The 72,089-nt window shown below is 42.2% G+C and overlaps 1 long non-coding RNA gene across 1 annotated transcript; it reads right to left on the reverse strand.

Annotated features, from left to right (window-relative positions):
* Positions 1 to 6,212: 6,212 nt before the first annotated feature.
* LOC140504718 (uncharacterized) lies at positions 6,213 to 27,005 on the reverse strand. The gene is made up of 3 exons (XR_011967218.1): positions 26,629 to 27,005; positions 8,849 to 8,977; positions 6,213 to 6,390 (listed from the first exon to the last, which is right to left on the reverse strand). It is a non-coding gene; the product is annotated as an uncharacterized lncRNA (long non-coding RNA).
* Positions 27,006 to 72,089: the final 45,084 nt, after the last annotated feature.

Consider the following 72,089-nt stretch of genomic DNA (forward strand, 5'->3'; position numbering starts at 1 on the left):
TTGGTAGAGTGAATTCTTGTTCATACATGGTTGGACAAGATGTCTACAAAGGTTCCCTTCTTATTCTGGGAAAAGAAAATCTATGAAACTCTGTGTCATCCCACAAATGTGATCATCATGCCCTCTATGCCTTAATGAAACTTAATGATAAAGATGTGGCAGAGCCCAGGGCTAAGGGGAACTCTGCTAAAGACCTTCCCTAGATTAAAATAGAGCCATTATTTGGATATTTTTCCTCAACCAGTTTAAAATCTAACCGAGTAGGCTGTCATGTAGCCTATTCTCTCTGCTTTTTGTTCACCAGGATGTCATGACCAAGCTTCTCTTCCCTGGGTCTCAATTTTCCATCCTACAAAATGGAAATGATAGTAATCCCTACCTGCTTCTCTCACAGGGCTGTTATGAGGATCAAATGAAGGAATGTGTATGTGAAAGCATAAGATCTAGGATCAAGAGTCTAAAAGGACCTTAGAGGCCATCTGGTCTAAGCCCTCTCATTTTTCAGATGAGGAAATTGAAGCAAAACGATGATAAAGTACTTGCCCAAGGTCACATAGGTAGTAAGCATCAGAGGCAGAATCCCAGCTCTTTGGCCTCCAAACCAGTGCTCTTTCCACTATACTGATTTCCAGTTAATAAGCAGTAGGTCTCTCTTTATGTTTGTCAGTTATTACTTTTTCTCTGAGGTGTCAATAGAGTCTCCGAGGAGGCCAGATCTCTTATCCTTTTGAAATTACAGAACCTATTGGAGATTAAAGGAGGTTCTGTCTCCATTTTCCTCCCGAGTTCTGCTTTGGTTTGGTTCCACTAAAGCCTGCTGGGCCTGTTTGAATGGAGCTAGATTAAATGCAAATATTGTTATTATTTTAACATCACACACGAAGCCCAGAATCTGCTGTGTCATTCAAAACATTTCCCAGCTGGTGGTTGACAGGCAGCCTTCCCCATCTTGTCTAGCCAGCCCTGAACTAGGCAGGGGCTGAAGTTTTGGGAGTAGAGTGTCTATGGCTGCTGTCCAAAGTCCTGATGTTTGTAGGGGGTTATGAGCATGACTGGTGTGTCCCTTCGTGGTTCAGAGCTGCCGAACTGTCAAAATCCAGCCTGTTGGAGTTGAGAAGGACCTTAGAATACAGTACCCACAGTGTCAGAACTGGGAGGGAAAACAGAAAGAATATAGACTTGGGAGGGACCTTAGAACATAGAAAGGGCATTAATGCTCAAGGGGACCTAGGAATAAAACAGAATGTTAGATTTGGAAAGGATCTTAGAGCATAGAACATAGACTATCAGAGCTAGCTAGGACCAGAACATTAAAAAATAAAATATTAAGGTTGAAAGGGACTTTAGAAACACAATATTAGAGGTAGGCAGGAACCTTAGAATATGGAACATAGAATATTATAGCTAGAATGGATTTTAGAGATCACCTAGTCCAATTCCATGATGTTTACAGAGAGAAACTGAGGCCTAAAGAGGCAAAGATAACAAAGCACATTAATGACAGAACTGGACCTAGTACTTCATGGGGAGGGATTCAATTGGCCCAGCCTAGAGACTAAACTGCCCATCTTCTTCTGCCTCTTTTTAGAACTTTCTTGTGGTGGATGGGATTATCTAGAGAAAAAGAGATTCCTTGCTCAAGGGCACTCATTTCATGATTCAGAGTCTTTCCATGGGATTGTGGCAACTGGCAACCCACTGCTCTGATGACCCTTGTTAGAAGCTAGTCCCCATGTCTTCTCACTTCTCGACCTCCCCTTCCTCTTTCCACTTACCCCTATGTATAGAAAAAATCTATGGTACGTCATAACTACTCAGTGCTGATGGAGCCACATTGATTAGTGATAAGGACATGATCCTAGAGAGTTGGACCGAACACTTCCATAATGTTCTCAACAGACCATTGTCAATCAATGCTGAGGCCATTGACCTGTTTACCTCAGGTTGAAGCCAATCCCTCCTTAGGTGAACTCCCCACTGAAGAAGAGGTTTTGAGGCCCATTAGGCTCCTTTCATGTGGCAAAGCACCTGGTGCTGATTCTATTCCAGCTGAGATTTACAAGATAGGGGGACCATTGCTCATACAAAAGCTGACTGAAATATTCCAGGTTATATGGCAAGAGGAGGTTATCTCCTAGGAGTTCAAGGATGCCTCCATTGTCTATCTCTATAAGGGTAAAGGGAATAGATTGTCCTGTGACAATCATGGGAATGTGTGTGTCTCTTAGTCATTGTTGGCAAGATTCTTGCTAGAGTCCTCCTTGATAGGCTGATCCTTCACCTGGAAGATGGTCATATACCTGAAAGTCAGCTTCAGAAAGGTCTGAGGAACAGTCGATATGGTGTTTGCTGTCTGACAACTTCAGGAGAAATGCCAGGAGCAGAACAGAGATCTGTACACAACGTTTGTAGGTCTGACCAAGGCCTTTGACACTGTTAGTCATGAGGAAAATTATGTCAAAATGTGGTTGCCCAGAAAAGTTCATCAGTATTGTATGTCAATTTTATAATGGTATGTTTGCCCAGGTTTTGCATAGTGGACAATGCTCTTGTGCCTTCCCAGTCACCAATGGAGTAAAACAGGGCTGTGTACTTGCTTCCATGCTTTTTAGCATAATGTTTTCAGCCATGCTGTCAAATGGTTTCAATGAGGATGAACATGGCATTAAGGTCAACTACTGTACTGATGGTAAATTCTTCAATTTGAAAAGGCTACACACCAAGACCAAAGTGAAGGGAATGTTGGTGCAGGATTTTCTGTTTGCAGATGATTGTGCACTCAGTACAGTCTCTGAAGCTGAGATGCAACAAAGTATGGATCAATTCTCTGTTGTTTGTGATAATTTTGGCCTAATAATTAATAGCAAGAAAACATAGGTTCTCCATGAGCCACCACCACACCATCCATACGTGGAACCATCAGTTACAACAAATGGAGAAGTTTTGAGTGCTGTGGATAAGTTCACTTACTTTGATAGTGTACTTTCCAGTGATGTACACATTGACAATGAGGTTGACCCACACATTGCCAGAGCTAGCTCAGTGTTTGGGAGGTTCCAAAGAAAAGTTTGGGAGAGAAGAGGTATTAGACTGACTACCAAACTGAAGGTCTGCAGAGCCGTTGTGCTGACCTCATTGTTATATGCCTGTGAAACATGGACAGTCTACCAGCGTGAACTATCTTAGGAAGATTCTGAAGATCACCTGGCAAGATAAGGTACCAGACGCTGTTGGAACTAAACTGTCAAACATTCAAACTGTGCTTCAGAGAGTACAACTCTGATGGACTGGCCTCGTTGTTTGAATGCAAAATGTATGCTTGCCAAAAAGACTATTTTATTGAGAACTCTTATGGGACAGGCAATCACATGGTGGTCAGAAGAAGTGATACAAGGACACTCTCAAGGTCTCTCTCAACAACTTTGGATTTGATTGTGACATGGGAGACATTGGCACAGGACTGCTCAGCATCGTGTGCCCACATCAGAAAGGGTGCTGTGCTTTATGAGCAAAGCAGAATTGAGAGAGCACAAAAAAAGCGTACATGGACTATCTGTGCCCAATCTGTGGTAGAGCATTCTGAGCTCCTATTGGTCTGATCAGCCACAGTCATACACACTGAAACTTCACTTTCATGGTGATGTCATTTTGGTTTTCTTCGAGAATGAAAGACAACAACCAACCAAACAAGCAACCATGTACAGAATAGTTCACCTTATCTTTGTCTCATTTTCATTGGCTCCTTTTACTCCTTCTAAGCCTTTAATGTCTTCCCCAAAGGCTCTGACCTTTATTGCCAGTCTTGCATATTCTACTGGCTGCTGAGTTCCTCCACTTGGTACTTTTGCAGAAGTACCCAGCATTTGAAGAAGACTCAGGTTCAGATCTCAACCCTTTCACTTACTAGCTGTATGACTATGGGCATATTACTCAAATCCTTTTGAGTCTCAGTTTCCTCATCTGTAAAATGAAGGACTTGTGTTCAGTGACCTCTTAGATCCCTTCAAGCATTAGGCCTGTGAATCTATGAACCTTTGTCCAAAAATAAACTCATCTTCCTCCCACTCCCTCCTTCTGGCTTCCTTATTTTTATTGATGGGGTTGTCATCCCTCCAGTCAACTAGACTCAAAATTCAGAGAGATTTTTGACTCTCCCCTCATCATCCACCCAGTAACAAGAGTTGACATTAGAAAATGTTTTAAGATTTGCAATGCACTTTACATCCCTTCCTGTTTTTGAGCTCTATGACCACCCTAGGGTCAGAGTGTGGACATCTCTGGGTTGAGAAAGCTGCTGTTGGGGAAGTGAAGTCCAGAGATTAAGGAGGAGTGTACTAGAAAGAAAAATGCTGGATTTGGAGTTAGAGGGCTCAAAAGAGGGAATCAAATTTCTACCTGGGCACCTCCAAGCTGTGTGATATTTGGCAAGTCATTTAATTTCTCTGTGCCATGATTTCTTCATCCATAAAGGGAAAAGGCTGAACTAGAGGAGTCCAGGTCCCTTCCATTGCCAAGATCCCTTTCATTTCTAATATATGTTTCTATATTGAATCTCTCTTCCACACCACAGACCTTGAAATACGAGACTATTACCATGGCCTCCTAACCAGTGTCTCCACTTCCAACAACCCTATCTTAAAGAACACAGCTCTGAGCCCATCCCCTGACTCTCTGACAAATTGAATTCTCAGTTCCCAGTGCTCTTCCTCATTCAAATCCTCCCCTCTCTGCAGAATGAAGTCCAGATTCCTTAGCCTGATCCTCAAGGCCTTCTATCCTTTGTACAGAGCCTACCTTTCTTGATTCATTTTTCGTTTTATGTGCTCTAAGCCTTACCCAAACTAGACTACTTATCATTTTATTCTCTGACCTCTTTGCATTTATTAACATCGTCTCTCCTTTGCCTAGAATATCTTCCTTAGTCCAGACCGGACAAATTCCTATCTGCCTTTCAAGACCTGGTCAAATGTCACCTCCTCCAGGGAGCCTCCCCTGATCCCCATCCTGCCCCCAATCAGAGTGCTTTCTCCCTTCTCAGAACCCCACTCTGCCCCCAGTAATCTGTCCTTCTCTTTCTGATATTTCTAGTTCTCTGCCTTTGTGTCTTGTCTCCTCCTCCCTCCCTTGTTAGACTGCTGTTGGGGCTTGGACTTTCTCTTATCTAGTTCTGTCCCCAGGTTTCAGCACTGAGACCAACAGAGTAGGCCCTCCATGAATATTTATTAGAAGGAACGAATGATCGAATCAACAATAGAGTCAAAGGTTCTTTCTGGGCCTGATTGGCCTATGCTTTGCATACTAGAACTCGGCAAGTTTTCCCTCCCTTATTTTCTGCCCCTGGGTCTCAGTTTAGCATTAAGAGAAGAAACAGAAAGTTGGCTTTAAAGTTTGATTCTCTCTCAGGAGCCCTGAACTTGGCCCCATTGAAGGCTAGCTTGAAGTACATTAGTATTTCATAAAGCTGGCCGGTTGGTGCTGTTGATGCTTGAGAAGGGAGGGAGCACTTCAGGGAGAGAAGACCAGACAGGGGAGGAGGCTTTGAAGGGTTAGGTGGACATTTTGCACACCTTCCAGAGACCTTGAAAATTATAGGTAGGCAAATAAACATAGGTAGGGGTCAGGGAAAGAAGAAACTCATAAGAGAGAGGAGGGTTGGAGCCATTGAGGTAAGGAGAGAATAAATAGCAGTGGGCCCTAGCAGAGGGTACTGAAATATACAGACATATCTGCAATAGAAGGCAGGCCATGATAAGTACACAAGATGGAGGCAAGCAGAATGCTTGGGGAATTGTGTTCATCCTTAGTTGCCGAAGAAGACCATGCCATCAGAGAAATAATGAAATGACTTGCACTTGACTTTGTTTTGAGTGAGGGAGGGCTGTGCAGGTCACTAGCCTCACATCTCCTCCAGAGTCATCTGAATCCAATGACCAGATATGGTATGACTGGTGATGACCCAGGATGAGGCAATTGGGCTTAAGTGACTTGCCCAAGGTCACACAGCTAGTGAATGTCAAGTGTCTGAGGTGAGATTAAGGGAAGGGAGAACATGCTCTTGACTGATCTAATCAGAGAAGGCTTCATGAAGGAGGTGATCCAAGATGGGCCTTTAAGGAGATGAAAGAGATCAGTCCACCTGAGTGAAGAAAACCTTGGGTTTGGAGTCAGATGACCAATCAACGGATCAGTCAATAAACATTTATTTAGTGCTTACTAATGCCAGGTACCATGCTAGGTGTCTGGGGATACAAATAAACAAAAAACAAAGACCAGTTCCTGTCCACAAGAAACGTCCATTCTGTCCATCTGGGCTTGAGTGGTGGCTCCATTTCTTCCCAGCAGGCTGTTTCTGCGGGCTGTTTCTGTGGAACTTTTCTGATCCTCAGTTTCCTGTACGGTGCCAGAAAAAGCAGTGAGATTACAATCAGAAGACAGGAATTCAAATCCTAACTGGGAGGCTGATTAGTTGTTTGATTAGAAGGAAAGCCACCTCTCTGTGCCTTCAGATGGTCAGTAATAGTTGTGCTGCCTGCCTCAGAGAAATGCTTCAAGGAAACTGCTTTGTAAGCCTTAGAGCACTATACATCTGTAAACTATTTTTAATACAAAATATGGAGGGGATTGCTTTGAGCGGAGGCACAGAGACAGGTGGTTCTGTAAGCTTGGCTTTCTTTTCCATCAAGGCTTTAAGACTGGAAACGATAGTGACTTCCCCTTCCTTTCCTTTCACTTTTTTTTTTTTAACTCTCTGAAGTCTGGCTTCCAACCTCGTCATTCAGCTGAATCCATTCTCTCTGAAGTTATCCATGATCTCTTAATGGCCAAATCTAATGACCTTGTTTCAGTCCTTATCTTTTTTTTTTTTTTGCAGTCTTTGATACTAAGGATCACCTTCTTCTCTTTGATACTCTTCTCTCTAGGTTTTTTTTTTTTTTTTTTTGACACTGCTCTGTCCTGGCTCTCCTCCTTAGCCATGTGCTCTTTCTCAATCTCCTTTGCTGACTCTTCATCCAGGTCACATCCACTAACCATACAAGAGCTTCCAAGGCTCTGTCACGGACCCTTTTCCCTCTCTGTATTATTTCACTTGGCGTTCCTTTCGTATGGATTCAATTGTTATCTCTATGCTGATGATTTTCAAATCAAATTAACCAGCCTTAACTCCTCTTCTGACCTCTAGTCTCACATCTCTGGCTTCCTACTGGCTATCTTGAATTGGATGTCCTGTAGACATCTTAAAGTCAACATGTGCAAAATTGAACTTATTATTTTTCCTCCCCTCCCAGACTTCCCCTCTTCTTCCCTCCCTTCCTTGCTACTGTTGAGGGTCCCCTCAAACTCCCAGGCACTGAGGTTTACAACTTGAATGTCATCCCCAACTCCTCACTCTTTTTCACCCTCTCTCATAACTAATTTGTTTCAAGTTGTGTCAATTTTAACTTTGTACCTCCTCTCCCTTCTCTCCTTGTACTCCACGGGCAATGGTGCAGGTATTATTACACTAGCCTGCTGGTTATTCTGCCTGCCACAAGTCTCTCCCAGCTCCAGTCTGTCTTCCACTCAGCTGCCAAAATATTTCTAAAGTGTTAGTTTGACCATGTCACCCCCCCTGCTCAATAAACTCCAGTGGCTCCCTATCATGATCATATATAAAACCCTGTTTTGATGTTCAGAGCCCTTCACAACCTGTCCCCTTACATTTCTAGTCTTCTTAAACTTTACACAACACTATTCACTTTGCCATCCAGTGACAAGACCTCTTTGCTGTTCCTTGAACAAGGTACTCCATCTCTCAGCTCTATGCATGTTCTCTTGCTGTCCCTCATGTCTGGAATGTCCTCACTCCTCATCTCTGTCTTCTGGTTTCCTTAGCTTCCTTCAAGTCCAAAGCTAAAATTCCACTTCTATAGGAAGCCTTTCCAATTCCCCTTAATTCTAATGCATCCCTTCTGTTTACTCTCTCCGATTTATCTTTTCCATAGCTTGTTGTATGCAGTTATTTCCATGTTGCTTCTCCTTATTAGATCTTGAGCTCCTTGAAAATAGGGACTGTATTTGCCTTTCTCTGTACCCTTACCTCCTAGCAAAGTGCTTAGCATGTAGGAGATGATTAATATTTATTGACTTACCAATTGATTGACTGAAACATAGGCTAGAATCAAATTGTGGGGTGCTGAAGACTCTCTGCCCTTCTGTGGGGAGCTACTGAAGGTTTTTGAACAAGGGAGTAACATTATGAAAGTATAAGGGAGTACATTCTCCCACAGCCTCTATTATCTGTCTATCTCAGTTAACCTAATTAACTTAGGGAAGGAGGTTCCATTCCTCCCATTTCAATTAACTTAATAAGTGTAAGTACATGATGACATTTTAAATATGGAACCAAAATGGTCTACACCTTGTGATTAGTTTATGAGGCTTAAATTCTTTCAAGAAAGGAGTAGCTAATTGGCTAACCAAGCAAGCTAACTAGCACTCTCTCTCCTCTCCTCCTCCTCCTATCTTCTTGACCATGTCATCAGAGAGATTAGATCAGCAGCAGGCAGTGAGTACATCCAGATGAGACCAGAGAGACTGGACCACTAGGAGATAACATCTAAGCAAAGGCAACTTCAGTGATTGTGACCCCTTGTGGTGAAGACAAGTGATAGTTATATTGACTCAAAAGGGCACTGACCCTTGAAACCCATCATAGAGCTAGAGAGATTTCATAAGGATTTCACGAAAAGAGAAAAGGACTTCCAGTGTGTAGGACTTGTGAGTTATTCCTTTACCATTCATGTTCTCTACATGTGTGCATCATGTGAACATGGGCTCTGTAATAACTGTATTATATGCTAGAACTTACCTTCTTCACAGGAGAGTAGGACAATGGACTTAGATGAGAATCAGCCAATTATAAGGAGTTTTGAGGCTCAGGGCTGCTTGACATGATGGTGATCCTTTTCAAGTGAACTCTAGTTGAATTTGGAGATGCCTGTAGCCAGAAATCACAGAACCAGCCTTGACCAGCTCAACCTTGAACATCAGCTGAAGACTCAACTTTGCTCGGGACTTTCTAAACATCCTGCTCCCTGGCTTAGTGTGTCTACAGATGTCTTCTACCCTAAGCCCTACTCCCAATACGAAAGCCTCTAGAAACTATTAATATCTTACCCCTTTTCACTCCTCTTTGAGCAGCTGAGAACTTTCTCCCTCTCTGCTCCCTCGCAAACTCTTCTCTCACTTGCAAGTTCTTCTCAGACAATAAACACTTTTACAATCTGACTGGACTCTTTTATTTAGGGTTTAAACCCAATCCCCCCAAGGACCTTGTATGTATTTGTGGGAGAATGCATCTCAAGCTTCATAGGGGAATGTTTTTATAACTACTAGTCTTGAATGGCCCTTAGTGGGAAGCACATTGGTGGGGGCCTTTGAATGACAGTACTAGGAATTCTTGACTTGAAGGATGAAGATTTGCTTACACAGAGGAGATCCAAAGGAATGTGCTATGAGTCTTCTAGAACTCCCTCTGATGGACCCTTCGTAAAGAAGAACCTGAATCATATTTGAGAAAGGCCTGCCCAGAAGGGAATCATCTTAAGGGGACTGCTTTGAATGAAGACAGTAGTTATTTGGGTATATAAATGGTACTCTGTGATTAAGCTTGTAATAACTGGTTGTTGAGCTGAATTGGATTTTTTTAAAAAGTAGAGCATTTGGTAATCATGCATGTTTTCCTGGACATATTAACACACTTTGAAAAAGGGTCAGAAGTAATGTGAATGCCAAACTACCTCCGAAACAATGACTCTAGTACAAATCTGTGATTTTTGGCTTTGTGCATTTAGGCTTTGGGAGCTTTACTTGATGTAGAGAGTCTTATCTTGGGCAAGGGTCTGTTTAGAAGGCTTAATTCAAATCAGCACTAATAATTCTAATGATTTTAAATAGTCTAAGGGGCTCTATTAGGTAAGGGCCAATCTGACCATTTGCAGTGTGCCAGGTCTGTCAGCATACAGGATAACTTCCACACACAGGCCATGGGCCACAACATGCATGCCTTTTTTTTTTTTTGCTTGATGGCAGTGCCTTGCATCTTGGTCCATGACTATTTTCCAGGGAAGCTATGTCAGCCCTGCAATTAGCTCCCTCAATCAGGAAAACTGCTCACTGTGAGATTAGATACATCTCTGAGGCTGATTGCTGGAAAATTTGGGATAGAGCCGTTGGGTGATAATCTTTCTTTCTTTCCCTCTTGCTCTCTTTCCATTTTAAATAACTGCTTGATTGTAAAGAGGGATGATTCACAGCTCAAGATTTCTTCTGTAACTTTGTGAGGAGATTAGGAGAAAAGAAATTCACTCCCTCCCCCCTCCTCCAAATCTCGTGAATATTCCAACTCTCCATCTGTGGTACACTTCATGCTGAACTGATGTATACTGGTTGCAATCAGCATGTGAAAGAAAATGATTCAGACCTAGGTGATCTTATATCCAGGTGTCCAAGATCTCAGGCCCTGGGTAAAATGCAGGCTCCCCACCCTCTTCTGCTCCTGTAACCCTGATTTGAGGACAAGGAATATGTTTTCTGATTCTAAAGCACACTCCCTCCATCGCCCCTCCCCCTAAGAAATAGGGTGGCTCTTAAAGGTTGGCTCCTTCCTCTCATTCAGTGGTTGTGTCACTGTCAGAAAGGGCTCCCTTAGGTCTGTCTCCACTCCCTCTTGTTGCATTTTAAGCACATTTTGTCTTGTTTGATCCTCAGGAGGTGACAAAGGACAACTCGTTACATCCTTTGTATAACATCTTTTCAATTAAAAGAATCACACAAGTCTTGCTATAGGCTTCTCTTCTCTAAGATAAGCAGTCCCCATTATTTTAGGTCATGGCAGTGGGGAAAATTTTGGTGAAAAGAGTGCAAGCATAGAAGCAGCTATTGCAAAAGACAGAGCAGAGAAACACACCCTGGAGTCATCCACCTTTTACCAAATGAGAAGTTAGAAGGACAAATTAGAAAATTCAATCAATGATTTCTTTTTAACTAAGGTCTTTTTTTTCCTTTTAAAATTTCAGATGTTTCATTTCCCAAATTATTTCTTTGACACTTGGAGACCTTCTGCATTTTCCTAAATGCCACCTAATGATGCAACTGTGTAATTAAGACTAATTTGTTGGCAGAAATAATGGTAAGTTCTTGTGCTACGACCGAAAAAACTCCCCAGCACTCTTATTGTTTTTATCGCTATTATTATTGTCATTATTTTTACTGGGAGCTTCTATCAGGCTGAAAAAAATCAGGAACAAAAGGGGCAAATATCTGCCTTTTAGAAGAATGGAAAACAGAGATGCAGCTGTAGAACTCAAGAAATGGGTGGGGGGAGGGGAAGAAACAACTGGCACATGGTACCATGATGGGGCAGAGGTATAAGCTTCTTGAGGACAGAGACCATTTTTCATTTTGTCATTGTTTCCCCAGTATCTAGAGTGATGCCTTGCATATGGTGCTGGTGTACCTAATTAAAATATATTGTTCTTACTGTGCATCAAATATGATCTACTCTAGCATCCCAGAGCCAGCTACATCTTCCCTCAAGGTTCTATGGCATGCTAAGAGTTTTGTAGTGTCTCTTCTCTCTTGCCATCGGTTTGAGCCCCGACTAGTTGCATTTTGCTCACTGTTTGGTGCCAGTGACTAGAGTCTTACTTCCATTTAACCACTTAACATCATTACAAAGGGATATTTACTTTGAAGAGATAGTAAGAACAAAATACTTTGCCACAATACCTCTTAGGGGCATATTCTCCTCTATTCCACTTTATTTTTCTCAGGAGAGTGGGCATAAATTTAGCTAAATTCTACATAGTTTGGTCCCACCGAGTTCACAACGAAATGCAGCTAGGTGTGTACTTGTCTCAGCTATGCTGGTCTGGTCTCTTTCTCCTTGGAGCATTAATGCTGAATGGACTGCAAAACCTGAACCCTAGGGCACTGTCCGTATTTTCTCTTCTGACCTTCTGGGACTCATGAACTCAGATTCTCCAATCTAGTCTCTCCCATTATCATCAAACTGTCTCTTGTTAGATGCTTTTAGCAGGATCAAACCATCCTATGAGGGTCAGAGCTTTGCTCAGAGTCACATGATTGCTTACTGGCTGAGCTGAGATTTGATGCTGGGTCCTCAGGGTCCATGGGACTACCATGCTTCTCTATAGTGAGACTTTTTGAGAAAATGGGTCTCCTTGATAACCTTAAAGAAGGAGATGCTGAAAGTGTCATGAGAGAGACTTTTCAGTAGCTTTTGAAGCTTCCAGAGTAGCCTGTCTCCCTGACAAGGAAGAAATATTTCAACATAGTCCCTGGAAACAAATCTTTCCTGTCTGAGGAATGGGTGGATAGATGAGTAAGCAAGAATTACAAGGAAAGAAATGTTCTGAATGTGTGTGTCTGCTATCTGATTCCACTGAGGTCTAGGACAAGAGAAGACCATTTAGACGTGTAGAGATATTCAGGTTGTACACTAGGGAGAACTTTCTGATTGCTGTGAAGGGGATAGTAGGACTATGCCCAAGATTGCTTTCTTCTCCCACCACAATCACAGAATGTCTGAGTTGGAAGTTGACTTCAGAGATTATTGTCCCTCACAAATCCAAACACTCATTCTCCTATACAAGTCCTAATGAATGTTTGTTCAGAATTTGCTTAAAGACCTCCATCAAAGGGGACCCCACTGTCTCCTGAGGCTGCCCATTCCACTTTTGCCTCACATTAGCCTCTAATTAAGAGATTTTTTTTCTTTTCTTTTATCGGACCTATTCACCACTCTCATTTCACTTTTGGTCCTGCTTCTCCTGGAGTCAAGGAGAATAAATTTAATTCCTCTTGAGAGATCTTCAAAGACTGGAAAGATCCCTATTCTGTTCCCTTCTAAGTCTTCCTTTCTTCAGAATAACCATCGCCTCTTTCTGGACTGGTTCACCACATAGGGCACCCATGGTGTTTTCTTCTTCCCAGAAGCCTTGTCAAGTGGAAGGTCAGGGGCAAGACCCCAGAAACCTGGGGAATGCTGGCAAACTGCCTGCCCATCAGGTAGCTCCCCTTCCCCATGTTTCTAAGACAATGACTCTATGGGAAGGCCCAAAAGGTGTGTTCAATCAATCAATCAATCAGCATTTATCAAGCCAAGAGTACAAAAAGAGGAAAAAGCAAAGAGCTTACATCCTAATAAAGGAAACAACAGGCAACATATACAAAACAAGCTACATACAGGATAAATAGGACATAGTTAATAGAGGGAAGGTACTGGAATTAAGAGGGGTTAGGGATGGCTTTCTGTAGAAGATGAGATTGAATTGGCACATAAAGGAAGTCAGGGAGGTCAGTAGTCAAAGCAGATCAGGGAGATTGTTCCAGGCATGGAGGACAGTCAGAAGAAATGCTTGGAGCTAAGAGATGGAGTGTTTTTTACCTGGGAAATAGGTTCTATATGTGTGATATCTGGCAAGTCACTTCCCAACTGGGTGCCTTTGTTTTCTCATTCTAAGTTGAGATGTTTGGACTAGATGGTCTCTCAGGTTCCCATTCAACATTAGTGCCCTTTCCATTATGTTGTGACCACTTACAAATGTAACTAAATGTGGAGTCCAGTATGAGTGAGGTCAGACTGAACTGGACTGCAGTGCAGGATACAGACTATTGTTTTTGGCTTTTTCCTTGTTGGGGGCTGCTTTAGGTAGGCATCTTTCCATGTTGGCCCATGAGCAGTTGTTGTGGGTGCAAGGGGGTCAAGTAAGGTCAGGAAAATTCAGGAAGATGTGTGTGTGTGTGTGTGTGTGTGTGTGTGTGTGTGTCTGTATGTGCATCTCAGGTTAAGAACCCCTGGACTAGTTGGAGATTTCCTTGAGCCCTAAATCCATGGCCCCCTCCCAAGGGTTGATGCTCAGCCAGATTACCTTGGTAGGGGGGATTTGGGGAATTCGATAGCCTTGTGAGTGAGAGATTTACACTCGTTCTATGGAGGCCCCAGAGGATAGAACCAGGACTAACCGACAAGTTGTAGAGATAGATTTAAGCTTGAGGCTAGAAAACAAACAAACAAACAAAACTCTCCCAAATTCTGAGGGCTGGGATGGACTGGCAGCCTTGGGAGGCGATGTGTGTCCTAGCGGAGTCTGGAGGACCCCTTATCAGGCGTGTTACCGAGGGGAATTCTAGTTCATGAGTGTGCTGGAATGGGCGCTTCTGAGGTCTCTTTCCACATTGAGATTCCATGTGACAAACTGGGTGCTTCTCACTCCAGCTAAAGCAGAGGCGAGACTTCCCTCAGCTCTTTTGATAAGAGGTGGTTGTTTTTGTGGGGGCGGGGAGAAAGGGAAAGGATGGTGGTGGGGAGGGGGTGGGCACCGCTGGAGGGTGCCCTGGCCTCTTTCTGGCCCTGGTGACATAGGCAAGCAGGCTTGTTCAAGTTCCCCTCCCCCCTCCCCATCTTCCTGATGAAGAGAAGTTCTTTCTGATTGAGCTAATTATGCTGATTGAATTTCCTCCCTCTCCCTTCAGCAGCTCCTTCCCACCCCCCACCCTACCCCTCCCCTCCCCTCCCCTAGCTGCTGCTAGGACTCCCTTTGGAGAAAGGAAAAGGTTTCCTTAATCTGATGGGGGTAATTGTTATGCACACAGTGTCAGATGTTAATGTGGGCCTGACTGACAGGTAATCAGCCCCTCAGCTGTACAAAAGGAGTGAATAACTTGGTAATTTTATTTCCCCTGATTCCACCGTGTGGGATGTCAGGAAAATCTAAATTAGCAATCAGGGGAGTCAACGCAGCAGCAGCAGCAGCAGCAGCAGCTCCACTAGGGTGGGAGGGAGCGAAGCCGTACCTCCACAGCTGCATCGGCACAGAGCCCTTCTTCCACGGAGAAGGCTGGTGGTCTGGTGCCTTGCTCCAGGCTGCTTCCTGTGGAGTTGTGGATGCATGGGGGGACATTTGGCCTCTGTAGAAGCAGAAAGAGTCCAGGTGCTTAAGAGTCAGGGGGACCTCTGTTCTACTCTCAGTTTTTCTAAGCTTAACCTTGCTGGGCCTCAGTTTACCCATCTGTAAAATAAAATGAAGTGGCTGGCAGAGATGATTTCTGAAGTCCCTTCCAGGACCCTGTGATCGTGCCCTAGCTGGTGCTTCCTGGGTTCTGGTATCCTGATCTCACCCCAGGGAAGAAGAGAGGAGGGAAGGGAATGTCTATGTCTAGATGTTACGTGGGTCATCCATGCAGAGGCTGGATGTTTACCTTTTGGATAGGCTAGAGAAGGGATTCCTCTTCAAGAATGAGTTGGACTAGATGTCCCTTGAGGACCCTTCAAGTGCTAAAATTCTGAGATTCTGTGATTCTTTGAACTGAAGGGGGTGGTGGTGGAGTGGGGAGTGGTGGGGGGAGGGAGACTTCTGTCAGACTGTGAGTGACAGGTTTCCCCCTCCCTGAGCAGGCTGCCAAGATTCTTACCCTAGAATGCTCAGGACATGTGACCTTGCAGCTCACGTTTCAGCTGAACTGAACCACGTGCCTCTATTCACCTCCACAGAATTTAGCCTCAGTATCACCTCAAATCGAAAGTCAACATGTCGAAGATTTAAAATCAGGAATACTTGAGTTCAAATCTCACTTTAGACATTTAATAGAGGTCTGACCCTCAGCAAGTCACATAAAAATCAAGTCAAATCAACAAGAATTTTATCAAGCACCTACTATGTGCCAGGCTCTACGCTAAGCCTAGTTCTCTGCCTCAGTTTCCCCATCTGTAAAAATGGGATCCATAAAAACTCTTATCCCAGTAGGGTTATTGTGAGATTCAGATGAGTTAATGAATGCAGAGTGCTTTTCAAATCTTAAGGAACTATATAAAGGTGAGCTATTATTATTATCTTACGGGGGAAAATGAAGGCTGATCATCCTACGATTGTAGAAATACCAATTAATGTTGGCCCCTACAATAATAAGATTCCAGAAGTGGCAGAACCCTTAGGGAGGGAGGAAACAATAATTTATTAAGTGCCTACTATGTGCCAGACATTGTGTTAAACACCATATCGATAGCTACATCCATCTATCTATCTATCTATCTATCTATCTATCTATCTATCTATCTATCTATCATCTATCTATCTGTACATACACACACACATATAAAATCTTTTGATCTTCAGACAATCCTATTGGGGTAGGTGCTATTATCATATCCATTTTAAAATTGAGGAAATTAAGGCAGGAAGTTGTTAAATTACTTGCCTAGAGTGACACAGCTATCAAGTGTCTGAGTTTGTATTTGAATGAAGATCTTTCTGACTCCAGGTCTAGGACTCTACCTACTGCACCACCTAGCTACCTCTTAGGCAATAAAATGTTAGAATATAGAATGTCAGAGCTGGAACACCCTTATAGGCTAACCCTCCCTTTTGTTTTACGTATGGAGAAAGCTGAGGTACTCCTGGGAAGGGACTTGGGAGGTGGTACACAACAGCTAATTGCTGGAGAAACAGCTACTATTGGAGTGAGAACCCAGGTCTCTTAATTTACAATCCTGGGAATTTTCCACTCAGTGGAACTCTGATGGAGAGAGAGGAGATGGTGAGGAGGGGGTGGGGCATTGACTAGACTTAGCCAGGCAGGGCTCCTCCCTATCAGAGCCCTTCCTCCTACATCACTAAGCATCTCCCAACCCGATGAGGGTCATAGCTTGGGATCAGTTAGGATGAAAAGGAGTTTCAGGGTCTTAAGTGGATTGAAAGGGCGCTGGAAATCAACAGTTTGAAAAGGCAGTCAAATCATCTCATGCAAATAGAATGTGCATTGAAAGAGGCAGGACATCCAGAATAAGAGAGGGAAGAGAAGATGGCCCCTCTAGCCTCTTTCTGGATCAGATCCCATTGGGAGTAACAGATCCAATTGGCAAGCAGGAGAATATCCAGAGGAGGGTGACCTGGCTGGTGAGAGGGGCTGGAAACCATTTTGTCAGTAGATTAAGCAGGATGATTTGGAAGATATTCAGCTAGTAGGAGAGTTGAGGGGGGTGGGGAGCAGGGCCAGTGTTTGGAGAGGGTAATCGATGTCTTCAAGTATCTGAAAATGGATGATGTGGAAGAGGGGTTAAAATAAGCAGGTTTGGCCCCAGAGTTTAGAACTAGGAGCCCAGGGAGAAGTTGCAGAGGGGATGATTTCAGTTCAACAATCAGGACCACCCCCAAATGAAATAGCCTGCCTTAGAAGGTAGTGAATTCTTTACCACTTGAAGTATTCAAGCATCTTCAGGAAGGCTGATAGAGGGGGACTAATGATGATGATCTTGGGGTGGGGGGAATGGATATACCAAGGTGTCTTTTGTGAGATTTTGCCCGACTGATGGGAGGGAAGGGTCTTGGCCTGTGTAACTCCAATGCCTCTGGGCTCACACTGGCGGGAGGGTCTGTGGTGGAGTAGAAATGGAAGGAAAAGGCAGTTCAGGAAACTGTTATTACCTTCAGAGGCACCAAAGTGATAATTTGAGGTTCTTGAAGGTTTTATTTTTTCTAAAATGCACTGAATTTCCAGGCAGCATCAGTTTTAAGACAAGATATAGGAGGAAAAAAAAAAGAAAAATAATTCTACTCTCTGATTGCTGCTGCAGTGAGCCTGCTTTGGAATACATATAGATCAGGGACCTGCCTGGGGTCCTTTCCCCCGTAATACTGACTCGCAGACCCCCTCCTCCTTAGGCATCCAGCTTTCCCCATAAAGAGGTGGAGGAGGGGTTATCTTTGCTCTGGAAGAGCTTATTAACACTAAATGAAAAGAAGAGCATGACTCTGGAGTGGAGCTGAGTGGGCGGGCTTCATCTTCTTGCTCCATGGAATCACAACAGGATTGCTTTACCTTTAGGCTTAACATTGGAATGATTTCAGGATGGCTCTGAAATCCTGAGTGCTACAGTGGATGCACTGGACTAGGAAATGGGAAATTTAAGTTCTTATCCCACCTCTGGCACTGATTCTCTGGGTGAGTTTAGGCAAACAGTTTCTGTTGACTTATATGGACCTTGGTTCCCCGTCTGTAAAATGGGCATAATCATCCCTGCCCTCCACTTGGAAACATCTTGAAAACTGTAAAAAATAGCAGCAAAATGATGTTATCATCGTTTTATCGTGACTATTCAGGTCCTTTTAATGAGTGACATAGTTTATGGACCCCAAACAGGGAAAAAATTGCCTCTAACAAATTGTGTTCAGTCATTCCCATATGCCTAGAAGTAGCCATGTCCAAAGGAGCCCCTCCCTCACTTCTACCCTATCCTGATTCCTCTGAGTCTCTCCACCAACCTTTCCTAAACCCTCTTTCCCCCCATCCCCCAACGGGAGAGGAGACTGCCAAGGGGAGGAGACTGAGGGGAGGGAACCTCTCTCAGGACATACCTCTAGGGGGCAATAGCATCTTTTCTAGCAGAAAACACAGTTCCTGATGGCAGAGGCTGAAACTTCCCTTTTAGAGAGAGATGGAGATGATCTTTTTAAAATTTTTTTAAAGAAATACTCTTGGAGGTGGGGAGGAGCAGATGAGGCTTTTTAAAGGCTCTTTTTATCCCCTCCTAAAAAGCCTATACATATATATATGTATATATATATATATATATATATATACATATATATATATATATATATATATATATATTCCTCTTTTCCATTTGCTTAATGAAAAATTCATTCATTCATTTGTTCATTCAATAATCACTAGTCTTTATGTAGCACTTTAAGGTTTTCAAAGGGCTTTACATATATGTTAACTCATTTGATCTTCACTACAACCCTAGGAGGTAGGTGCTATTATTATTCACATTTTACAGATGAGGAAACTGAGGCCCAGAGGAATTAAGTGATAGAGCTATTCAGTTTCTGACAGGATTTGAACCCAGGTCTTGTTGATTTCAAGTCCCAAGTTCTATCCATTGCGCCACCTAGCTGCTTCACCAAAGATTTATTGAATCCTATCATGTCACACAGATCAATAAAACACATCCTCAAGGTATATATAGACTCAAAAGTTCAGAACTGGTAGTCCTCACAGACTATCTTTGTCTTATCTATCTGGTACATCTAGGAACCTCATGTAACAATGTTTCCTTCCCTGAAAGTGACCATCCAACTTTTGCTTCAAATAGCATCAGAGATGGGGAACTCATTACCTTATGAGGCAGCCCATGTTGTCTTAATGATTTCAGACTCACTATGAAGGTTTACCAAATGATGCTTGTTCCTCACCCTCCTTACACTTCTTTAGTGTGGATATTCCCCCAAATTCGATCCTTGTCACCTTCCTTTTCTTCTTTTGTGTTGTCTTGGTGATTTCATTTATTCCTATTGCTTCAATGACCATATCTATGCAAAGGATCCTAAATCTTTTTGTCAAGTCCTGAACCCTAGTGTTCTCTCTCTCTCTCTCTCTGCACGTCCTCTCTTTCTGTCCTCTCTCTCTCACCCTCTCCGTCTCCCTGCTTCATGAGCCCCTTTGGCAGTTGTATGAAATCTAGGGGCCCCTTCTCAGAATAATGTTTTAAAATGCATAATATAAAATACGTAGGATAATGAAGAAAATTAATTATATGGAAATAGTGTTATTAAAATAATTTTTAGAAAGTTCATGGACCCCTAACCCTATAACCTCTCCTCTAATTCCACATCTCCTATTGACTACTCAATTTTTCCATTTGGGTAGACTTACTAGCATCTCAACCATACATCTAAAAGTAAACTCGTCACTTTTCTTTCTAAACTAGTCTATGCCCTTACTTTCTTTATTTCTTTTGTTAGGGCCAACATTCTCTCAGTCACTTATGCCTCTTCTTCCTCTTTCTTCCATCATCTTTAGATATCCCTTCTCCCTCACTCCCCCAGCACACATTTCTCTTCCCCTCCAATTCATTATAACCAAGTTTTGTGTATTCCATTAGGACAAAAGGATAGTTATACAGGGTGGCTCAATATGAGAGAAAACTTCTTCATGAACTGTCCCCCACAATATTTCCCTAGCACTTCTTATGGGGTCAAAAATTCTAGCATTAACAATTTGTTTCCTTGTTATTAAAAATGTTCTCCACTAGAATAGCACTTACAGATCTCAAATTGTATTATAAAGCAGTAATCATAAAAATGATCTGATATTGGTTGAAAATAGAAAAGTAGATTAGTGAAACAGACTAGACAATGCAGAATGAGAAACAATTTAACTAAGTAACTTAATCTTTGCTAAACTGGAGAGCATAAATTACTTAGGTAAGAACTCCCTATGTGTCAAAAATTTCTGGGAATACTAGGTAGCAGTTTGGCAGAAATTAAGTTTAAGTCAACAAAGACTGCAATAAGCTCAAAATGGATATGTGACCAAAATATTAAAGGTTAAACCATAAAAAAAATTAGATGAGAACCAGATCAGCTATCTTTCACAGCTCTGGCTCAGGGGTAAGATGTGATGACAAGAGATGAAATAGATAATTTAGTTTCCATGAAATGGAAAAGCTTCTGCATAAACAAAATTTACTCAACTAGAATAAGAAGGGAAGCAATTGATTGGGAAAAAGATGTTTGCATCAAATATCTCTGATACAGGTTTGCTATACTGATAGAGCATTTGGTATACTCTAGCACATGGAAAGCCAATGCTAGCATATAGGATCAGCCATTCTGGAAAGCAATTTAAAACTATCATCTAAATGAACCAATCCCTTTATCCTCTTTAACGAAGTGATGCCACTACTAGGTCTATACTCCTAGTTGTGGGAAAGAATGACTGAAAAAATTATGGTATATGAATTTAATGGAGTATTATTGTTATGTATGATATTATTAAAGGGATGGTTTCAGAGAACCCTTAAAAGGGAAAACATATAAACTGATACAAAGTGAAGAAAGCAGAACCAGAGGAACCATTTGCATTACAACAACAGCCCTATAAAGAAAAAACCAGCAACTTTGAAAGACTTAAGAACTCTGATAAAAAAAAGTGGCCAATCGTATCTTCAGAAGGCCAATAGTGAAACATATAACCAATCTCCTAAAAGAGAGGTGATAAACTAGAATAAGACATATATTTTCAGATATGGCCAATGTGGGAATTCATTTTATGTGATTATTTGTATTTACTTCAAGGGTTTTTTTTCCTTTTTCATTATGGGGTGGGGTGGGGAGAGGAGCTGATAGGAAAAGAGCTGATAGTTCTAGGATTCCACCCCTCCCCCCTGGGGAAAAACTCCCAAAGAATCACTCTAAAGAATTTTTTTAAGGAATGAACTAAAAAACAAACAAACAGAAAAAAGTCAAGGAGGAAATCAATCAATCAACTAACACTTATTAGCACCATTTATTTGCCAGGTACTGTACTAAGTACAAAGAAATATTAAAACCAATTTCTGGCTTCAAGGAACTCAAGCATTCTAATGGAGGCGATAACTTGCAAAATGTACAAACAAGATAGAGACAGGATAAACTGGATATAATTTAACAGAGGGAAGGCACTAACATGAAGGGGATTGGATAAAAAAGTCCCTGACTTCAACAAGCTCATAGTCTAATGGGAAAAAGACAAGCAAGATAGCTTTGAAAGTTAGATGTTGAATGTTTTATATACATAAAAGGAAAAGCAAGCTGCATGTAATAGAAATTCAATTTCATGAATAATCCAATTTTTCTGTTCTACTTTTATATGGAAATGCTCATTTTATTTGTTACTAATTTCAGAAAAAAGAAAAAAATAAGAATGTAGGGAAAAAAGCCTTCACAAATATATGGGACCGAAAAGCATTCCCTAGAAGATAAGTAATTAAAGGAAATGAAAAAACAGTTCTCCAAAGAAGAATTGTAAACTATTAACAGCCATATGAAAGAATGCTCCAAATCACTAACAAGAGAAAGGAAAACCAAAACCACTTTGAGGTTTTGACTCAAGTGTAGCAGATTGGTAAAGATGAGACGAGATGGAGATGGTCAATATTGGAGAGCTTGTGGAGAGATAGACATTTTAGTGAGTTGTTGGTAGAGCTGTGAACTGTTGCAACCATTCTGGAAGGCAATTGGAAACTGTGTTAGGAAGATGACCAAAATGTCCACAAAATGTCAGTCTGTGGTTTAGTCAATGATAAAAAGAAAAGTCTCATGCATACCAAAATATTTGTGTGAATGTGTATATATATATATGTGTGTGTATGTGTATGTGCATGTAATGTCATGTTTAGATTTCTAGAACCACTTCCCAAGAACTCTTGACACCTGATTGTTCTTTGTGATATTACACCAAAGCAAACTATTTTTTAAACTTAAAATAGAAAGCAAAGCATATAAAAAAAATAAGAATCAAGTTCATCATTGATTTCCCAAACTACAACCTCCCCAAATTCCAAGGAACATAGGTTGTGTGTCCTCCATGTTCCACTTCTCCACATAAGCTTATTAGTTCAGCACCATTGTTGTGAGTTGTTGTTTGGTCATTTCAGTCAAACCCAATGCTTCATGATGCCATTTCTTGGCAAAGATACTTCAGGGCTTTCTCACTTCCTTCTCCAGCTCATTTTACAGATGGATAGATTGAAGCAAATGGGGTTAAATGAGTTGCCCAGGGTCACACAGCTAGTTAGTGTCTGAGTCCAGATTGGAGCTCACATCTTCTTGACTCCAGGCTCATTGCTCTACCCACTGAAGTCATCAAACAGGAAGAATAGACTTTGGAGTCTCCTCCCTCTGTTCTCCCCAAGCTCCTCTATTAGTAATCTAAGGGAGGGTAAGGGACACTACTTGTCCAGCAATTAAACTCAGTAGCTTTTGGATCTGAGAGGTGGTCTATCTTAGCACCAGCTCTACAAAGTCTTATAAATGGAGCTTCCTAGTATGGAAGAAAGAAGGAATTCATTAGTTGCACCTTCAAGGAAGTTTCCAATCCAATCCAATTTTATAAATATTTATCAAATGCCTACTCTGTGGAGGGTACTTTGCTAGGAACTGGGGGTGTAAAAACAAAATGCTTTCAAGGAGATAACATTCTTTAAAACTATTTTACTTTTTCAGGCAGCAGTTTGGAACAATGGATTGAGTGCTAGACTTAGAATCAAACGGAACTGAGTTTGAATTCTGCTGCTGACACCACTTACAGGACTCTGGACAAGATCCCTTGGTACCTGAATTTACTCATCTGTCCAGTGAGGATAAAAATAGCATCAAGAGTCCTTTTTGAGGATCAAATGAAACAACACGTCCAAAGTGCTTTACAAATCGTAAGTTCTACGTCAACACTAGCCATCATTATTACATCTTTTGGTTTTGCCTCATCTTCGTTTCTGAATTCCTCCCTTTTGTCCTGCCCAGTGAGTTATCCCTTATAACCAACGAAAAAGGGGAGAAAAGAAACACATACATCATGTTTGTCAACACATGCAATACTTCACACCCATAGTCCCCACCCCTGAAAAGATGGGGTGGAAATAGAATTTATGTTTCACTAGGGCAGCTGGTAAATGTTTAATAAGTGATTTTCTGAAAAAAGATTGTAAAGTGGCACACTTTCAGGTTTAATCTTCATCGTTAACATTTTTTGTCATTACTTTTTTGGGTCTAGGCAATCAACAAAACAATAAATTAAGCCCTCATTTGTAGCATTTCCTGATTCTAGGTTACAGTACACATCTATACTATGGGAATGCTAGATATATATATCTATCTGTCTCTCTACATATACATACATGTATATACATATACAATTATTTTGCTTTTCAGTCATGTCTTACTCTTCATATTCTTATTGGAGTTGTCCAATTGATTTTCTTGGCAAAGATATTGGACTGGTTTACCATTTCCTTCTCTAGTGCGGCCTCATTTTACAGAAGAGGAACTGAGGCATTAAGTGACTTGCCCAGAGTTCCACAGCTAGTGAGTGTCTGAGGGTAGGTTTAAACTTAGGCCTTCCTGACTTCAGGCCCATGGCTCTATCCATTGCACCACCTAGCTACCTCATGCATTATCATACACATGATGTTTGTTTGGTGGTTGTCCTTTGTTCTTGAAGAGGACCAATGACGTTGGGATGGTGATGGTAAATTGAGAAGGTAATTTGTTAATTTAACTTGAATACTGATATTGAGAGAGATCAGAAAATGCTTTCTGAAGGAGATGGTAGGCAAGCTGAGTTTTGAATGAAGTTAGGGATTTTAAGAGAGGGAGGTAAAGAGGGTGTGACTTCCTGGCTTGGTACATAGTCTGGACAAATGATGGGCCAGCTTGATGGAAAAGGAAAGTGTATCAAGCAAAGTCATATGTAATAAACTTGGACAGTTAATCTCAAGGTAAATTGGGAAGGGTTTTAAATGCCAGATTGGGGTTTCACAATTCATTCTAGAGGTAATAGGGAACCATGGAAGGTTCTTTAGCAGAGATGTGGTATGGATAGACTTGGGTATTAGGAAGATTATTATTGTGTGGAGGATGAATGGGAGAGGGGAGAATGGAGAAACTGGGAGTATATATGTTTTCCTCCCCTTTTCTCTGCTTTATTCATTTTGGGTCCTGCCCCTTTTGTGAGAGTTTGCACCCAATCTCCTAGTGGATGTGGTGCAAATACTCCCATATATCTACCACATTTTGTAAGAAGAATATACTCCTCTCTGTCTCTCTCTTCCTCTCTCTCTCTCTCTCTCTGTAGAAGAGAAAAGAAGATAAGGGGAGAGGGAAAGAGAAAAGAGGAGAGGAGAAAGAAAGAGAGACAGAAAAACAGAGGAAAAAGAGAGGGAGAAGAGGAGAAAGGGGAAAAAGAGGAGAAAAAATGAAGAGAAAAAAGGGGGAGAAGAAAAAAGAGGAAAGAGGAGAAAAGAGGGAGAGAAGAGAAGAGAGAGAAAGGAGAGAGAAAAAAGAGATGAGAGAGGGAGAAAGAGAAAAAGGGAGGGAAGAGGAGAGAGACAGAGAGGGAGACAGGGAGAGACAGAGACAAACAGAAATAGAGAGAGACAGAAAGAACAGAGAGAGAGAGAGAGAGAGAGAGAGAGAGAGATGCTACACATGCATTCACACTTTAGTGTAATTGTAAACGAAGTTATGAGAGTGTGACTTGTCCTACTACCCAGGCTTTTCATAACTAAGAGGATAAGGCTGGTGTCAGTATTGGTCCTTACTTTCCTGTCCTCCCTCCATCTTGCTTTCTTTTTCTACTTGGTCCCAGGCCCTTCTTGACAGGTTATTAAAAGCATGGCCTTTGGTAGGAGCTGAAGCAGGGGCTTGCACAGGGAGAAGTTGGCTTGGAAAAATCTGGGGCACAAAACCACTGTGTAAGTGATCAGGTAAGAGCTCAGGAGGGCCCAGGAGAAGAAGAGGCTGGATCTTTCCTTAGCCTGTGAACTGTAGTAATGCCAAGTTTTACCTCTGAGAGGGTCTGGCCAGAGGCCCATGGGCAGGAGGAAGGGAAGGAGGGAAGGAAGCTGAGCAGCTCTGCTGTGACCTGGGCAGCACTTGGCTCCCCATGGAGTATATTTTCTGCTCAGACACAGTAGTAATTTGGCCAATTGCTGAGTCCATTAGCGTGAGTAGTATTGAGTTGTTGGCACTATAAGAAGACAGCCTAGGGCCCCACAAAATGCCGCTTGTATTTCTTCCTCTCCCCTCTCCTAAGAAGGAAAGGGAAATGTGCTGGATCCAGTGTCATAGGAGCTGGATTCAAATTCTGACTCTGTCATCTTGGGAAAGTGATTTAATCAACCATCCAGCATTTATTAAGCACCAGCTATGGTTCAATGTTCCAGCTGCTGGGGAAACAGCCTTGCTGGGTTCAGTTTCCTCATCTATTAAATGAAGGCATCGGATCAAATAATTGCTAAGAGTCTTGTCAGCTCTAAACTCTCTGATCTGATAGAACGCAAGCTCTTCCCATTTTTGTTTTATTCTCCCTAGTTGTGCCTAGAACAGTGCTTGGCGTATAGGAGACACTTAATGTTTGTTGATTTGGTTGAAAGTTTGTTGATTGACTCAGAGGCTGTTGGGGTTTATATTTGTTCAAGCGTCTGCTAGACTCACTGCGCATTTCAAAGATGTCCACCCCCTCCACTGTCCTGAGGCTTCCCCAAAATGACCGTAGCTCTGTATTCTGCTCTCTGTTCTCTTATACTCTGTCCTAGTGCCCTGCCTCCTCCCCCAAATGCTGACCCCACCCAATTATGGCAGAGACAGTACTTAAGGGGAGTGTGAGGTCCAAGGGAGCTTAGATTTGGAGCTGGAAGGAATTTTAGAGGTCATAGAGACCAGCCTTCTACATTTAACAGATGAGGAAATTGAGGCTCAGAGATCTTACTCAGGATTACAGAGCTAGGCAGCTGGATGGTAGAATGGTTAAACTGCTCAGCATGAAATCAGGAAAACCTGAGTTCAAATTCAGTTTTAGATACTTACTAAGCTGTGTGACCCTGGCCAAGTCACTTAACTTCTGCCTCATTTTCTTCAACTGAAAAATAGAGATAATAACAGGCTTTACTCCAGTGGGGTTGTTGTGAGGATTAAATTATAAAGTGCTTAGCATAATGCCTAGCATGTAGTAAACACCATATAAATGCTTATTCTCTCCCTTTCCCCAGTAGGTATCTGAGACAGGATTAAAACCCATGCCTACCTGACTAAGTCCAGCACTCCATCTGCCACCAATTATTTTTTCTCTTCATTTCAAAAATAGACAACAACTCTATTGAAAAAGTTCATGAAAGGAAGCCCATCCATCTCTGCTGCTGTACATTTTGAGGTTCCTGGGACACCTTCTCTACTTTCTTCTTGCTTTGGGAGAAAGCATTTTTCAGTTGGAAGCTCCATTCATCCATTGTCAGCATAGAGTGACCAGAGAAACTACACTTCTGCCATGATCTGACCATGTAGATGGGCCTGAGTTAGAGGGATACTGCCCTATTATTGGTGGGACAGGGAAGAGACTGAATCTTTTGACCTTTTGTCTGCTCAGGGGACTGAGCTCTTGGAGACAGATCCAGCTGACTTGTGGGAAAGTGTATGGCTCTGAGGGAGACAGAACCCAGGCAGCTTAGAACCTTAAGAAAGTCTATTCTGATTATAGCATCATAGAGTTTAGAGGCATGGACCTAAAACTAAGGGAAGGACTTCAGAAGATCACCTAGTATAATCTTCTCTTTTTATAAATGGTGAAACTGAGGAAGGAGATGATATGTTTTATCTATGGTCACACATGTTGTGAATATTGAAGCTATATGTGTGTGTATATGTGTGTCTGTGCATATATGTATATGCAACATACACGTACACATATGTATATATGCATACACACATGTATTTTAATATACGCACACATGTAACTATATGTGTTTGTGTGTATATATGTATATGCATATATACATGCATACACACACATATAAAATTTAGTATCTAGGTCCTCCAACTTCAAATTCTTATAATGCCTCTACCTGAATATATGATCGGTTGGTTGTTGTCCTTTATTCTCATAGAGGACCAAAATGACACCACTATGTTAGAGCCAAGTTACAATTTGGCAGATTGGACTGATCAGACCATTAGAAGCTCAGAAAGCTCCACCACAGGTTGGGCACAAATAGTTCATGTTAGCGTTTGGGTTGAATTCTCTAAATTTGCAAATCTCGAGTTTCTTTTGAGCTACTTCAATTCTGCTTTGCTCAGAGAGCACAGCCCCTTCTCTGATGTGGGCATGCCATGCTGGGCAGTTCTATGCCAGTGTCTTCCATGTCACACAATCAATTCCAGAGTCTTTAAGAAAGACCTTGAGAGTGTCCTGGTATTGATTCTTCTGACCACCATGTGAACGCTTGCCCTGTGTGAGTTTTCCAAGTCTTTTAGGCAAGCCCATGTTTGGCATTTGAATGCTGTGACTAGCCCATTGGAATTATGCTCTCTGCAGTAGAGTCTGAATGCTTGGCAGTTTAGTTTGAGAAAGGACCTCAGTGTCTGGTACCAGGATAAAATGCCTGAGTAAATGATAAGCCTGGATTAAGGGTAACCTTTCTTTTTTTGATACTCAGTTTCCCTGGAAGTGTAGCAATCACTCACGGTCACATCCCACTGCTGGTTAGCGTGGAAGTTTTGCCCTGCTCTGTTTCTTTATTTTAAAATTAATTAATTTATTTTTAGTTTTCAGCATTCATTTACACAAGATTTTGAGTTCCAAATTTTCTCCCCCACTCTCCCTTCCTGCACCCTGAAACATTGTGCATTCTAATTACCCCTTCCCCCAATCTGCTCTCCTTTCTATCACACACCTCCCTTCCCTTATCCACATCTTCTCTCTTTTCTTGTAGGGCAAGATAGATTTCTATACCCCGTTACCTGTATTTCTTATTTCCCAGTTGCATGCAAAAACAATTCTCAATATTCATTGCTTAAACTTTGAGTTCCAACTTCTCTCCCTTCCTCGCTCCCCACCCATCCCCACAGAGAAGGCAAGCAATTTAGTATAGGCTATATATGTGTAGTTTTTGCTGAAGACTTCGCTAATAGTCATGTTGTGAAAGACTAATTATATTTCCCTCCATCCTATCCTGCCCCCTATTTATTCTATTCTCTCTTTAGACCTTGTCCCTCTCCTAAAGTGTTTACTTCTTATTAGTCCCTTCTCCCATTTGCCCTCCTTTCTATCATCCCCCCATCCTATTTATCCACCTCTCCCCTACTTTTCTGTAGTGTAAGATAGATTTTCATACCAAATTGAGTGTGCATGTTATTCCCTCCTTAAGCCAAATGTGATGAGAATAAGCTTCACTTTTTCCCTCTCACCTTCCCCCTTTTCCCCTCCCTTTAAAAAGCTTTTTCTTGCCTCTTTTATGAGAGATAATTTGCTCCATTCTATTTCTCCCTTTCTGCTCCCAATATATTCCTCTCTCACACCTTAATTTTATTTTTTAAAACATCATCCCTTCCTATTCAACTAACCCTGTGCCTTCTGTCTATATATATGTATATAAATATGTATATGTATATGTATATGTATATGTATATGTATATGTATATGTATATGTATATGTATAATCCCTCCAACTACCCAAATACTGAGAAAAGTTTCAAGAGTTACAGATATTATCTTTCCATGAAGGAATATAAACAGTTCAACTTTAGTAAGTCCCTTATGATTTCTCTTTCCTGTTTACCTTTTTCATATTTCTCTTGATTCTTGTGTTTGAAAGTCAAATTTTCTATTTAGCTCTGATCTTTTCATCAAGAATATTTGAAAGTCCTCTATTTCATTGAATGGACATTTTTTCCCCTGAAGTATTATACTCAGTTTTGCTGGGTAGGTGATTCTTGGTTTTAATCCTAGTTCCTTTGACTTCTGGAATATCATATTCCAAGCCCTTCAGTTCCTTAATGTAGAAGCTGATAGATCTTGTGTTATCCTGATTGTATTTTCACAATACTCAAATTGTTTCTTTCTGGCTGCTTGCAATATTTTCTCTTTGACATGTGAACTCTGGAATCTGACTACAATATTCCTAGGAGTTTTATTTTTTGGATCTCTTTCAGGAGGTGATCAGCGGATTCTTTCAATATTTATTTTCCCTCTGGTTCTAGAATATCAAGGCAGTTTTCCTTGATAATTTCATGAAAGATGATGTCTAGGCTCTTTTTTCATCATGGCTTTCAGGGAGACCAATAATTTTTAAATTGTCTGTCTTGGATCTATTTTCCAGGTCAGTTGTTTTTCCAATGAGATATTTCACATTGTCTTCAATTTTTTCATTCTTTTGGTTCTGTTTTGTAATTCCTTGGTTTCTCATAAAGTCATTAGCTTCCATCTGCTCCATTCTAATTTTTAAAGAGCTATTTTCTTCAGTGAACTTTTGAACCTCTTTTTTCATTTGGCTAATTCTGCTTTTTAAAGCATTCTTCTCCTCATTGGCTTTTTGGGCCTCTTTTGCCATTTGGGTTAGTCTATTTTTAAAGGTGTTATTTTCTTCAGCATTTTTTTGAGTCTCCTTTAGCAAGCTGTTAACTCGCTTTTCATGATTTTCTTGCATCTCTCTCATTTCTCTTCCCAATTTTTCCTCCACCTCTCTTACTTGATTTTCAAAATCCTTTTTGAGCTCTTGCATGGCCTGAGACCACTGAATATTTATTTTGAAGGTTTTGTATGCAGAAGCCTTGACTTTTATGTCTTCCTGTGATGGTATGAATTGTTCTTCCTCATCTGAAAGGATGGAGGAAAATACCTGTTCACCAAGAAAGTAACCTTCTATAATCTTATTTTTTCCCATTTTTGGGGCATTTTTCCAGCTAGTTACTTAACTTTTGAGTCCTTTGTCAAAAGGAGGATATACTCTGGGGACTTGTAAGTTCTCAGTTCCTCCAAGGTGGCACAATCAAGGGAGAGGAGTTTACTCCTCTCTTGGCCTGCATTCTAGTCTGGGAGCTACCAAAGCTTTTCTGCATGGGATCTGCAAGTAGAATTCCTTTTCAGAGCCTCCACCAGCTCCACCATGCCAGCACTCTTCCTCACCCCAGGTCCACCACTCAGGGCTGAGACCTAGATCAGGTGCTCAATTCTCCTAGGATCTTTAGGCTGATGGCTCCAAAAATGAATGCTAGTGCTGCTGCCAGTCAGGGCTAGGGGAGGACCCTGGTCCCTTCTCACCCAGGTGAAAAAGCTTTCTTACTGACCTTTGAGGCAGTCTTTGGCATTTGTGGGTTGAGGGATCTGGGAACTGCAGTTGCTGCAAAGGATTCTGCCCCCAAGGCCATCTCTGGTCCTGTTTCTGCTGGTGTCACATGGCCAATGCTGCACTGGGCTCCATGGACTGCACTCCATACCCTCCTGTGATAGAACTTTCCTGTTGGCCTTCCAGGCTGCCTTGGGCTACAAATCTCTTTCACTCTGTTGTTTTGTGGCTTCTGCTGCTCTAGAATTTGTTTAGAGTCATTTTTTACCGGTATTTTATGGGCTGTGAAGGAAGAGCTAGACTAGGTGCATTTTTCTACTTTGCCGTCTTGACTCTGCCCCCTATCCCTTCTCTGTTTCTCACCTGGGCTACTGTCCCCCTCAGGAGGTACCTGATACTCCTCACTCTTGAGGACTCCCCATGTTGGCACTGAATTTGGTTTGGGCACCAGATTGGCTTTAGCCCTCCTGCTTCTCAGAATCATGGAATTCAACTGATTCATCTGCCTTGGTATCCTCAGCAGGTAGCATTGTGGCAGTACACCACCATTATCTAGGCAACATTCTTAAGAAAACAGTTTTAGTCCTTTCAAATACCTAAGCTATCTCCAATCAACTGATAGCCAAGTGTTTGTAATTAGCATATTGATTATTGGTGTGCAAATGGGGTTGGCAAAAGTGCTTGAAAACAGATTATCATAAGATTGTGGGATGTTAGAGATAGAAAGGAGTTCAGAAATCATGTATTCTGACTCACTCATTTTACAGTTGAGGAAACTGAAATCCAGAGAAGTGACTTATCCAAGATCACTTGGTGGGTTGAAAATCAGGGTCTTATTTATTAGTCCAGGGTTCTTTCCACTTTTCCATGATACCTCCCAGTTGTAGAAAGAAAAAAAAATGTTTATTTGGGAAGTGATTGGGAAGGGCTGAGTCCTTTGAAGGTCCAAGATCTGTGACTCACATAACAAATTTCTTGGGGAGTCAAGGAAATGAATTCAATTAGGACTGAGAGAAGAGGGATATGTGCATTTTGAGAGACAGGCCAAAGGACAGAAATCAATAAAGAAAAATTTTATTAATTGTCTCAGAGACCACCTAATCTAAGTCATACCAAGAAAATCTTTGTAATGTACTGGACAAGTGGCAGTCAGTCTTTGATTGTAATTAGGGACTTGTTGTGTTCCAAGACAGTCCATTTCATCATTCAGTCTTTTTTTTTTTAATTTGTGTCCAACTCTTTGTGACCACATTTAGACTTTCTTGGTTAAGACACTGAAGTGGTTTTCCATTTCCTTCTCCAGCTCATTTTATACATGAGGAAACCAAAGTAAACAGCTAGTAAGTATTTGAGTCCAGATTTGAACTCAGGTCTTTCTGATGCCAGGTCCCTCACTCTAGCTACAATGCCATCTAGTTTTCCCTATATCTGTTTCAATTTGCCTTAAATTGGCAATTAAAACTCAATAAAATTTTAAACTATTACTTGAAAATCATCGTAATAAAAACCCATTACATGATAACACAAATACTATTTTAATAAAAATAACTATGTTTTCAAAACAAAAAATAATGAGAAGAATAGCATTGCTTTCCATATTTTTGCAAGTCTCTTGAATGTCAGCCTTACTGGAAGACAGTTGGATTCTCCTATCTGCTTCTGCATTTGATATGTTGTATGTTTGGTTGAAATATCTGAAGAAAACCTGGCCTCACTCAGATGTGTAGATGGAAAACAGAGGAGCATTTTAATAGGCAAATAATGTGTTAGTATTATTGTACTCTGAAAATAGTTTTGACATCTTGGGACTCTGAAAACATCTCAGGATCCCAGGAGAGAGTCTCAGAGACCGTCAGGGGTCCTCAGATCACACTTTGAGCCCCATAGGAAGACTCATTGAGTTCAAATCTGGCCTCAGGCACTTACTAGTCATATGACCCTGGGCAAGATACTTAACCCTTTTTGCCTCAGTTTCTCTATCTGTAAAATGAGCTGGAGAAGGAAATAACAAACCACTCCAGTATCTTTGCCAAGAAAACCCCTAATGGTGTTATGAAGAATTGGACAAAACTGAAAGATAACTGAATAACAATAAAATCGTACTGTTGCCTCATATTGTTCTTCTAGTTCTATAAAGCCTTGGTTGTTTTCAGATGAACCACTCACTGCCTAGGTACGTATACCTCCTCCATCTTGTACTTAAGACATTCATTCATTCATTCATTCATTCAACCTGAGTGACCTAAGACAGCAAATGAGTTCAACTGAAGTTCCTGAGCACAGGCTGTTATCCAGCCTGAGGCATCTCTATTAGTATTGGCTAGACCGGTGGGGTTGTCCATCTTCTAAACAATTTGACCTTTGCACCCTGTGTAACTCTATGGTATCATTTGCCAAGTCACAGAATTCCAGAGCTGGTGAAGATCTCACTTCCAAAGTGGCATAATCCTACCTGTACTTGAGCAGCAATTCTTTTGGTAGTTTCTTCCGTAAGCCTTATCTAGCCACTGCCTGAGAACTCCAGCTAAGGGAATCCACTCCTTTCCAAGGTAAAACTGTCCTGAGGTGAGAAAAGAGGCACCTCCTTGGCCCAGTCATCTTGTGTATATGTGTGGGATAGGAGCCATTCTTCCTTAACATCTCCAGGGAAGAAGATCTCCAGTCCCACTCTCCATCCCAGTGTACCACACTCCTCCTTTTGTGAAGTCCTTTCCAATGCCTTTCCTGCAATGGGAACTGTGGACACCAAGACTACTGAAGGCAGTAGGATCTGAGTGTGGATGATGAGGCATTCCCTTAGGAGCCCTTCCCGCTCTTAATCTGAGGGAGTAGGGGAGGAGCAGAGAGCTAGGTAACAAATCCTAGGCAGCCTACGCTTTTGGACTTCATTTGGGTCCCCTAGGCAGAACAGACCTCAGAAAAGCTTGATAACTTGTCCAATTAAAAAATATGAGGACAGGCGCCTGTGTAGCTACATCCCTCAATGGAGCTGTAGATATATGATGTAGACCCCTCCCCAAACTGTTTTAAACCCCCAGGATGTGAGAAAGGCCTAAAAATCTAGATTGGCTAATTAGGAGAGGCATTGTGGCCCACTCTGAGCTTAATCTACCATAATGCTTTGCAATATTCTGGCATAATAGAAGTCTTGCTCAATGAGTGAACTCAAAATGCCCCTTTTGTGTCTACACTGCAAGGCCAGATGAAGCTGACCAGAGCATTCTTCTGTTAATGACTACCAAGAAAAAGGTACCTTGACCAGACATACCTTGAATAATGGGGATTTTCTTATCTTAATAGTTTATGGACATATACCATTCTATGTCATGTTAATGGTAAAGGAAACACAGATATCCTGGGTTGTAATTTCAACTGACACTTTGTCCGCTCTCTTATAGTATTTACCACCTATCCAATTAAGAACATTCCTTTCTCATCCTATGGTTAAACATATATGGAGATCATAAATTTGAGTGACACAGATATCCTGAGTTGGGATTGTTCTAAAATGTATTTAAGATTTCTTTTTATCAGACAGTCAGAATTAAAATCTGGCTCCATGTATTCATATATCTGCTAGCTTTAAGGGAGTGAACAATATGGATTTATATGTCACCTAGCCTGTTTTTCTCTTTTAACCAAACTTTCAGATTGTGTGTGTGTGTGTGTGTGTGTGTGTGTGTGTGTGTGTGTGTGTGTGTATGTCTATGCATGCCCATGTTGGGACTGGGCTTCTGATGACCCATCTCTGGGTTTATTCCTGTTCTGGATGACTGATGCAGAAGGTTCCCCGAGGACCCACTTTGTCTCTTCCATGCCCCAAATCCCAGGCCCCTTATCTTCTCACTGAGAGATTAGTTGCTTTTGAGACCACAGCAGAGGGACTGAACATGCCCCTCCAGGACCATCTTCTTTCACTCCAACATCTTTTCTTTCACGTTAGATAGATTCTACCCACTCGCATCTTAGTAACCCCTTCTTGACTCTGAGCATCTGCCGGGTCTCTGTCTGTCTGTCTTTCTCCCTCCTCTGTCTCTCTCTGTGTCTCTTTCTTTCTCTCTCTGTCTCTCCCTCTCCCTCCCTCTCTCTCTCCCTTCCCACTACTAATTTCTGATGAGATACTCTTCTTTGCAAATGAGGAGAGCCCCCTGGTGATCCTGGCCCACTGCTCAGCTTAGTGCTGCTTGCTTTCAATGAAAGGCATGAATCTGAGTCCCAAGGGACCAGCTCAGCTCCTTCCTCCTCAAGCCTCCCCTGCCCTTTGGGGTCCGAGATGGAAGCTTTCTGTCATTTCACCTTGTCTCTGCTACCCAGTGACAAATGCTCCCTCTCCCCCAAACCCACCAGTTCCCTCCTTTACCAGCCCACAACTGGGAGGCTGAAGAAAGAGACAGAAGAATCCCTGCGATTCCATGAAACCTCATGGAACCAGCATCTCTGGATTGAGCGTTGGAGGGGACCTTAGACGTGATCTAACCCACCCCTTCTTCCTTATTACATACAGATCCCAAACCTAGAGCTGGGAGGACCCTCAGAGGCCACCTAGACCAACTCAGTCATTTTAGAGATGAAGAAAACGAAGCATGAGGGGCGATGACGTAGCCAAGGTCACATGGGTAACAGGCATCGGGGTGGAATTACAACCCAGGTCTTCTGTCTCCAGAATCAATGCCCTTCCTGTCTCATGCCTCAGGAACCAGGATTTGAACCCATGTCCTAGAATTGCAAATGCAATATTCTTTCCACCCCACAGTGCCTCTGCTGTTGATTTCCATCACTGAATGCCTCCCTCCTCTCCATGTCAGGGAGGAAGGAAAGCTAAGAGTGCCGAGATTTTAAGGGGAAGTCAGTAGGAAAAATTCAGTCTGTCTCTGAGGCGGCTTCTGAGCTCTGGGCAGCCAGAAGGACCCACCTCTATTTCTAACCTGGGTGTCAGCGAGCTGGCAAATAACAATAATAACTGAGTGCACTTTTAAGTTTAATATTCTTTATTAAATTTCCTTCATCACCTTTTAAAGTCTAAGCAGTTCACAAAACAATCAAGCCTCTGTTTGTGGTGTTTGCTGATTTCTAGGGTACAAAAGATCACATTGAGAATTTAATAATTAGCTTGAGGAGCCCTCCCATTTCTTACACTGTTCCGTGGTTCCTTACCAGTTCAGGTAGTAGGCATATACATGCACATATACATTCCAGTACTCATGGTTATTCGCTGAACAAACTTCTGTGCACCTTTTGGAGATGATGTGCTGATGCTTTAAGGAGAATATGTTCCTGTCAATTTATAGTCTAGATGGGGGATAAACCACACACACAGTTGAGTTACACAAGACATTATTTGATAAATTCCACAGGAGAGCTACCAAATGGTGTGTTAGTTTAGAGTAACTGTTCTTAAAGTGTGGTCCTTTTTACTCTTGAGGAGTCTCTGACATCTTTAAAGGCCATCTTCAGGGTCAAAATTATTTCCAAGAGAATATTAAAATACTATTTATCTGTTAAAATGCTCTGTCTTTTTCCAATGATATATCTGTGTGAGACTGGATTTTCTTCATTTATAACCAAAACAAAACATTACAAGACATTGAGTGCAGAAGCAGATAGAAGAATCCAGCTGTCTTCTGTTAAGTCAGACATTAAAGGGACTTGTAAAAATATGTAAAACAATGCTACTCCTCACTCAACTTTGTTTCATAAAATTTATTATTTCATATTTCATAAAATATATTATTAATGTTAACATGTAACTAGCTTATTATCATTATTTTAAAATAAATGGATAAATATTTTAAAATGTATCAGTTTTCATTTCTAAAAGAATCTAACCCACATGAAAAAGAGCTCTTTGGAGATAACAAATATTCATTTTCAAACATAACAGGGCAATGAGACCAAAAAGTTTGAGAACTGTTGTTTCAGAAGGTTCAAAGCTCATTTGTGGCTGGGGATGAATCAGTAAAATCTTCATGAGGTAGTATGGTATGTGTAATTGAGGAATTCTAAACCTGGAATCCAGGAACCTGTTTGTTAAAAAAAAAAATTATTTCAATATAATTGATTACCTTTGTAATCCTGTGTATTTTATACTTTGAAATATGATCTATGTAACTATAAATATGTAATATTAAAATTTATAAATATTTATATACAAATATAGAAAGAATATAATAAATTATCTAAAATATTATATAAGTAATATATATATGTGTGAACATACACACATACATAGATCTATAAATCCCTTCTCAGAATTTTATATACATATGTAATCTCCCCTTCTCAGAATTATTTTTAATATGTAATTTTGAAAAGGGGTTTGGCCTCAACAGACTGCCAAAGGAGTCCAGAACACAAAAACAGTTTAAGAACTTTTGAATAGAGCACTAAAATTGCAGATAGGAAGATTCAGGGTTAAATCTTGATTTTTTTCATTACTGGCTGTGTGATCATGGACGAATCACTTACACCTCTGCGAACCTTGGCTTCCTCATCTGTAAAATGGAAATAATAGTAACTACCAGAGAAAGTATCACATGAAGCTATAAAATTGTCAGTTATTATTAGTGAGAGAAATGCTTGCTTTGGAGTCATAAAGACACAGAATTTTGAATTTGAAGGGGTCTCAGGAGTTGCCTGGATCCTCATTTTATAAATAAGAAAGCTGAGACCCAGAAAAGTCACAAAAGTAGATGGAATCAGGATTTGAATGGAGGACCTCTGATCCCAGATCTTGCATACTCTGTATTGTATCAGCAAAGAATCGAATCCTGGCTTCTTGGTTCATGGTACAACTGATAGGTTGACTTGGAATCAGGAAGATCTGGTTCAAATCTTGCTGAAGGTACCTCCTATGTGTGTGACCTTGGGGGTACCACTCTTTGGTGCCCCAGTTTCCACATCTGTAAAATGAAGGGGGTAGATTGGATGGGCTCCAAGGTTTTTCCCAGTTCTGAAATCAGTGTTTGTATGATTCTGTTTACTGTCATTTCTATCTTCAGGAAACCCCTCAGAAAAATGGTGATGGTTGGATTAGAATGGTCTCTAAGATCCCTTTTAGCTTTTGTTCCTATGCGAGCTAATGGATTCATGGAGGCTGATGAGTTAGTCCTGGGAGAAAGGAGGGGAAGTAGACTTGAAGAAGTGGAAGGGTTGGACAAAGATACCAGGATGCTCACTTTGTTCACTGGGATTCTGAGGGAGTAGAGTGGGTTTATTTTTCTGTCTGACATGTAAAGGGGACAGAAAGCAGGAGCACAAAGATAAGTTGAAAAGTATCCTTAGATCATAAATAGGAAAGTCAATTTGCACATAACTAAAGTTGTAGATGGGAGAGAGATCTGGGGAAGATGAGCAGGACTGAGGCCCAAAATGCAGCCATCAGTCATGGCAAAAGGGAGTTGGCCATGGCCTCAACACACCTCAAGTGGGAGGAAGCCAGAAACACTGTCCAAATCCTCCTGGTTTAGAACTCCCATTTACAAATCCGTTTCTGCTTCTGCCTCCCTTCTGTGAACAGCATTTCCTCTGCGAAGATACTAGAATTTCAAATGCAGCAGAAATAAATATTTAAATCCTCCTGGTCTGAGTCAAGGGGAGTTTTGAGAATGCTAATGCACCGCAGCTGGAGGGAGCCCACGGGGCCTGATTAGCATACAATTAGAGCTTGATTAGCATACAATTAGGATGCGGAAATAACAAACCTCAACAAGTCTCCATGGAAGGGAGGCCCTGAGTGATGAAGTGTGTTCTCCTAGGCCTATTCAGGGAAAACAAGATGTGGACGGCTTAGAATCCTGGGAGCTGCAGTTAGTGATTCTGGATAATAAGTGACATTCCTTCCTCTCTCCACCACCACCCCTTCCTGCAACATTCCCAGTTGCTATCCAACAGAGAACTGGCTCATGTTATGAGGTGAGGCAAGGAAGGAGTAAACTAGGTGACTAGAGTTTCTTCCTTCCTCAAATATATTTTCCTCCCTAGTGTAGCATCTCTTCTGGGGCAATTTCCTGCACTCCTTCTATTGGAGGACCGCAGGCCCAGAAGGTCAGTTAAGTATAACCCTCAAGATTCTAGAGATAATCTTGAGATACTGAATTTTTAATTGCTGTTGCTAATGAGCCCCCACTAGTGTATTTCCCATTGATTATCAGCTAGCAATCTCAGTTAACTTTTAGAAAAGGGCATTTACCAAGAATTTATAGCAAGGGTAGTAGTTACAAAAACAATCCCCCAAACCAGGAGCACATTCTTCCCTTGCACAAACAAAGACTGGGGAGAATAGGTACTAACTTAGAGTACAGTGGCAGTGAGTCATATAAGTAGAGAATGTATATGGCAAAAGGGCACATTTACAATTTCTAGATACTGTAAGTATTTTTCTTCCTTCGCAGAGTCCTCATGAAATTCTCCTTAGGGATAGCTCTCTGCTGGGCTTTGGAGAATGGTGTCTTTTTCATTGTCCATGGCTGGCATTTTTCTCTTTAAGGGTCACATTCCCTGAAGCTATTGCCATCCTTATGCCATATGTCTGTGCAGGTGCTGATGAGCTGCTTGGGTACATGTACTTGGGCCCCAATTCTAAAATCACATTTCTCTTTAAAAGTCACATTTCTCCCTAGCATCCAAACAGTATCCCAGGCAGTTTCTCCCTGGCCCAAGGACAGAGTCTGCCCCAGCAACAACTGTTATCTCCTTTTCTGATAAAGTAGCCAGCTGCTCCTATGGAACTTATTAGTCTGAACCAGATATGTACTAACTGAACAGTCTGTGCATGGGGTCATAATGACATTTACTACTCACTGACCAATCATAGGTATCCTAGACTTAGACCTACATACACTCCCTTACATTTATCTTGTCTAACAAGACATTGATGAGAGCAACCTGGTATTTCTGAGCCAATCCTGACCATTAGTTGACTCAGTGATATTTCAGGTTTAAAACCACAGCTCCGTGTAGCCTCCTTGGGTGATGAACTCTGGGTAAAATACCTGCGCAGTAGGTACCAAAAGTGCGTGTTCCTTTAATAACTAACCACTTCTTAACCACTCCCTAATCCCACCTCAAAACACCTAGTTAGCATATTTGTCACATGTTTCCTATAGAATATCCTATATAAACTTTACCTGTACTCCTCTAAGGCTGCAGGTTTTCTAAGAACTCTTGCCCACTGAAAAGAGTAATAAATCTTTACCTTGACTTCAACAATGCTTGAGCTCTTGAATTCCTTCCAGGTGACCTGGCCCTGGTACTCCTGTGTTTGTAGAGATCTCACACCCTCCCCCCTTTCAGCCCTCATCAATGCTTCTTCTATCATTTGCCATGAGCACTCCAGAAGCCATTGCTACTGGCTCTACTATTGTGGGAACTCTGAGTCTTCCAAGCTTAAACAATCATCTGAGGATAGGAAGGAGAAAGTGGGGGGGGGGGGGGGAGAGAGAGAGAGAGAAAGAGAGAGAGAGAGAGAGAGAGAGAGAGAGAGAGAGAGAGAGAGAGAGAGAGAGAGAGAGAGGGAAAGGTCATCTAGTTAGGACTTCTTAAACTTTCCACTGTGACCCCTTTTCCATTCTTCAGCATTTGTTGGCACTAAGTGGCCTGAGGGCATATACAGTACAAAGTGTGCATGCTTTGTGTTCAGAACCAAAGCTGCAGTGAAACTGCTTGATGCAACACCAGAAAGTGTTTCCAGAAACACCTTGGATTCATTACATTTGATTTTTAATTAATTTTTGGTTGATTCATGTTCAGAAAACTTATTGTTGCCAAGTTTTTCTTGACCCCCATATGGAGTTGCAACCCGAAGTTTAAGAAGAACTGACCTAGGTCAGTGATAACAAAATCAATTAGAAATGGGGGCCATTGAACTATACATAAAGATTCCTAAAAGTGGCATATTAACTTAGAAAACCACATAGTAACATTATCTATGTTTTGTTTTATTTTTATTTTGTTAAATACTTCCCAACTGCATTTTAATCTGGTCTGGCCACGTTGATGTTACAGGTCAGGTATTTGACACTTCTGATCTAGGACAATGCCTTCATAGACAGATAAAAAAATTTATTAAGCACTGACTATGTTCTAGGCACGTAGACTTGCCAAGAAAACCCCAAATGAGGTTACAAAGAGTCAGACATGACTGAAATGACTGAATAAACCACATAAAAATATTAAAGAAAAAGAGTTCCTGTCCTCAAGAAGCCTACATTCTAATGGAGAATGAGAACACAAAATAAGGAGCTGAAAAGATAGGAAGATAAAAAATTCAGTTGTGGGCAAGGTGGAGAAGTAGGCCAGGGAGTCATGGGCTGGTCCTGATATGAAGAGGGTGTGGTTGGCATGGGTGCTTCTTCAAATGGAGACTGGGAGAAGAATTCCCCCAATGGAGGAAGAGGTCAAAGTGGTAGAGTTATTGAAGCCTTATTGGTGGAGCCATCTCCAGCATGGGGTCGCTGGGGAAGGGGTGGAGAAGTGGTTTGGGGAGTCATGGGTTGCTCTGAGTTGTAAAAGAGTTATAGAAGAGGAAATTGAGGCCCAGAGAGATCCCATAGGTAACTGAGGTCATGTCAGAGGTGGGACTTGGAAAAGGTGCGTTTTGTGAGTTGAGACTTTAGCCCAGTCTTCCAAGAGTTAGGGGTGGGGTAGGATTGAAGTTTGGGGCAGCTAGGTGGCACCGTAAGTGCACAGAGTGCCAGACTATCTTCCTGAGTTTAAATTCTGAGTCAGACACTAGCTTTATGACCCTGGGAAAATCACTTAACCCTCTTTGTCTCAGTTTCTTCACCTGGAAAATGATCTGGAGAAGGAAATGTCAAGTCACTCCAGTATCTTTGCCAAGAAAACCCCAAGTGGGGTCATGAAGAGGCTGAAACAATTGAACAACAACAAGGTTGAAGTTTACCTTTTCATTATTCATGAAGAAAGGGTTTGCTGAGATATGGAATGGGGGAGCAGAGAGATTGGAGCAAGGAGGAGTAGTGATTAGCATGGATTAATGAAATGAGCATTGAACATGGAGTCAAAGATCATAGGATCATTGATATAGAGATGAAGGAGACCTTGTCTCATTCAGCTCTAAATCTAAGATCCTGTTATTTGAGGAAATGAAAGAGGAATGAGTTTGGAGTTAGAAGATGAAGGTTCAAATCCTGCCTCAGGATTAAGTTAAGACACTTAACCACCTGTGTTACTTTGGTCAAGTTACTTTACCATTTCTGGGCCTCAAATTCATCTATAACATGAAGGAATCAGTAGGACTTGAGTCCTGAGGATGAAGTCTGCTTACTCATCTCCTGGCAGATGGTGATGAACCCAAGGTACAGAATGAGGCATACAATTTTGTACATAGCAAATGTATGGATTTATTTTGTTTAACTATGCTTATCTGTTAGGAGGATTATGTTTTTCTCTTTCATATTTTTTTTGGTTGGAATATTGTGGGATAAGAAGGAGTTCATGACAGTTTTTCCACAAAAAAAAAAAAAAAAGAAAGAGAAGAAGATCATTAAAGCATCTTAACAATGCATAGAAGGGACCAGAAGTAAGTTCAAAGTAAAACAGAGAAGCAGCTCAGTTTTGAAAATAACATGTTCAGTTTCTTGCTGGGAATGGAAGCTCAATTCCATGTGGACAGTCTCGGGCGGGTAAAGGTGGGAACTTCTAAATCTTAGAGTTCTCACGAGGCCCCCCCAGGAAACGACTGGGAATCGAGGTGAACCGAGCTATCTCGTGTATTTCCGCCTCTTCCCGTGAGAAACGTGATGGGAGAGAGCTCTCCCCGCCCTCGAGATTGTCCCGGATCTGGGCACACCTAACAGCATGGTATTCAGATGCAAACTATGCGGCTGGAGAGCTTAAGTAGGATCAGGAAAGCCTGAAAGTTCTCTTGGGCGGAGGGGCCACGTGTGAGGACAACAAGGCTCCGCTTTTCCTCTCTCCTCTCTCCCCTCCCCCTCTCTCCCCACTTATACTTCTACTTCCAATCTCTTATTGTAAGATCTTTGCCTCCTTGGGAGATTCTTCGCTCCCTCCTAAGGAAGAATTCCCCTGCACTTGTAACTAGACCCTGAAATAAAGCTCAACCCTTGTTCGACTCTGGAACGTCCTTTCTCTCATACGAGCATCTGGTTTGGCCAGCCGAAGACCTCCGATAGAGGTAAGGGAAGACTCGGGTAGCCCTCAGGCCTCTAGGCCTGGCAGTTTCTCATGTACTTTTTTTTAAAAGGAAGGCTGTATGTAATCGATATTCATAGTTTCACATATGATTCTCTTTTTCTGTTCTACTTTGCATATAAAAAATGGTCTCTCTGTGTCTTTCTCTTCCTCTGGTATTTAGTAGGGACTTGGACTAGAAGTCCAAGTCTAGAAGACTTCTAAAATTCCTTCCACATTTCTGATCCTTGATCTCATCCAACCTCCTCGTCTGACAGATAAAGAAACTGAGTCCTGGAATGGACAAATGACTCACCCAAGGAAGCAACAGAGGAATTCTTCCCTCACTGCAGTGTGGTATGGTTGAAAAAAGTATAGTTTTTGGAGAGAGAAGATTTTGGTCTGCTACTTACTGCCTATGTGATTTTGAGCAAGTCAAATTACTTTCACTGGGTCTTGGTTTCTTCATCTGTAAAATAAAGTAACTGGTTCAGAGTAGTCTCTGAGATACTTCCCAGCTCTAAATCTATGATCCTTGGGCTAAGATAATTCTCTGCACTCACTATGTGGCCTTGAGCCAACTCTTTCTTCTGTCTGATTAAATTTCCACATTTGTAAAATAAGAATGATATGTTTGTACTGCCTAGATCATAGGATGGTTGTACAGAAAGTGAGTGAAAGAAGCTATAAAAACTTGAGTGGTTATCACATTCGTCCACACCCTCTTCACTACAAGCCTATCTTATGAACTGAAGGTAGCTGGGGGCATATTGGAAAGAGCTCTGCATCTGGAGTCAGGAAGCTCTGAATTCAAATCCAACCTCAGACAGTAGTTTTGTGACCCTGGCAAGTCATTTATCTGCTGTTTACTAAAGTTTCTTCATCTGTAAAATGTGGATAATAATTGTACCTACTTCCTAGGGTTATTATAAGGATCGGATGAGATAATAATTTATAAAGTGTCTTGCAGTGGAATAGACCTACAGTCAGAAGTCAGGGACCTGAGTAAAAATATAACCTCAGGTGCTTACTAGTTGCCTGGGTAAGTCACTTAACCTTGTTTGCCTCAATTTCTTCATCTGTAAAATAAGCTGGAAAAGAAAATGGCGAACTACCCCAGTATCTTTGCCAAGAAAACCTCAAATGGCGTCATGAAGAGTGAGACATGACTAATCAACTAAACAACACCAAGAACAAAGTGTCTTGCAAAACTTGAAGCACTATATAAATGTTTTTATTGTTATGATTATTACCATTAGCTATTATAAGTATCAGGAGATCCCTCTAACTCATTTCCCTGCTTCTGGTCTCGTCAATGTATCCTTGACATAGATGACAAAATAATCTTTCAAATGAATGTATCTTATCTCTGTCACTGTCTTTCTTGAAATATTTCAATAGCTCCCCATTTCCTCTAAGATTAAATACTCTGTATTTCAAGATTCAATCTGGCTTCAGCTGATCTTTCTAGCCTTATTTCATAGGATCAGAGATTTAGAGCTGGAAAGGACCAGAAAGTTCCTTGAATCCAATCACTTCATTTTAATGATAATGATGATGATAATGTTGAATAGTTAGCATTTATATAGTGCCTGAAGGTTTGCAAAGTACTTTGCGTGTGTTAACTCTTTTGATTTTATAGATGATGAAACTCATCCCCATATAAGTGAAATGACTTGCCCAAGGTCACACAGGTAGTAAGTAGCCAAGACCTCGGGCTTCTTAGCTCAGACAGGCTGGAGGATTATGTAGTCAAGATCCTCAAATCTAAAATTAGTCATTGAACTGATCTTGACATTGAACCTCCAGCTTCCATCTCCAGGTCTGAAATGTGCTCATTCTTCACCTCTGCCTTTCAAAATCTTTATCTTCTTTCAAAGCAGAGCTCAGTGGGTGACCACCTTGGTGAAGCCTTCCCTAACCATCCAAGGAGTCAGCATTCTCCTAGTTCTCAAATTACCTTGTATTTCCCTCTCTCTGGATGAGTCATAGCTTGTCCACTGATCCACCTCCATACCCCCAGTAGAAAGTAAAAATCCATGAGGATAAAGACTGCTCCTTTCTCATTTTTTGTTTTTGTATCCCTGATACCTAGTACAGAATGGACAATTATTAAATATTGCTGTTTTTCAGTTGTATCTCACTCTTTGTGACCCCATTTGGGGTTTTCTTGGTAAAGATACTGGAGTGGTTTGCCATTTCCTTCTCCAGCTCCAGATGAGGAAACTGAGGCAAACAGGGTCAAGTGACTGGCCCAGGGTCACCCAGCTAGTAAGCGTCTGAGGCCAGATTTGAACTCAGGAAGATGAGTCTTCCTGACTCCAGGCCTGCCACCTAATTGCCATAATCAATATTAGTTGAATCTAATTGAATTCTTGTGTCTGAATTATCCTTACCCTCATCCTACAGAGTTCCAGGTTTTTTGCCAGTTTTAACTCTGGGTTTATTTAAAGGGCTAGTTGGGTGAGAAAAGCAATTTACATCTGTCCTCTTTCCATTCCACCAGTTGTGTGAGCTTAGGGCACTCCCTTAACTGCTCTAAGTTCTCTCTGGAAAGTGGAAGTCATAATTGTAATATCTTTTTTCATAGGGCTGCAGTCAGGAAAATACTGGGTAAACTGCAAGGGGCTATAGAAGTCATCATCATTATTATCACCTAGATACTGTGAAGGATTTGTGATTTCACCAATGGGGAGAACTCCTGGTGTGGGAACTCCCTCCCCAGATAATCAGAACTCACCTATGACTTAGTAGACAGCAGATGCTAGAGAGTGAGTGACTTGCTCAGGACACTCAGCTAGAGATGTGTTAGGGGTAGGATTTGAATCTAGCACTTTTTATGACTAGCATTCTATGCCCTTTGCTACAATATCATAATACATATGCTTCCTCACTTCTCCCTTTTAGAATCTCTAGCATCCTTCTAAGCTCAGATCAAACACTTTTCTACGTGTGTCCTTCCCAAAGGACACCCCATTCCTAGAGCTCCTATCCATATCTATTTACAAATTGTCTCCTGCACTGACTATAAGCTCATTGAGGGAAGCTACCATTTCCTTTTGTCTTTGTGTCTCTCTCCTAGCCCAGGGTCAGGCACATCATAGATTTGCGTACATTAATAAGTATGCACTGATTGATAGGCCCTTTTAAACACTATCAATGTGCTAATTGCAAACTTGGTTACCAATATATGACCATCTTGGATTTCTCCATCCCTCTATGGAGAAACAAGGGTACCCCCTTAGGAATGAGGACAGAAGGGGGTGTAATTTGGGGAATGCTTTCCAAAAAAGGAATAAAAAAGAGCAGAACCTTCTCTATAGAAGGAACCCCAAAGGGTTATAAACTAACACTTGAAAGGCTGAGGATGGGGAGGAGGGAGGGAGAGAGAGAGCTTGGTACTGAGAGGGACTGGAGAAAATAAACCCACTTGAGCTTCTCAGGAAGCAGTGAATGCCATAAAAACCCGAGGTGGCTAAGCTTGGACTCATTGATTAAGCGACCGAAGCTTAAAAATCCAATAAAACAAAATCCGTGAAAATATAGCAAGAGGGTGGGAGCCAGAGGGGAAGATACTTCAGAGGCTAGTCAAGGGGAGATTCAATAAAGGGGAAGTCGTTGAGCAGATATGAGTGGAGCCTTCTCTGAGTGCCAGAGAGTGGGAAGAGGGAGTCAGGTGTGTGTGCAGGGCTTGGAGGGGAATCTGGGGTCCTCGGTGGACCTGTGAGCCACCCGGGTTAGTTTAGTCTGATGTACTGGATTAAGGACATTGAGGGCTAGATTTGGAGTCATGACCAGACTGGCATCCCTGCTCCAACACTCCAAACAGCTGTTTGACCTTGGGTGTATTATTGTACCTCCCTAGGCCTTCAGCCTTCTTATTTATTACAAAATAAGTTTTTAATACTTGTAATGCCTACCTCACAGGGCTAATGTGAAGCAAGGATTTGCAAACATGAAGTAAACTCAAATACTCCAATGGATGTGTGATTCCCTTCAATAACATGGATTGATCCCTTTCCATGTTCCATGTCCATCTTCTACTCTATCTCTTCTTCCCTCCTCCTCATCTCCTTTCCTACCCTCGCTGTTTCTTCCTCCCTCCCCCTTCCCTTTTCCTTTCCCTCTACCTCCTCTCTTTTATCTCCCTCTCTCTCTTCCTACCTCTCAAGCTCACTAGTTTCCCTTGAGACCTTCCTTTTGTTTCTTGGGCCTACTTTCCCTAAGCACTATATTATAGGGGCAGCTAGGTAGTGTAGTTGATAGAGCACCAGTACAGGAGTCAGGAGGATCTGAGTTCAAATCTCACCTCAGACTCTTGGCACTCACTAGCTGTGTGACCTTGGGCAAGTCATTTAACCCCAATTGCCTCATCCTGGGTCATCTCCAGTCATCCTGATGAATATGGCTCTGGAGGAGAAGTGAGGCTGGTGACCATCATAGCCTTCCCTCACTCAAAACAAAGTCAAGTGCAAGTCATGTCATCATTTCTCTGATGGCATGGTCTTCTTCGGCAATGAAGGACGAACACAACCACGTATTATATAAATATAATATATTTGTTTATTCCAAGCCTGTCTATCCTGTGAGACCTTTGTCCATGACTCCCCATGAGATCACCACAGGGGCTGGAGGCCTCACTCCCTTTCTTCTTACATCACCAATGGAGACCTCTAGTTACCCTTCTCTTAGAGCCCTCAGCATATGACCTACTTATCTCCTTCCCCTTATCATCCCCTTTCCTTAAAGACCTAAAAGCTTTAGAGAGGGAGTTGCTATTTGGGATCATATGGTGTAGATTTCAGACCTAGCTCTGGAACCAGCCTTTGGGTAACCTTGGCAAACTGTCAACCTTCCTAGATCTCAAAGTCTTTATCTGTTAAATGAGGGGGATAGACAAGGGGGTCCTTAAAATTCTTTCCAGATTTAAATTCCAAGGTTTTATAAACATAACCCAGCAGAGAGTGCTTCCTGACCTGGGGTGTCCTCTACTCTGCCAGGCCTAACCTTGATGGCCTCCCTGCCTTATTGGTCAAACAGCCTGTGGTTTGGTCATTGAATCCTGTGGCCCCCAGGGAGAGAGCTCTAACTGGAGGTGATATTGGGCCCTATTAATCAGTCAAGTCAGGCCAACAAGCATTTATTAAGCACCTATTCTGTGCCAGGTACTATACTAGGTTCTGGGAACATGAAGAAAGGCAAATTCTTTCCCTCAAGAAGCTCATAATCTATTGGGGGAGACAACATGCAAACAGCTCTGTACAAATAAGACTGGTTGGTTGTTGTCCTTTCTCAAAGAGGACCAAAATGACATCACCATGATAAAGTGAAGTTTCAGTGTGTTTGACTGTGGCTGATCAGACCAATATGAGTTAGGAATGCTCTACCACAGGTTGGGCACAGGTAGTCTGTGTGAATATTTGGGGGTGGATATTCCAAATTTGATAATAAATAAGATAATGATAGCATAAATTGGAAATGGTTTCAGAGGGAAAGCACTAGCATTAATTTTACTCAGAAGAATAAGAAATGTTTATGGGGAGCCCCATCCAAGGGACTTGGACTGTCCTATGGATAGGAAGTCTGGCACAAGAGGTAGAGATTGGGGAGATCCAAGAAGGTGGATGGAGCTGAGAATGGAACTGGATAGACTGGTGGGTATCTTGTCTTGAAAAGAGTCTGTTTTAATTCAAAGTGAAGGGAGCAGTGGCTCTATTGGAAGAAGTCAAATTCGTGGGGAAAATGTAGCTGTCTATTCAGAGTCATTTGTACACCTATACTCCTCATTATTCCCAGGCAGCTCTCCCTCCATCCTTCCCAGACTCTCCTTCCCTGGGACCTCTCTGTCAACCCTGCCAGCCCCAATTCTAGCATCTCTATGCTCCCAGGTTTTCTCTGAGCACTGTTTTCTTATCTCCAAGTTCTCCCAGTTTCATACCCATTCTCCTTGATTCCAGAACTTGAATTTTTGCCTCTACCCCTCAAAGTTTCCTTGTCCCTAGAATTGTTTTTCCTTCTTCCACATGATTGCTTCTCCTTCTTGGATCTCTTCTTTCCCCACTTCCTTTTTCCTCTCCCTCCTGGCTTTTCTTCCCCTTTCTCCCTTACTGCCTCTCCCTGTCCCTTCTTCCCTACTCCCTGTCATTTCTTTCTTCTCCTTATGCCCCCTTCCCTACTCTCTTTTTCCTTCCCCCATCCCCTTTCCCTCATCCCCATCCCCTTTCCCTTCCCCTCTTCCCTTTTCCTTCTCCTTTCCCCTTTCCCCTTCTTCTTGTCTCCTCTTCCCTGTCATCTTTCTCTTCCCTTATCCCTGGCCTCTCTTCTCCTCTTGTCCATTTCTTTTCTCCATCTCTGTCTTCTCTCTTCCATCTACCCTGGCTCCTCTTACTTTCTCCCTGTCTCCTCTTCCCTTTCTTACTCCTGCCCCTTTCCATGTTCCATCTCCATCTTCTACTGCCTCCTCTTCCCTCCTCCTCATCTCCTTCCCCCTCTGCCCCATTTCTTCCTCCCTCCCCCTCTCCCTTTTACTGTCCCTCTACCTCCTCTCTTTTATTTCCCTCTCTGTCTTCCCACCTCCCAAGCTCACTAGTTTCCCTTGAGACCTCCCTTTTGCTTCCTGGGTCTTCTTTTCCTAAGCACTATATAGCCCTTGAGGAGTTAAAACAAAGCTGCTGCCTTTCTGCCCAGTGAACCAGGTGATAGGATTGCAGTTAATGGTAATTTGAACAAGTTTGGTCAACTAGAAATACATAACGAGATTGAAACATGAAAATGCCCTATGAATTTATACAATTGATATATTGTGACTCAGCCGGCTGTTAACTTCCATTGCACGAGATGCCTGAAATAATTTGCAACAAACCTCACATTTGTTTACTGAAGCTTTGCAGAGGGGGGAATTGTGGGGAAGACATTCACCCTGGGGAAAGACACCTTCCTCCCTCCCTCCTGCCTGAGATCAGACCTTCTGCCATCAGGGAGCCTCACTGGCCATGCCCTAGTACACCTGCTGTGGGGTAAGATGGGGGGAGAAATGGACCCACCCCCACCCCCAAATGACGTAGACCTGTGGCAGTGATGATTCAGAAACTACTGATTCCAAAACTGAAAGGAATCTCCAGGGACTACCTCAATCATAGTCTTGTGTCTTTTTTCTAGGTTGGTTATACAAGCCAATCAGGGCCAGCACCTCCCTGTGATCCAGGGAAGGGGAGTTCCCAAGTTCTTCCAAGTCCTTGCCCTCTGTGAGCATGGCTGGATTCCTCCACTTGTTGAGATTTATTCCTGCCTCAGGCCTAGGGCTTGGTTTAGGGCATCCCTAAGAGATTCCAGAGAGGAGTGAAAAGTCATGTATTTAGAATTGGAAGAATCCTCAGAAGTCATCCAGTTTAACTCCCTTATGCTACAAATGAGGAAACTACGTTATGGTAAATGTGAATGTCTCCAGGGGCTTTATCTTGGCCCCACTATAGCAGGGGTTCTTAACCTGCGATCTGTGAATTTGTATTTATTTATTTATTTTTGATAACGGCATTTCAATAAAATTTGTTTGCTCTATAATCCTATATATTTTATTTTACGTATTAAAAGACACTATTCTGAGATGGGCTCCACAGGCTTTACTGGCTTGCCTAAGGAGTCCATGACACACATCTTTTTGATGAAGTACCTCTTGTTCTAAGCCATCTTGTTTGGTGATCAGATTAACTCCCATGGGTACAGTATCATATCTATGTAGATTATTTTCAGATCTATATATCCTTTCCTAGTCTCTCTCTCTTGAGTGCCAGTGTTTGCATCACCAACTGCCTGTTAGATATTTCAAAATGGAAAGATCGTAGTCATCTCAAACTCAGCATATCTAAAGCACAGTTCATCTTTCTTTCCAAGTCTTCCCCTTTTCTGAACTTACCTGTTACTGTCCAAGGTACTGCCATCCATCTAGTAACTCAGTTTCACGCCTTTGGTGTCATCTTTGATTTCTCACTCTCACTCAATCCATATATTCAATTATTTGCCAAATTTTGTCATTTCTGCAATATTTATGATGTTGTTCGTGTGTCCCATCTCTGCATTCATATAACCACTAATCTGGTTCTATTTGCCTCAGTTTCCCCAATTGTAAATTGGAGATAATAGTAGCACCTACTTCCCAGGGTTGCTGTGAGAATAAATGAGATAATATTTCTAAAGTGTTTTACAATCTTAAGGCACTATATAAGTGCTAGTTATTATCATTATTACCGTTGAAGTACAGCAAGAGCAGAAATACGACTATTTCCTCTATCCTCCAACACCTGTAGGCCCACTCTTCCCTGTGGCACCTCAGAATGGGCTCAGACTTAGATTCTGCCTAGTATTTGCTTCATCAAGTCCATTTCCAAAGATAAATCAGTGTAGGTCCGTCTTGGCTGCCTTCAGTCTGTGCTGGGTCAAACAAGTCACTTGGGACTTTATTCCTCACACATCTGGCTTCTGACTTATCTTAGCATAAAACTCCAACTCCCCAGAGTCCTGACATCTTGCCATTCTGACCTTTCCAAGTTCACAAGGTTGTATCTGTAGCCAATACAGGGTGATATTCTTATGGCTTTGTGCTGGATCCAGGTGGGAAAGGGTCTGAGGTCCCTTCTTCACTCAGAGTCCCAGAGTACCTTGTCCCCCCTCATGTGTTGTCAGCCAGGCAAGGAAAGAGTCAAACCAAGAGACTTAGTTTGACCAGAAAGTACATTTTGAATGCACCTCCATTCTGTTCAGTCAAAAAGGCTCCTCTTCATCACGTGCTTAATGGACTGGAATCAATGTTGAAATCTTTGATCATGCTCCGAATCAGGGAGACAGACCCTTCTATTAAGTGTCATGTACCTTTCTGGAAGCAGGATCTCCAGCCTTTCCACACAGGTCTTGCATCTACTGAGTACACTGTGCATGCTCACTAGCTCTCCTCTTACTATGATCCTTAGTGTTAAGTACACCCAGTGTTGAACAGGTACTAAGTAGCAGAGCTGGGATTTGAACCCAGATCCACAGACCCCAAGTCCTGCATGTTTCTACTGTATTATGAAGCTAAATCTCTTTACTTGGAAGAGCTAGGTAGGGTTCCTAGCAACTGCTTGAGAGATCCAGGTTTTTAAGAGAAGTGGTTCTTTTCCCCAAGGTCCATGGATAGACCACTAGGGATTAAGAACTAGGGACCAAGAACATAAGATAAAAATATTCACAGATCACAGATGTAGTTGTAAGGGAGCTCAGATGTCATTGAGTTCAACCCCTTCATTTGACAGAGGAGGAAACTGAGATCTTGAGAATTCTTGCTCAATATCACATGGGGGTAAGAAGCAGATTCCAAATCTAGTGCTTGTTCTGCTGAACCCATACTGGACAAGTGAGCAAAGTGAGTCCCAGGGAGGGGAAGAGACTTGCCCATGGTCACAGAGGAGGTTAGAGGCAGAGAGGGGCTAGAATCCCACTCCCTTGCTTCTTTCCCTCACACCAACAATACAACTGCTTGTATTACAGGAGCAGACTGTAGGTCTGTGACTGTGAATGTTGAAATACCTTTTTCATTGGACTCATGTGTTCTGTTCCTCATTCATTCCCCTCCCCTACTTCCATAGGGATCATCCTCTGCTTTCCTAGAGGACATCCTACTCCCATCACCCTCTGACCCTTCCATTAGAAGACTCCCCCTCTCCTCCAAGGGCTCATTTCCCTATGAGATGCTATGATTCTCTGATTGGAGATCAGGGATTGAGATCCCCCTGTCCCTGTCAAGGACTAGCACGAGGCTCACTAGTTTGCCAAATCAGAGCCGAAGGCACTTCCAACAAATGGTCCCATTTGCCTTATTTCCTCAACATCATGTTCTCACCTGGTCTTGTTAGGGGAGTAAATTTATGTGATGTGGGTTCATTTATCAGGTATTATTTCCTTAATGGAAAGGCATCTGGACCCATTCAGAGTTCCCAGTTCTCCCATCCTGCCTGATTCATGCTACCCACTGATTACTTAGCTGGTGTCCTTAACAGCTTACAGAAGAGGAAGTCACCCCCTCCTCCAATTCCCTCACCTCATGACAACACAAAAATGTGCAATGCCAGACAACAAAACCCAACTGAAACCATTGTACTCCAAGGTCTTGACTGGCAGAGAAGAGGTCATTGTCTTGGGCAGTCTCTGAATTCATCTAGCAAGGTAAGCTTTATAAGATGGGGCACTTGGGTTTTGAGGGTTACTTTTCTTTGAGAGCAGAGCTCTAGAGATATGGAGATGCCCCACGTAATGAGAAAATTCGTGATCCCTGAATGGAAAAGACTTGTGCTTGACCCTATAGTCTAGAATGAGTAGCAATGGGGAGAAGTTACGGGAACTATGTTTAAGGCCAAAAGAAGAACTTCCTGAGGATTAGGCCTCCCTCACAATGCCATGGGCTGCCTTGGGACAGAGTGAACTTACTGTCCCTAGAGGTGTTCAAGCAATGGCTCAATGTCCACTGATTAGAGAAGCTGCAGGACCATGACCATGTCATTCCTCTGCTCAAGAAACCCCAGTGGTTCCTTTCTACTTCTAATATCAAATGCAAATTCTTCTGTTTGGCATTTGTAGCCCATTATGACCTGGCCTCAACCTACCCCTCTAGATTTATGATTCATTACTCTTTTTCAAGCACCTTACAATTTAACCCAACTGGTCTTGTTGTTTCTTATAAATGATAGTGCCTGTTCCTCTACCATAGTAAACAGTGCCACCTGCTTGGAATGTGCTCCATTCTGCCCTCCACCTTGTACAATTCTGTGTTTCCTTCAAGGCTTGGCTCATGCACCATATTCTATGCGGCCTTTCCATACTCTCTTAGATGCTAGTACCTCTCTTGAAATAAATTCCAGTAGCTGGTGCTGCAGTGAATAGAGTGTCAGGTCTGGAATCAGGAAAGCCTGGATTCAAATTCAGTTTAACTGTGTGACCCTGGGCAAGTCACTTAACCTCAGTTTCCTCAACTGGAAAATAGGTGTAATAACTGCACCGACGTCACATTAGAGCACAACAGAGTTGCTGTGAGAATTGAATGAGGTAATATGTGTAAAGCACCAGTGCTTGGAACATACAGGTGCAATATAAATGCTAGTTTTTTATTATACATATATAGTAAAACTTAGACTGCATTAAGACTTTTGGGACACACACACATTATCTCCCTTAATAGAATGTAAGCTTCTTGTTTTTGTCTTTGTGTCACCCATCTCTAGCTTAGTTCCTTAGTTGTCCAGTCATTTCAGTTGTTTCTCACTCTTTGTGACCCCATTTGGGGTTTTCTTGGCAAAGATACAGGAAGGTTTGCCATTTCCTTCTCCAGCTCATTTTATAGATGAGGAAACTGATACAAACAGGGTTAAGTGATTTGCCCAAGGTCACACAGTTAGTAAATGTCTGTGGCTAGATTTGAACTCAGATCTTCTGACTCAGGTCTGGCACTCTAACCACTGTGACACCTAGAGCCCTGAGATGCATATTATGTTCCTAGAAACTAATTCTTCTTCTTCTTCTTCTTCTTCTTCTTCTTCTTCTTCTTCTTCTTCTTCTTCTTCTTCTCCTTCTCCTTCTCCTCCTCCTCCTCCTCCCCCTCCTCCTCCTCCTCCTCCTCCTTCCTGTGATTTTATCAATATAAGGTAATGCTTAAAGAGAAGATCTGCTGAGATCTACAAATACATGTATTCTACAATATGTTGCATTGTTCTGTCTTAATGTGTTCTGTCTTAGAGAGACACCTGGTTCATTAAAAAGTTACGTGAGTCAACCAGGGTCACGCAACCAGTATGTGTCAGAGGTAGAACTTGAACCCAAGAGTTGAACCCAAGTCTTTCTGATATTGAAGATAGCTCTTTATGAATATCTTTGTCTTGGCACATAGTAAATGCTTAATAAATGTTCATTGGGGTTGATAGAAGGATTTCTGCTTCAAGAAAGGGCTAGAACAAGATCTCTTCTAGTTTTGGATTCCATAAGCGTGAGAGTTGATTTTAAATCCTGACTCTGCCACTTGTTAGCTTGTGCCTGAGACAAGTCACTTTTTCTCAGTTTTCCCATCTGTAAAATATAAGGACTAATAATACTTCTACCTACTCCTAAGGGGTCATTGTGTGGGCCAATAAGATGTTGAAAGTAAAGCATACTATGAACTGTTAAATGCTGTTATTAGTGTTCAGGCTGGTTGATGGGCAGTCAGTCTCTAGCAGTTTAACCAGGTAGTGAGAGCATATGATTTAGAGATACAAAAGACCTTAAAGATTGTCTACCAGGGGTGGAGAACCTGCTGTACATCATCTAGCCCAGGAGCTCTTAACCTTTTCTGTGTCATGAGCCCCTTGGATAGTCTGTTTTTGAATGAATACAATAAAATGAATAAGATTACAAAGGAAACCAGTTATATTGGAAATAATTATCAAAATGTTTTTTAAAACCAAGTTCATAGACCTTGGGTTAAGAGCCTTTGATCTGGCTTAAACCCCTTTATTTTACATATGATAATAATAACTTCTCGCACCTCTATTGCATTGGACAGTTTCCAAATTACTTTCCTCAGTACAAATATTCATTCAACAAACATTACTTGCTTACTACATGCAAGGTCTTTTACTGGGTGTTGAGGTTATAAGGATTAAAAATGGTCCTGTCACTGCCCTTCAGAAACTTACATTAATCTTATCTCACCCTTTGCAATAAGTGGTGCCAATGTCATTATCATCATTTTACATATGTGGGAACTGAGGCTTGCAAAGAGGAGATGATTTATTAAAGGTCCTCCAAGTTTCTTCTTTGACTCTGGCTCCACTCCATTAATTACTTAGAATTGTCCTTCTTGCCAACTTTGGGCCCATTGGTGGAACGGGTGATGGGTAGGGAGGAGAAGGAAGATGTTAGGACACAAGACCTTTGATTTGTGGGTGGGGATTTCTCATATTCCCTTGGGAGTTGCTGATGCTCTGGGAAAAGAGCCAGGGGTTGAGGAGACTGAGCTCTGAGAGAGGGTAGGGCCAATAGGATTTTATAGCCAAAGTACAACCCCCGAATAGTAAACCTAGAAGGGATCCTAGAGATTGTCTGGACTTCCTGCCTCCTGCCTAATTCAACAGATGGAAAACTGGGTCAAAGGGGGCAGGGATTTGCCCAGAGTCACACATCAAGTTAATGGGAGAACTGGGACAAGATCCCTGGCCTCCTGACTCTGGCCTGCTGCCTATTAGGACCTGCAGGTTAGAACTGTTAGAATGGAGAAAGAGCATCTCAGTGCTTGGCTGACTGACTGATTGACTGATTCAACCAGCATTTATTAATGATTTATTGTGCACAATATTGGGTAAAAGAGAAGATAAGAAAAGGTGGTTTCTCCCCTCAGAGAGCTTTCTGTATAGTAGTGGGATAAGACCCCAAGGGATAGCTGTGATCTAAACAACACATGATGAGTGCTTTAGAGAGGTGCCAATCAAGCCCTGTTTGAGATCTAAAGACGAAGGGCATTGTGGGGAGTGGGAGAAACTGGGAAATCTCCAAGGAGGAGATGATTTTTAAATTGTGCTTTAAAGAATGGGTTGGAATCCAGCAGATGTAGAGGGTGAGGGAGGCCATTCCAGCACGGGGAACAGTAAGCGTAAAGTCACAGAGAGGTGGGAGAGGGCAGCACACACTTAGGGAGCTGTGGCAGGGTGTTTCTTAATAGTCCAATCTGACTGGAGCAAAGGCAGAAGTTGAGAGGTAGCCTGTCACAGTGGATGGAGAGCTTGCTGTGGAGCCAGTAAGACTTGGGTTCAAGTCTAACTTCTGACTTATACTGTTGGTGTGACTCTGGGCAAGTCACTTAACCGCTGTGTGCCTCTGTTTCCTCAGCTGTCAGGTAGGAATCATAATAGCATCTACCCCCCAGGGTTGTTGTAAGGATCAAATGAGATACTATTTATTACATGCTTAGCACAGTATACAGTAAGTGCTTAATAAATGCTTGCTTCCTTCTTTCCTATAGATAGGAATAGGATGAGACAAGGCTGGGTTGGCAGAACTGGTAGGATGGTGCCAATTTTCAAGGGCCTTTAATGTGAAACAAGTTGAAACTTTATTCGGTAGGCAACAAATCTCATGCATCCCCAGGTACATAAGGTATTCAGATAGGCAGTGTGGCATAGTTGAAAGAATACTGGATTTAGAGTCCCAGAGGACTGGGGTTAAATCCTGGCTCTGTTACTAGTTTACTACTTACTTGACCTTTTAAGAGCCTCAGTTTCCTCATCTATAAAGTAGGCTGGGGATGTTAGTATAGAACAGGTATGGGAAACCTTCGGCCTTAAGAACACATGTGGCTTTCTAGATCCTTAAGTGCGGCCTTTTGAAATTTTCTCTAAATTCTATAAAATTTGGATTCAGTCAAAAGGCCACATTTAAGGATCTGGGAGGCCACATGAGGCCTTAAGGCTGCAGGTTACCCACTCCTGGATTAGTGCATCTCTAGGGTCATCTCCAGCCCCAAATCTTTGATTTTGTGGTTTGGGATCAGAATAATTGGTTCTGAATTTCAGGTTGGTTTCTTATTACTCGTTGTGTGACCATGGACAAGTCCTTTTTGGGCCTCAGTTTCCTCATCTGCAGAATGGAGCTAATCTCTCAGGTCCCTTCAGCTCCAAGTCTAACGATCCTCTAAGGCAGTTCCTCAACCTCAGGCAACAATTCCTTTATTATCAAGTTTCTCTCCCATTGAAAGGAAGAAAAAAACCAGAAATCACAGTTAAAATTCTCTGGGGAGCCCCTTGGATAGGTGATCCCTGTATGTTCTATGCTCTCTGGTGAGGGAGAAAGCAAACCTGTTGATAGAAACTGTGAAGGGAAGCCTACTGACAATATAAACAACGAAGTTGGGGGTGGGGTGGGGGGTGGTGGTGGTGCTGGGAGAACACAGAGAATGGGTTACATAAGCAGGTGGTTTGCAGGAAGCCCATCCTTCACCATCTGTCTGCCCCCCCAACTCCCCTCACCCTGGTTACAAATGCAAGAAAGTGGCATCGCCCAGGTAACGAGCTCTTCAGGGTTCTGCTAGTGCTTTTAATTGGAACGCTCAGCAAGCGGGGTTGAAATCCATTCTGTAGGCAATGAAGAGACAGAGCTTCTGAGTCTTTCCTGCCAGCAGGTGGAAGAAGCAGCCCTGGGTTCCAGAATCTCCAAGTCAGAAGGAACCTCAGGGGGCATCTAGTTCAACCTATGTCTGAACAAGGATTCCCCTCTCCAACATACCCAATGAATGGTCAACCAGCTTCTACTTGAAGAACTTCTGTCTTCAAGGGAGATAGAGAACTTACTACCTGAGGAGGTAGCCTATTCTGCTGTTATATGGTTCTATCTGTTAAGCAATTATTTCTGATATCAAGCCTCAACCTATTTCTTAGGCATCTGTTGCTGCTAATTCTATCTTCTGGGGTCAAATAATAAGCACTGAATCTCTTTTCCATTCTAGCCCTGGTGTCATCACTTCAGGCTCACTCTGCCCAAAGAGCACACCCATTATCATGTGAAGGCTTATTAAAAACAGATGCATTTCTTTAGATCACAGGCAGAGGCCAGTCTTCAAATCCAACTGATTCTCCCCTCCCCCCACTTTTTTTTTCCTGTGTTTTCTCTATTCAACTCTAACAATCTATGAAGACTGCTGAACTGAGAGCGAGGAGATAGAATCAAGTCCCAGTTTTGAGACTTATTAGCTCTGTGGTCTTGGGCAAATCACTTGACCTACCATAGTTTCACTTTCCTTATCTATAAAAATGGGGGTGATGCCTGTTCTTATCTCCCTCACAGGGTTGTTCTAGGGATTGAATGAGAGAATGGAACTGCTTTTTGTTCCAGTTCCAGCTCCAGTTCTTACTGTCTTTGACTTTGGAGAAGTCCCTTCCTTTTCTCTGGAAATCAGTTTTCCCATCTGTAAGATGGGGATAATAATCAAAGGATTATAGAATTGGAAGAGATCTCATGGGAAAGGATCTTAATGCATCTAAGCCAAGCCCCTTATTTTATAGAGTAGGAGGTGGTCAAGAAGGCCAAGAAGTGACCTGCCCAAGATCACACTGAAAGTAAGTGGGAGAGGTGTGATTTGAACCCAGGTCTTCTGACCCCAGAGGCAATGACCTCCTTATATGATATTGCCTCCTTATGTAGCCCCCTTGGGGGTGTGTGATCAAAGATTCCAAACTGGAGATAATAATAATGAACAGTTATAGCAATAGCAATAATAGATAATATTTATGTGCTATTGAAGTTTGCAAAGATATGTTATCTCAGCTAGGCAGCGAAATGGTGCAGTGGATAGAATGCTGGGTCTAGAGTCAGATCAAGACCTGAGTTCGAATATGGCCTCAGACACTCACTAGCTGTGTGACCCTAGGCAAGTCACTTCACTTCTGTTTGATTATTCCTCATCTGTAAAATACCTTCCAATGTTGTAGAATGGAACAAATGAGATAATATTTGTAAAGTGCTTAGCATAGTGCCTGACACATAGCATGAGCTTAATAAATGCTCATTCCCTTTCTCTTTTTCCCTTCATTTGATTGCTGGGGGTCACACAACTGACTGTTGTCCTTTGTTCTCAAAGAGGACCAAAATGACATCACTCTGTTAGAACCAAATTACAATATGTCCTACTGTGGCTTGGAGATCTGAACTAAGAAAGCTCTACCACAGGTCAGGCACAAATAGTTCATGGGAATATTTGGGGTGGATTCTCTAAATTGGCTCATCTTGAATTTCTTTTGAGTTACTCCAATTCTGCTTTGCTTATAGAGCACAGTCCCTTCTCTGATGTGGGCATGTTGTGCTGGGCAGTCCTGTGCCAGTTTTTCCCATGTCACACAATCAATTCCAAAATTCTTCACAGAGACCTTGAGAGCGTACTTGTATCACTTTTTCTGACCACTATGTGAATACTTGCTCTCTGCGAATTCTCCATATAATCGTCTTTTAGGCAAGCTCATTTTGGCATTCCAACATTGTGGCCAGCCCATCAGAGCTGTACTCTCTGAAGTAGAGTTTGAATGCTTGCCAGTTTAGTTTGAGAAAGGACCTTAGTATCTGGTACTTTATCCTGCCAGGTGATCTTCAGAATCTTCCTAGGACAATTCAAATGGAAGCCATTCAGTTTCCTGGCAATACACTGGTAGACTGTCCATGTTTCACAGGCATACAACAATGAAGTCAGCACAATGGCTCTGTAGACCTTCAGTTTGGTAGTCAGTCTACTACCTCTCCTCTACCACATTCTTCTTCAGAGCCTCCCGAACACTGAGCTAACTCTGGCAATGCGTGCATCAACCTGATTGTCAATGTGCACATCTCTAGAAAGTATACTGCCAAGGTAGGTGGACTTATAGACAGTATTCAAAACTTCTCCATTTACTGTAACTGATATTTCCAAGTATGGATGGTATGGTGGTGGTTGATGCAGCACCTGTGTTTTCTTGGTGTTAATTGTTAGGCCAAAATTAGCACAAGCAGCAGAAAATCAATTCATATTTTGTTGCATCTCAGTTTCAGAGGCTGCATTGAGTTCACAATTATCTGCAAACAAAAAATCACGCACCAAAACTTCCTCCACTTTGGCCTTGGCTTGTAGCCCTTTCATATTGAAGAATTTACTATCAGTGAGGTAGCTGACCTTGACGGCATATTCATCCTTATTGAAGGCATTTAACAACATGAGTGAAAATATCATGCTAAAAAGCATGGGAGCAAGCACATCGCCTTCTTTCACTCCAATGGTGATGGGAAAATTATGAGAGCATCGTATATTATCCAGAACCTGGACAAGCATGCCGTCATGAAAATGGCATTACAATACTGACTGAGGTTCTCAGGACAACCAAATTATCACATAATTTTCCACAAGCCCTCACAATTGACAGTATCAAAGGCCTTGGTCAGATCCCCAAAAGTTGCAACAGATTTCTGTTCTACTCTTGGCATTTCTCTTGGAGTTGTTGGGTAGCAAACAATATATTGACCATTCCTTGGCCCTTTCTGAAGCCACACTGGCTCTCAGATAGATGACCATCTTCCAGGTGAAAGATTAACTTATTAAGAAGGAATCTGGCAAGAATCTTGTTGGCAACGATTTAGAGACACCCCTTTCCCCCTCCCTGTCACAGAACAATCTATAGATTTATAGAACTGGACAATGAAGGCTTCCTTGAACTCCTGAGGGACAATCTGCTTATGCCATATAACTTGGAAAATTTCAGCCAGCTTTTGTATGAGCAATGGACCACCCCTTCCCCCTTGAAAATCTCAGCTGCAACAGAATCAGCATCAGGTGCTTTGCCACAGGAAAAAAGTCTAACGGCATTCAAAACGTCTTCTTCAACTGGAAATTTGTCTAGAAAGAGATTGACTTCAACCTGAGGTAAACAGTCAATGGTTTTAGCATTGATTGATGGCGGTCTGTTGGGAACACTGTGGAAGTGTTCAGCCCATCTCTCCAGGAACATGTCTTTATCACTAATCAATGTGGTTCCATCAGCACTGAGTAGTTGAGATGCACTATATGTCTTTGGCCCATAAATAGCCTTCAGGGCACCATAAAAGTGCTTTGGATTGTTACTATCAGCATAAAAATGAATTTCATCTATCTTCTTACTGAGCCAGGAATCCTGCATCTCTCTAAGCTTCACTTGTACTTTACTTTTGATGGAGTTAAATGCTTCCTTCTTAGAGATGGGTGAAACGTCCTGCTGGCAAACCCTGTGGAATTCTCATTTTTCATTTAGTAGCTTCTGAACTTCCCCATCATTTTTGTTAAACCAGTCTTGATGTTTATGAATGTTCTGACCCAGATGAGCAAATGCAAGTGTTGTACACCAAACCTCTGAAAACTGTGCACTCCTTTTCTGCTTTACTGTTGCCATCTGTGTATTGGCTCAACTTTCCCTCCAACTTAGCAACAAACTGTTCATGCTCTGAGAAGTGCCCTAATTCATTAGTATTTAGTCTTCTGGTAGTCATTTTGCCTTGGGCCCAACTCTTTTGTTGAATTCGAGTATTTAGCTTAGAGAGGATAAGTCTATGGTCAGTGCAGCACTCTGTGCCACAAATTACCTTTATCACTCTCACATCTTCTGTCTCTCTTCTCCTTACAATCACATAGTCTATTAAATACCAATGTTTGTTGCAAGGATGCATCCATGAAGCTCTATTTCATTTAGGTAAACAGAAGACAGTATGGATGATGAGAAAGTCATGAGATGTACAGGCCTTGAGTAGAAAGTGACAGCTGCTGTTGCAATTTGCAGCTCTATTCCTCCCAAGGACTCCCTGCCAAATCTGGTAGTCTGAGCCTTCTTTAGCATTAAAGTCACCCAGAATTATAAGCTTCTTCTCCTTTGGCACATTGATGACAAAGATCTCCAGGTTTTCATAAAATTTTTCTTTGACCTCATCAGGATTTGTCATGGTGGGAGCATAGGCACTGATGATGGTGGCGTGGCATTTTTCTGCAAGTGGCAATTGTATTGTCATGAGCCTGTCATTCACTCCTTTTGATAGGCATATAGTTTGTTGACTTGATTAGTTTTGATAGCAAAACCTACACCAGCTTCATGGCACTCCCTTTCACTGTGGTCACTCCAGAAAAATGTATATCCACCTCCAACTTCAGTAAGCTGGCCTTTATTTGCCAGCCTTGTTTCACTCAGGGCTGCTATTTGGATGTGATACCTGCTGACTTCTCTGACAACAAGAGCTGTTTGTCTTTCAGGTCTACTAGATTTTGTTTTGTCTATAAGTGTGCACACATTCCATGTACCCATAGTGAGTGGAATCTCCTTTGCAGAAGTTTTTTGTATATTATTTTGTGTTTCAGCTGCAGGGTGGGATTCCTGCCTGCTGTGGTAATCAGGCCAGGGTTGGGTAAGCATTTAGGGCATCTTTTCTAGCTTCTTCCTCACACCAATAGGTGAGCATTGCAGTCCTGAAAAGGTTGCTCAGACACCTGGGGGCTGCTGAATTCCACTGCTGCTTCCAGTGAGAAGATGAGCCTATGGCCTGGGCCACCTTGTGCAGGGTTGTGAATACAACCAGTGTATCTGCACCTGCTGATTTGTCACTTGTCCATCACCACAGGACCTTAAAATGGGTAAAATTGGTAAAACGGTTTGGGTAATGTCTTTGGATTTGTGCATAAACTGGATTTCAGTGAGGCAGAGTTGCATGAAATCATTGGTCTCACTCTGTCTTCCAGAGTCATCACAGTCCAGTGGCAGGACAGGGTCAAGAGATCTGGTGATGGCTTGAGAGGCAGTGGATGACCTTGGCATCTTTGGTGTTGAATCAAGCTCTAAGTGCTTCACAGAGACTGTTTTAGCTGCCTTTGTGACTGTTGAAAAAAATTGTTATCATCCTCCCATTCCAGCAATGGAAGTCTTCATGTGCTTGGGGTAGACATCTTCTTAACTCACCAATGGGATCCCTCAGTTACCTTCAACCTGGTTAAGTATATCTGCTGAAACAGTTACTGGGGTTTGGCCTCTGCTCACGCATGCTACTACTTCTTGGAGCCACAGGTGGGAGCTAGGTGGATCAGGTAGACACCAAAGATGGAAAGCAGCCCTGAAAAGGACTCAGCAGCCCTTACATCAGAGGTATTAGTCACACAACTAGTGCTATGTAAACTTAGGTCTTCCTAACTCGAGGACCAGAGCTCTAATCACGGTACCATCCAGCTGAGAAAGTCCTGATCTGCTTTTATAGGGATTTCCATACATTTAAAAACTCTGGCAGGTCTAGCTGTACATTCCCTCCTCCCGCAGTGAACATAGAATTAGCACTTTAAGGTTTGCAAAAGTGCTTTACAGCCACAATCTCATTTCCATATAGTTTTGATGATAACTGCTTGGTAATCTGTTTTAAAGTCTGGGAGCACAAGACCACCTTTATCAGCTCTTTTCCCCTTAAGCATGTCGCTTGATAGTCTCTTCCATTTATTTTTCCATATAAATTTCTGTATGATTTTATCTTAGTCCTAAAAAGAAAATGTTTGGTATTTTAATTGGTATGAGTGCTATAGAAATCTGAATTATTATTATTTGGCAATGGAAATTCAGAGTGGGCCAAGTGACCTGCTTATGATCACACACAGCTAGGAAGTGTTGAATGCTCGTCTTGGCATCAAAACCCTTCACAATCTGACTCAGCCCACCTTTTCAGACTTATTTCACAATACTTTCCTCTCAGTCTTATTCCCAGCTTCCAGACTTCTAAGCCAAGTCTCCATCACTGTCTTCTCCTAGAACTTACCTCACAGACCGAGGCTTCCTTGACCTGGAACCGACAACTACTTCCGTAGTCTTCCTATCCTGGAATATCCCGTTGTAAGGCCCACTCCTTCCTCCCTTTGATGAGTTCCTCCTGAGGCTTTTTTTTTGGTGTGGATATACCCTCTGAGGTTCATTTATTTGTTCTTTCAGTCATTCCTTCCTCCCTTCTTTCTTCCCTCTCCTTTGTTTCTCCCTCCCCCATCACCCCTCCCTTACTTTTTCACCTTCCTTTTTCATTTCCTTCATCCCTTCTTTCCCTTTTTCCCTTCCTTTCTTCCTTCTTTCTCCCTCCTTTCCCCTCTTCCTCCTTCCCTCTCTCTGTCCTTCCTTCCTTCCTTCCTTCCTTCCTTCCTTCCTTCCTTCCTTCCTTCCTTCCTTCCTTCCTTCTTTCCTCTATCCTCCCTTCCTTATTTCCTTCCTTCCTCTTTCCTCTTATTTCCTTTCCTCTTCCCTTTCCTCCCTCTTCTTCCAAAGCTGCCTGACCCCAAATTATAGAAGACCTTCACAGAAGCCCTGAATCTGACAGAGGTTAAGTTTGGCTCAAGGTCACATAGCCAGTATCTGAGGGAGGATTTGATTCCAGCTTTTGCTGACTTCAAACCCAGCCCTTCAATGCCAGTCTAAGGCATTTGGACCTTGTCTTGTAGTTAATGAGTAGCTTCCAAAGGATGTTCATTTGGAGGGTAGCACTGTGTACTCTATCTTGGAAGGAATTTTGAATTTGGAAGAGTTCTTTGGTGGTCACTGGATGGATTGAGATAGGATGGAGGAGACACTGCACCAAAGGAGACCTGTTAAGAAAGTAGTGTAACTCAAAGGCAGGAGAGATCCATATAGACCTGGGAGGGATCCTGGAAATACTTTGCTGCTGGGCCCCCTTCAGGGCTTCACTTCTACTCCATTTGAAGCTACAAACAGCTGCACCATCCCACCTTGTGAAAGACCCCCCCAACCCTGGCCAAGCATTACCTCTCACTGCCCTGGTGAGTGACAAAGTCTCATGGTCAACTGATGGAAGGCAGACCCTGACAAGTTTACCTGTAGGAATATTTTCCCTCCTATGTGAGGTCAAGGAAGCCCAATGACCGCAAGTGGGGTGAGGGAGAATTTGTGGCCGGTTTATGTCTCCTTGTGGCATGTTTATGAGCTCCAAAGTTTGGGACCAGTCCTTGACAGTTTTCATGTACTCAGGAGGTTTGGGCCAAATGGTGATAAAACATTATCCAATCCTTGTGTCTAACTTTTCCAAAGGGCATGGATAGTGATTATGATCCTTCTTCAGGGTCATTATGCCCTGCTCTGGTCATGCAGCATCTGGAATGCTGGGTGCAGTTCTGGGCATGGCATTTTAGGAGAGACATCGACAAGCTGGAGAGCGTCTGGGGAGGAAGGTGAGAGATCTCAACATCATCTCACCAAAGGACTGTTTAGATAGACTGGGGATATTTAGCAAAGAGAAGAGAAGAACTGGAGAGCTACTGGATTTGTAGGACTTTCTTGTGGGGGAGGGATTAGACTTCTGCTTGGCCTCAGAGGGAAGAGCAAGGACCACTTGGCTGCCAGTTATAGAGAGACGGATGCTGGCTTGGTATAACCATCGGAGCTGTCCAATAATAGGATAAGGTGCCCTATGAGATACTAGGAACATTGAGCAGAGAATGGATGGACACTTGTTGCAGATGCTATAGAGAGGAATTTCTGATTTAGTTAGGGGTCAGATTAAAAGACCTCCAAGATGTCATCTAAAGAGAAGATTCTATAACTTCTCTGTGCCTTGGTTTACTCATCTATGTAATGGGCATAATAGCTCTCAGGATTATTTCAAGGAAAGCTCTTTGTAAATCTTGAAATATTGTACATACATGTGAGATATTATCATTATCTTATTCTCATGACATCCCTGTGAAGGACATTGCCAATCTTATAGCTAAAGAAACTGACTTGGAGAGATGAAATATTAAGTAAAAAAAACCCAAGTATTTATTAAGAACTTACTGAGACAGCTAACTGGGCACAATGGATGTAGTGTCAACTCTAGAGTCAGGAGGAGCTGAGTTCAAATCCAGCCTCAAACACTTGACACTTATTAGAGAAGAATGAAGGATGCTCAATCTGGGCCTTTCCCCCAAGAGGAAGGTTCTAGGAAGAATTCACCAATGAGAATAGGGTAGAGAGAGAAAGCACCTGGAGCATGGTGGCAAAATCTAGAGTGAGCAGTATAGTTTGGTCTGGTCCAAGAATACACAGCTACTCATTTACCAGAGCTAATGCTACACATTTTAGTCTCTTGAGACCAACTTAGGAATGGGTGTTGCTGATACAAATATATTACATGCCAAAGACACTAAACTAGTTAAGGAAAACTGGGTAGCCTGTATTAATGAGACTTTGAAAACCCCTGAGGATTTGTTATTGTTCAGTCATTTCAGTCATGTCCAACTCTTCATGACCCTATTTGGGGTTTTCTTGGCAAAGATACTGGAATGGTTTGCTGTTTCCTTCTTCAGTTCATTTTACAGATGAGGAAACTGAGGCACACAGGGTGAAGTGACTTGCCCAAGGTCACACAGCTAGCAAGTTTCTGAGGTCAGATTTGAGTTCAGGAAGATGAGTCTTCCTGACCCCAGACCTGGTGCACTATGGTGCCCCCAGGTGCCAAGGCCCCCCTCCCATTAATTGTGATCTTACAGGGTATACAGGAGTGAATCTTGGGCCTTCTTTTGACTTACTTGAGTCCTTGGTCAACTCCATTCCATCAGTTCTGATTTTGACTGTACGTAATAGACATCTAATTCTAGTGCACTCAATATCTGGGCTTCTTAAACTTAAATAACAGATTCCATTAAGAGAACATTAGCACAACACTCCTGTAATTAATCTTCTCCAGAAAGCAAGAAGTTCAGAAGATCTACAGTGGGGCAAGGGTATCCTGTATCGCTAAGCTCATTTATCCTAATTGATTTATTTAAGATGTGAAGCCACAGACCTCAGGTGGGAAGGGGACCAGCCTTACCTTAGAGTCATCTGGGATTTGTCTTCTTTCTCTTCATTCTCTGCTTTCCTTGATTATTATTGTTGATAGCTTTGCATTGCTGGGCTGGTGGCCCCTCCTGGCTTTCACCCCTCTGTTACAAGCCCTCTCCTTATTTCCTTGTGTATACCCCCTCCCCTTCCACCCATATTTCATTTAGTGCCTTTGTGACGCAGGTTGAGTTTTTCAAGTAGATTAAGCTCAACTCTGACCTTTTCAGGGGACCTTTCCTGAGTCCTTGACTGTCCCCTTCTTTAACCCCTCTTCTACCCCAAGTACTTTCCTCTGAGGTTCTGAGATTTTCTTCCATTTACACCATATATATTCAATGCTTAATAAATGCTTGTGACTGGACATAAAGGAAAGAGAGAATAAATACATGAATGAATACATAAATAAATACGGTGATGAAAAAGCATCTGTTAAGTCTTTACTATGTGTCCCAAGGACTGGGGATACAGATAAAACAGCTGAAACAATCTCTGCTTTTAATTCTAATTGGGGGAGATAACAGATAAGTTCAGTTGAAGGACAGATGGGAGGGCCCAGAAATCTTAAGGGTACAATGGTTGGGAGGATGGCAAGGCCCAGTGGTACAGGGAAGTAGGTAAGTGAAAGTGCTGGGAGATGGAAAACTGTAGGTATAAAGGCAGGGGGATGGCAAGGCCTGGAAGACCTTAGCAGGAAGTAGCAGAGTAAGGCCTTATTGTTTTTCAGTATGTCTGACTCTCCATGACCCCATTTGGGGATTTCTTGGCAAAGATACTGTGGTGGTGGAAATTTCCTTCTCCAGCTTATTTTATAGATGAGGAAATTGAGGCAAACAGGGTGAAGTGACTTGCCCAGGGTCACACAGCTAATAAGTGTCTGAGGCTGATTTGAACTCAGGAAGATGAGTCTTCCTGACTCCATGCCTGGCACTCTACCTACTGCATCACTTACCTGCCCCAAGTAGGTCTAGTGGTCTTCCATAACTCCAGATGCAATAGAGTTGGTGACTCCTATCTTTTCTAAGTCTTTTTCTTTTTTGGAGTCAAATAGGGTTGAGTGACTTGCCCAAGGTCATACAGCTAGTAAGTATCTGAGGCCAGATTTCCAAGTCTTGTCAAGGAGCAAGGACAGAGGAGTACTAGTAGTGGACCTTCCTGTCTACCACAAAGTCCCAGATGTATTCTTCTGGAGAAGGGGACAAGGTGAGGAAGGCAGGAAAGAGGAAGGAAAAGTGGTTTGTCCTACTTTCCAATCATTGCATTGGTTCTGCTGGTAAAAGGGGCAAAAAAGGAAAGGTAATGGGGAAAGTTTAGTATCATTGGTGGCAGTTCTTCCTGCCAGCAGACAGTTACATAGATCCTGGGAATTGTCCTGGGCTTGAGAAGGAAGTGAGAGCCCAGGGATTATATCCTAATATTTTTTGGTATTTGTGCCAGTAGGATAATTTGATAAGTGTAGGACACTCCAGTGAGAAAACTTCCTCTACTAATACAGATCAGTAGAGACCCTAGACTTAAAGAATTGTGGGAGGGGAAGAAGTCCTGAGAGATTAAACAACTTTCCTAGGGTTACACAAAGTGCTCAAGGTGGAACTAAATCCAAGTCTTCTTGGTTCTAATGTTATCTCTCTTTCTACTATAATAAGCTGATTCCCTCAGTATCCTAAGATAGTCCTAATAAAGTCAGTGCAGGTTCTTGGGCTAACCACCCTCATTTTCATTTATTGCATATCTGGTCCTGGTCCCTCCACATCATCGGCAACCTTGCTGACTTGGAAGACAATATTCGAGAAAGTCCCTCTTGTGGCAACTGAGTACTCCACTTTTTAATTAAAGCTGATTTATCTTCTGGACTTTTCCGTCAACTTCCTGGGTCAGCTTCCCAGGTATCATCAGAACTCTCTAGTAGCAGGGACCCACTATTTCCCTCCTAATGGAACTCAGGACTCATACGGTAGTGCTATTAATAATATCAATAGTATTATTAATAATAATAATAGCAATTTTTTCTATAATGCTTTAAGATTTGCCAAGCATTTTACAAGTATCATTTTTTAATGTCCACCACAACCCTGGGAGGTAAGTGATATTATTACCATCATCTCCCTTCTACAGGTATGGAACATGAAGAAGTCCAGGGTCACGTAGCAAGGCATTGGCTGTGGTGGTGGAAATTTCCTTCTCCAGTTTATTTTACAGATGAGGAAATTGAGGAAAACGAGGAAATTTGAACTCAGGTCTTCTTGACTCTAGGTTCACTGCTCTATCCCTTGCACCACCTAGTTTCAGGTATCTACAAGGGTACAGCACAGGTGAAAAGGGAGCAGAACACAGGTCCTGATTTGTAGGAAATATAATTGTACAAAGTAGTAATGAACGCAGTGACTAGTTACATTACATTCAACATAGGCTCTCTCAGCAGCCTCTGCTGGTGATAGAGGAGCTGTCCAACACCACTCTGTAGAGAGAAAAGCCTAGTCAGCTGGGAGAGAGAGATGAAGTTTTTCAATGGGAATCTCAGGGCATCTTGAATTCCTTTGCTCATGTCTATATTCTTGGTGGATTTTTGGTGGGGCCTACTTGGTTTAAATGTTTGTGCTTCCTAAGAGTATTGATAGGGCAGGGAGTGACCTTCAGACACTAATCTTGTCTGGCTAGGTGTATGGGAAATCTCAGAATAGAGAAGCAGCATGGGGAGACCAGGATAATGTAATCCCCCTGGGCAATGGCCAGGGAAAGGAGGAATGTGTTCAGGTCCAGTCTCAGACTCAGACCTTATTCTTTTCAAGATCATTCATTGCTCACCACAGAACCTTGGTCCTCCAACAAAGAAGTCTTCCCCTGAAGGCCCTTCTAGGTGATTATGCTCCATGTGCCATGCATAGGCCCAGTAGCCACATTTAATTCTAGCAACAATGAGACAAGAGGGTATTTCATCACATAAACATTACCTAGGCAGTGGTTCATGGGGACACCTAGGCAAAGGGGTAGAAATGCTGATGGAGACCAAGAGCTGAGAGTGTTTACTTTACCCTGATCACACAGAGACAGACAACATAATGTACTTTAAGGTTTGCAAAGTCTGCATCAGACAAACCAGGGGAAGCTTTTAGTGACTTCTCTTCAGCCCTCTATATGCACCTAGATTACACACAGAGCTATTTCATATTATTAAACCTTCATTTTGTCCTAGGGCTCAGCTCACTTCCATTGTATCTCAGTGGATTTCAAAGCAAATGCTTAGCCAAGATGCACCCTCCTGTGGACCACCCAGATCCTCAGGGGCATGTGTTTCTCAGCCCTATAATGGCTGTTTATTTGTCTGATTATAGACAGGACTGGAGGAAAGGGTTAGGACTAGAACTGCTCCTCTAGAATGAGGATGAAAACCCTCTTGTAGGGCCCTACAACTGAAGGTCATAGGAGCCTAAATTTAGAGCAGGAAATGACTCTAGAGGTCATATGTCACACTAATGTCATGGGGATCACTAAACTATATATATGCAGGTGCATATTGACTTAGAAAACCACATATTAGCATCATCTATGTTTTATTGTATTTGTTTCTATTTTATTAAATGTTAGTCAATCATCTTTTAATCTGAATCAGACTGGCAGGTCTGAAAGCTGCATGTTTGACACCTCTGATTTAGTCCAACTTCTCATTTTTCCCATGGGGAAACTGAGGCCCAGGAAGATTGAATTATTTGTCTGAGGTCACACAGGAAGTTGCAGAGGTGGAATTAAAGCCCTCCAAGAGGTAGCAAAGATCTCCCAGGACAGAGGCTCCAGAGCTTCCCACATCTTCCCAACTCTTCATTGTCCAGCAATCCTAGACAATGAGAGTAGCATAGAATTTCATCATTTTTGTAGCCACCAAGCACCTTCATATCCATGACTTCATTTGATCCTGCCAACAACTTTGTGAGGATAGGAGCAAATCAGGGGTTGTGAAATTCCATTTTTTTTTTTTATAGATGAGAGAACAGAAATTCAGGAAAGGGAATGACTTATCCAAGGTCACAATGCCAGAAACTGCTGGAACTGGGATCTGAAGTAAGGCCTCCTGATTCCCACACTGGGATTTTTCCTGCAGTTCCAGGCTAGCCCATCCACATGATTCTACTTATCTATATGAACTTGATGACTGGGGTGATCCAGAGACCTCCTCTAGGATTGAGATTTCAATTCAACAAGTAATTAGCAATAACACCTAACATGTATGTAGCACTTCAAGGTTTAGAATGTGCTTCATACATGGTCACATGTGAACAATCCTATCGTTATGCCTATCTTCTTGTTCTTCAGTCTTTTCTATTACCTCTGATTCCTCATGATCCCATTTAGGGTTTTCTTGGCAAAGAGACTGGAGGGTTTTACTATTTTGTTCTCCTGCTCATTTTATAGATGAGGAAACTGAGGCAAATGGGGTGAAGTGACTTGCCCAGGGTCACACAGCTAGTAAGTGTCTGAGGTCAGATTTGAACTCAGGAAGATGAGTCTTTCTCTCTCCAGGTCCAGCACTCTGTCCACTGACCCACCTTCTGCCCATCTTAATCAGAGAGGCTGAATGATTTGCCCAATTTCAGAAAGCTAATAGATATCAGAGGCACTACTGGAACCCTGGTCTCTCCTGACTCCAAGGGCAACAGTTTCCCCTGTGCCCTGATATCTCTCACATGTTTATTTAGCACACATCGGCTTGGCACAATTTAGAAAGTACTATTGGCAAGTGGGAGAGTGTCCAGATGATGAAAATCAAGGTGGTGAAGGGCACTGAGATCATGTAATATGAGGATGTCACAGTATTTAACTTGGAGAAGGTGTGTTTGTCCTTTGTTGCCGAAGAAGACCATGCCATCAGAGAAATGATGACATGACTTGCACTTGACTTTGTTTTGAGTGAGGGAGGGCTGTGCAGG

Source organism: Notamacropus eugenii, chromosome 5, assembly GCF_028372415.1.
Source record: "Notamacropus eugenii isolate mMacEug1 chromosome 5, mMacEug1.pri_v2, whole genome shotgun sequence".
In the NCBI taxonomy this organism is placed as follows: Eukaryota; Metazoa; Chordata; class Mammalia; order Diprotodontia; family Macropodidae; genus Notamacropus; species Notamacropus eugenii.